At 43.8% G+C, this 71,906-nt stretch overlaps 2 protein-coding genes across 7 annotated transcripts in view; both read right to left on the reverse strand.

Moving 5' to 3' along the window:
* The window catches only part of FIGNL1 (fidgetin like 1), an 8,698-nt gene extending 8,554 nt beyond the window's left edge, over positions 1-144 (reverse strand). Inside the window, exon 1 of one of the 4 annotated variants that reach the window (XM_016190464.2) lies at positions 72-144. The gene's annotated coding sequence lies outside the window, so the exon portion shown is untranslated. Of the gene's footprint in view, positions 1-19 lie in introns of all 4 variants that reach the window. The other 3 variants (XM_060171540.1, XM_016190465.2, XM_007528162.3) reach the window with 3 other exon arrangements.
* Positions 145-5,937: 5,793 nt separating this feature from the next.
* Positions 5,938-59,795, reverse strand: DDC (dopa decarboxylase). 3 transcript variants are annotated; one of them, XM_007528163.3, is made up of 14 exons: positions 59,570-59,795; positions 57,437-57,550; positions 53,864-53,983; positions 49,247-49,381; positions 45,970-46,113; positions 33,999-34,065; positions 30,658-30,752; positions 21,404-21,471; positions 14,993-15,069; positions 13,095-13,114; positions 11,997-12,095; positions 8,346-8,447; positions 6,907-7,114; positions 5,938-6,318 (listed from the first exon to the last, which is right to left on the reverse strand). In XM_007528163.3, the coding sequence occupies exons 1-13, from the start codon at positions 59,768-59,770 to the stop codon at positions 6,923-6,925; spliced, it is 1,434 nt and encodes a 477-aa protein (XP_007528225.1). In that variant the 5' UTR covers positions 59,771-59,795; the 3' UTR covers positions 5,938-6,318; positions 6,907-6,922. The 3 variants fall into 3 exon arrangements, with proteins under 3 accessions (XP_007528225.1, XP_060027532.1, XP_016045952.1); XM_060171549.1 differs by lacking the exon at positions 53,864-53,983; XM_016190466.2 differs by lacking the exon at positions 8,346-8,447.
* Positions 59,796-71,906: the final 12,111 nt, after the last annotated feature.

Genomic DNA, 71,906 nt, shown 5'->3' on the forward strand with positions numbered 1-71,906 from the left:
GGCGGCTGCCCCAAGTTACCCCTTCACCATGGAGTCCCGAGGCGGGCGTCCTGGTCCTGCCCCGCCCGCACCGGGAAGTCTGCGCGTCCCCCGACCACTCGTCTTCCCAATTCCCTACAAAAGCGCAACCTCCGAAAAGCGCGGGGGTCGCTTTGCGCCTGCGCGCTATGACGTACTGGGTGTGCGTCCTTATGTGGGGCGGGGCGCTCGGCAGGAAAGGGCGGGACGTGCGGCGGGAAGGGGCGGGGCGCGTGGCGGGAAAGGGCGGGGCACGCGGCGGAGCATCTTGGCTGCGGGCGGAAGCAAGATGCTGCCGTCGGTGTGTGGGCAGAGAGTAGTAAGTAACCAACATAAAGCTGGGGCGGCCCGAGCCGGGTCACCGCGGCATCCTTGCGGTTCCGTGCAGGCTCCTTGAAGACGTTAATCTAAAGGAAGCGTGTTCCGAATGTAGGGACCGGGCGGTTAATGCACAGATGACCGTGCACGAAGATCTGGGTTCTAGCCCCAGCTCCCCACCTACAGGGGCAGACACTTTAAGAGCAGCGAAGCTTGTCTGCAGGTGTCTGTCTAGCTTCCCCTCCCCTCTCAGTTTCTCTCTGACTTACCAAATAAAGGGGCGGGGGAGTAGATCCTTCACTGCAAGTCCAGCGCGCTAGCCACTGTGCCAACTCCGGCAGCCCATAGCCACGTGCCTCGATTGTCATAAATTAGCGATCTAGTGAGTAGACAGGTTTTCCGAGATCTGTATGCTTGTCTAGAAAGGACTGGAGCCTGGGGGTGGGGGGGAGTTGTGGCAAGCTCTGGTGGTTGGAACAGTAATCTATATTCATAGCGTGATTTGTAATTAAAAACCTGGAAGCAACTCAGGTGTATAACAGCAGGTGAGTGGCAAAGAAAGCTGTGGTGTGTATACAGAATAGAATAGTACTCAGTTATTAAAAATGGTAAAAAGTTAAAAATTTCACCTCATCTTGGATGAAACTTGAAGGAATCATGTGACGTGATATAAGCCAGAAAGAGAAGGATGAATATGGGATGATACCATTCATGGGCAGAAGCTGAGAAATAGCTACACCAAACAGAGAGGGTTTGGTGTATTGCACCAAAGGAAAGGACTCTAGTCGTGGGGGGAAGGGGGGTTCAGGTCCTGGTGCACGTTGTTGGAGGACTTAGGTTGTTTGGTGGGGGCTTAGGGTGTTTGACAGAAGAGTGAGAAACTTTATACATGTAACAATAACTGTATTTACTTTTACTCTAAACCATTAATCCCCCAAATAAAAGAAATAAATACAAAAAGAGAAGCACCACCTTAGGAGACTGAGTCCTTGCCCAGTGAGATCCAGTGTCCAAGTAGAAAGTGCCAGCACAGAGCTGAATTCATGGACACCCTGCTGGAGGGTTTCCATCAGCACTCCTGTGGCAGTCGGGTCCAGAAGCCTCATTTTTATTGTTTAAATGCATGACTCCCTGCCCTTTGTGAATGTCAGCTTCCATTTCATCTTTAAAAAATAAATAAATGGGGCAGGAGTTAATAGCAAAGAGACTCTCATGCCTGAGGCTCCAAAGTCACAAGTTCAGTCTCCTGCACCATCATAAGCCAGAGCTCAGCAGTGTGCTGGTTAAAAAATAAATAAACAAAAGAATAAATTATTTATATTATTTTAATGTATTTATTTATAAAATGGAAACACTGACAAGACCGTGGGATAAGGTACAGTTCCTACCACCAGAGTTCTGTATCCCATCCCCTCCCCTGATAGCTTTCCTAGTCTTTATCCCTCTGGGAGTATGGACCCAGAGTCATTATGAAGTACAGAAAGTGGAAGGTCTGGCTTCTGTAATTGCTTCCCCGCTAAACATGGGCATTGACAGGTCGATCCATAATCCCAACCTCCCTCTCTCTTTCCCTGGTGGGGCTCTGGGGAAGCGGAGCTCCAGGACACATTAGTGGGGTCGTCTGCCCAGGGAAGTCCGATTGGTATCACGGTAGCATCTGGAACCTGATGGCTGAAAAAGAGTTAGCATATAAAGCCATACAAATTGTTGATTAATCATGAACCTAAAGGCTGGAATACTGCAGATGAATATTTAGGGTCTCCGTTTTAGAAATAGTAGGTCAACTTAGGTATATTCCACAGGGCCCATGACTTTATTAGTTTTTGCCTGAGCCTGACATCTGATATGCAGGTGGACCCAGGTTGTTGTCTGGGGAGGTGATGTCATGGCTGAAAAAAGGGCTAGAAAGCTGGATCAGGGAAGAGAGTAGCTCCCAAATATGAGAAAAGTGTATAAATATTGTTGACTGTAAGCCTCATAGATTTGATCTGGGCCCCATATTCAGTATAGGAGCCTATGTAACCTCTACATCTCTGTAGGTCTGAACTTTCATTCCAAGTTGCAGCAATTTCAGGACCCATCTTCAGGTGGTAGATAGAATATGTTATCCAACCCCCCTTTGGAGGATGGAACATTCTCTACCGTTGTTGATCCACATTGAGGGCAAAGTCCTATGGGGGCTTTATTATTTTGTTGATAGAGACAGAGATTGAAAGGCAGAGGGAAGAGAGGAAGAGATAACCTACAGCACTGTTCACTGCTCATGAAGCTTCCCTCCTGTAGGTAAGGACCAGGGACTTGAACCTAGGTCCTTGTGCATGGTGACCATACACTCTTATCAGGAGTGCCACTACCCTGTCCCCATAAATGTGTCTTTTAACTCAAGAAGGTAGTGTAAGGATTATAACTAACATGAGGTACAATGCTAAAAGCCAAAGAAGTAGCTGCACAGGCTACAACCAACAGAAGTTGTGCTGTTGTAGTATACTACTACTGATATTACTGGGATGCATTTAAACCCTCATACTGTATCCATCCACCAGGGTTTCACTGGGGTTTGGGGCTCATGGCGACCATTTTCCCCTTCGTTTGTATTTGATAGAAACAGAGAAATTGAAAGGGAAGGAGGGGACAGAGAGGGAGAAAAATATCTGCAGACCTGCTTCACTGCTTGTGAAGCTTCTGTTCTGCAACTGGGGAGCAGGAGTGTGAACCCAGGTCCATATACATAGTATAAAGTATGTGCTTAACCAGGTGCGCCAGTCTAGCCCCTTAACCAAAGTGGATTATTTAAAAATGCTATCCGAATACTTCAGCATAATATGGAAAATTTTAGTTAGAGCTATGCAGATTTCATCTTTAATTCTGATATCAGAGTGTATTGTGAGTGGATTTTTTTTTTCTTTTGAACTTGCAAGAAGAGTGGTTTTCATCTACAGTAAAGTAACTGTGAGTGGGTGGGGTAGATAGCATCATGGTTATGTAAAGAGACTCTCATGCTTGAGGTTCCAAAGTCCCAGGTTCAGTCCCATCCTTCTTCCCCTCCCCTCACAGCCATAAGCCAGTGCTGAGCAGTGCTCTGGTTAAAAACAAAAACAAAACAAAAAAAGAATTACAGAAAAGTGACTGTTTGATCTAAGAGACTAAAAGATGGCTACTAATTTCTGTATTCATGAATATTCTAAATATGCACTCAAATAGATGCCAAAATCCACTTTGGTGATCTCCTTTGTTATTTTCAGTAGAAAGAGAATAGAGCCTCAAGCACTGTGCTTCCAGTTTGCTGGGATATGTTTGAAAGCATTGGTTTTGTGGAAGGTGGTAGGAAAGAGGATGGAGTGAGATAGGGAAATGAGACAGGAGTCAGGTAAAATGGCCACATCTCAATGCAGTTCCTTCTTGGTGGGATTCCTGAAGTGTAACTAGGTTACTGCCTGATTTCTAGCTTTTCATCTTCCTGACTCAGCAAGAGGGAAGAATTCCTGGCCTCTGTCAAGTTAGCCACCTTGTAGTGGCTGTGAATGGTTAGCAGTGAATGAGTTGGGCAGTTCCAGTAACAGATTTGCTTTTGCATTGAATGGACTTTAAGGAGCTGGAGAGTTGGGACATCCCCCACCCCCAATGGTGTGGGCAGAGCAAGAGCTATCTGTTTTGCTTGTTTTCCTAAAGAGCCCAAACTACTAACCCCAGTCAGCTCATCTGGGTCTTTTTTGAGTGTGATACTTTGTTGTAAATTCAGTAATGTCCTTCCCTAAAGATAGGTGAGAGTTCTCATTGCTGGTATCTATGACTTTAGAAGTAGGATCTTTGCAGATAAGATGGAGCCACACTGGATAGACCCTGATCCAGTTAGACTAGTTTGATTGTGTTTTGCTACCAGGGTTATCACTGGAGCTTGGTGCCTGCACACTGACTCCACTGCTCCCTGTGGCCTTGCTTGTTTGTTTCTATTTTTTTTTCATATTTACTTTTTTTTAAAATTTATTTATAAAAAGGAAACATTGACAAAACCATAGAATAAGCTCCACACAATTCCCACCAGCAGAACTCCATATCCCATCCCCTCCCTTGACAGCTTTCCTATTCTTTAACCCTCTGGGAGTATGGACCCAAGGTCATTGTGGGATGCAGAAGGTGGAAGGTCTGGCTTCTGTAATTGCTTCCCTACTGAACATGGGCATTGACAGGTCGATCCATACTCCCAGCCTGTCTGTCTCTTTCCCTAGTGGGGAAGGGCTCTGGGGAAATAGCTCCAGGACACATTGGTGGGGTTGTCTGTCCAGGGAAGTTTGGTCGGCATCATGCTAGCATCTGGAACCTGGTGGTTGAAAAGAGAGTTAACATACAAAGTCAAACAAATTGTTGAACGATCATGAACATAAATGCTGTAATAGTGCAGATGAAGAGTTGGTGGGGGTCCTCCATTTTGTAGATAGCTAGTAGGCATATTTTAGTTATATTCCAAAGGGCCTGTTTGTTGTTGTTGTTTTTCCTGAGCCTGAAATCTGATATGCAGGTGGATCCAAGTTATTGTCTGGGGAGATGATGTGATGGTTGGAAAAGGAACAGAAAGCTGCATTAGGGAAGAGAGTAGCTCCCTAGTATGGGAAAGGGGTATAAATATTGTTGACTTGTAAACCCCATCAATTTGATTTGGTCTGGGGCCCATATTTTTTTAATTGTTAGTGATAGGACAGAGAGAAATTGAGAGGGTGAAGGGAAGATAAAGAAGGAGAAAGAGATATCTCTCATGTTCATGCTTCACTGCTTGTGAAGCTTCCTCCCTGCAGGTGGGGGTGGGCTTGAATTTGAGCCCAGATCTTTGTGCATGCTAATGTGTGCTCTTAAATGTGTGCACCACTACCTGGTCCTCTTCTTTTTCTGATAGAGACAGAGAGAGAAAGGGACATCTGCTCCACCGCTCAAGAATCTTCCTCCTGCAAGTGGGGACCAGAGCCTTGAATATGGGTGCATTCTAGTGAGTGCATTAGCACTCACCCAACCTGACGTCTGGAGTTTTAATAATGAAGAAGACGAGGAGGAGGAGGAGAGCACCAGAGGTTAGAAAGATGGGTGTGTACAAATAAAGATATGGTTAGACAGCCAACAAGCCAGCAGACTAATAAAAGCTACAACAGGTGACAAAGGAATTCCAACTAGTAACTTAAGGCAAGTGCTGTCTTCCCCAAATCTGCATTTCAGAATTCTGGTCTCGAGAGAGCTCTTTTTACCAGCAGCCTGGTGTGTAGTTTTATTTTTTTGTTTGTTTGTTTTTTGTTGTTTTTTCCCACTAGGAGTTGAAGTCATCTCTAAGTAACACTTGGATATGGCTTTGTTTCTGGAATAGTGCCTAACATATACTGAGTAGTTGTTCACATTTGTTGAATAGATGTGAATGCCATTTGAAACTATTCAAAGATGCCTTATGTTGGGCTATTTTGAAAGTTTTTTTTTCTTTTTTTTTTACAAGAGCATAATACCCCCACCCAATTTTGAAACTCTTAAGACCACAGTACAGTAGTCAGCTTGGTAGGGTGTAGAACAGCATGCATGCTTGAGAGATCATTGCTTAAAAAGGGGGGGGGGGGGAGGGATCATAGCTACTGCCACTTCAAATTGTTTATTAAGCACTGAGCCACATGGGAGAACAAAGAACAATTTAAGAGCACAGATGACCTCAGGAAACATTTCAATAAACTTTTTTCACACCACTGACTGCCTTTGGGGACACAGAAAAGCTGATTTTTTTTTTTTTTATCAACAAAAACCAACAATCAAATAATGAGTAAAAGCTATATCCACTAAGATTCACATTTCATAGAGCTCATAATGTTTCTTCATTGTTGAGTGGCTAAATTGCCATCACAGCTTCTGGATAACTTTGGAGAAAGACACAGGTGGCAGGGTTCCATGGAGTAAAGATGAGATCAGGTTCATGTCATTCCAGTTGTCAGATATATATTTCTTTTCAGCTTTTGATCTCTACGGGGGGAAATAAACAACATAAGCATATGATTCTATATGAAACAAAAAGAGATCAAAGAACTAGGAGTTTATATACTTCTTGTAGTGTTATGATTTATAAGACATCAATTTCTCATAAACAGTTGGTATTCATCCAGGGTTCCTGCCTCAGAGCCCCTGAAATCCTTGGGATTTCCTAGGTAAGGAGAGTAACAAGGAAGTCACTCTTACCCAGTAGATTAGCAAAGGAAAGAACTGGTTACCCCAGTAACTGTGCTAATACAGTTGGAGCTTCCAGCCCCTGGTCGGGGGTGGGGAGGTTCAATCCACCACCAGTAGCCAGTGAGCTATTCAGTACTGCCTGTGTAGCTCTGAAAAATTATTAGAAATCAAAAGTGACTGTGTTGTCATTGCACTTGCTACGTGTTCAAAAGACAAGAAATGGAACTACATTTTTTTAACATATGGTACAATAGAAATTATAAAGGGAGTTGTTTTGACCAGAGCAGCAACAATATTAACACTTGGTTTTCTTGTGTTTATTGAGGTCCAGCTTCCACTCTTTGGACATTTGCCCAGCATTGTCAAGTGGCAGCAGTGGCTTACCTGAAGGGGTTCATTTCTATGCTCTCAGAAGCTCTGTGGCCAGTCCCTGGATGTGCTCCCAGGCGAAGCGCACGTGGTCTGATTCCACGGTGCGAGAACAGATGGCAAAACGCAGCACAAACTGGTCCCTGAGGTGACAGGGGACCAAGTGGATCTTTCTGGCACTGTTTATTTTTTCCAGAAGAGCTTCGTTTAGTTTGTTGGAACCCTGAAGAGATTGAGAAAGAGGAGCTGTGCTCAGGCCTCTGAACACTCAGCGAATGAGGCGAGGCCTCTTCTCTGGCAGTTATTATGCATCAGTGAAACCAGTGGAAGATCCCACAGAGGCATCTGCCTTTTTCATTTTGCAGTGGAAGTACATCAGCCAGGTAGCTGTGTGGCCTGGGAGATGGCAAGCTCTCCCTGCAGGACAATTATCTTCATGTCCTCTTTTTAAATTTTCAAAATAATTTTTTAAAGATTATTTATGGGAAGGGGCAGAGGGAGAGAGAGAACCAGAGCATCGCTCTGACACATGAGATGCCAGAGATCCAACTCAGGACCTCGTGGTTGAGAGTCCAGTGCTTTATCTACCACACCTCCTGGCATGCCTGATGTGCTCTCAAAAGAGGATCCTTCCAAGGTCCAAGATTTTTAAGAAAAAAAAAAATCTAGATATGTTTTATACTAATTGATAACCTGAAGCAGCAGAATGGGGAGCTCCAGTGTTATCATTGAAGGGGTCTCTAAATGTTCATAAACAGAAAATGTCTCAACAACATAGTACGTGAAGCATGGTAGTCACCTTATTGAGTGTACATTTCTTTAAATATTTATTCCCTTTTGTTGCCCTTGTTGTTTTATTGTTGTTATTATTTATGTCGTAATTGTTGGATAGGACAGAGAAAAATGGAGAGGGGAGGGGAAGACAGAGGGAGAGAGAAAGATAGACACCTGCAGACCTACTTCACCGCTTGTGAAGTGACTCCCCTGCAGGTAGGGAGCTGGGGGCTCGAACCGGGATCTTCACGCAGGTCCTTGAGCTTGGGTGCCACCTGCACTTAGCCCACTGCGCTACCGCCCAACAGTGTACATTTTAAAGAAGGTAGTCAGATAAGCCAGAAAGAAGAATATGGGATGATCTCACTCCTAGGCAGAATTTCAGAAACAAGAACAGAAAGGGGAAACACTGGGTTTGGTGTGTTGTACCAACGTAGAGGATCCTAGGGAAGGAGAGCAGGGAGAATGGTCCGGGGGGGGGTGTGAACTCTGGAGTCCTGGTTCATGATGGTTGAAAGGACCTAAGTTGGGGGTCAGAGTTTTGCAGATACCTATCACAGAGAGATGGGAAATTGTACCCATATGTCAGCAACTACTGTTGACCATTACCCCCCCCCCATCACCACCAGTAAAATGATAAAAAACAAAGAAGAAGCAGACTGGAGTGGCCTTAAACATACCCTTAGCCGAAAGCAGACCAGCCCTAGTGTGACTTCTGCACAGATTTCAAAGCGAGGGTCTTGCTGCACCAGAGACTCAAACTCATGCGACAGCTGGACGTGCTTGAAGAAGAAGAGGGAGACCTGTCTGAGTTCTTCATCTCCACCCTAGTCAGAGTTTAGCCCCCAAGGACACCTGCTAATTCATCTCTCTGCCTTTTGCTATCTTCTTCACTCCAAGTACGTGTGCCCCTGCTTACCAGCTGTTCCCACACAGGTTGAGAAAAACTACTACCATGGGAAAAGAGGGCCATTTTGTCTAGAAAAACATTGACACCACCAAAACCAACTTAGAATCAATATTATGCCACTGAGGAGTGTGCTGATGCTTTGCACCTGCATGATTCCACCTTTTTTTTTCTCTCTCTCTCTCTCTCAGAGATAGAGGCAGAGAAGAGACAACCACAGCACTGTTTGAGTGCTGGTGAAGTCTCCCCTTGGCATGGTATTCCCCATGTGTTGGTCCAGGGTTCAAACTTGTGTTCTCATACCTGGTAAAGAATGAGCTCTGGGGTGGGGGTGGGGAATAGCATAATGACTTAAGCAAAGAGACATTCATGCCTGAGGCTACAGATTCCCAGGTTCAGTCCCCCCACCACCGTAAGCCTGAGCTGAGCAGTGGGGTAGGGGGAAAAAAAAAAGTAAGCTCTATTAGCTACCTCCCAGCCCCAAGACATTGCCAAGAGGTATTCACACATTTTATTTAGGAGAGAGCGCAGCTAACACCTGTGGAGCAGGCCTCAGTGCTGCCAGCTGCCCACTGCTCTTCCTCACAACCTGTGCGTGACAGCCCACACAGGTGAGGCCACAGTCACACCCCTTTCGCAGAGAAGGAAACAAGCTGTCATGCTATCGGGCTGCCCAGCACCCAGTCTCAGTTCTGCAGCTGCTGCTGTCAGGACGATGCATTAATCACCCAGAAATAACAATTACGTCCCACCCAAGAGCCATTTTCTGTTTGTTTATTTATTTATTTATTTATTTTTAATATTCCCTTTTGTTGCCCTTGTTGTTTTATTGTTGTAGTTATTGTTGTTATTGATGTCATCGTTGTTGGCTGGAACAGAGAGAAATGGAGAGAGGAGGGAAAGACGGGGAGAGAAAGACATACACCTGCAGACCTACTTCACCGCTTGTTAACCAATTCCCCTGCAGGTGGGGAGCCGGGGTCTCAAACCAGGACTCTTACGCCAGTGCCTGCTGCACTACTGCCTGACTCCCTATTTATTTATTTGTTTTTAATTTTTTTATTATCTTTATTCATTGGATAGAAACACCCAGAAATCAAGAGAGGAGGGGGAGATAGAGAGACACCTGCAGCCCTGCTTCACCACTTGCAAAGCTTTCCCCCTGCAGGTGGGGACCAGGGGCTTGAACCTGGGTCCTTGTGCACTATAAAGTGCACTCAACCAGGTGCGCCAATACGTGGTCCAAGCTGTCTTCCTCTCAAGGAATCAGCCACAGTTGTCTCAATGGGTCTAGGGTTCAAAAACCGACTCAAACAGATTGGGATCTGGGAACAAACTCTCCAAGGTCTAGACACACCCCTTGCACTTTCTAAAGCCAGGCTCTGGAGACTGACTGCCTTAGCTGGTCAGTCCCCAGCGTGTATCTGAGCAGAATTCCCCACCTTGCTGGGACATAAGCAAATTATTTAAATGAACACAGGAAACCCGTGGCCACTAGAGGGCGCCAAAGACTTGGTTGGCCCACAGCAGACTTCCTCCTCTGGAGGCAGGTCTGGGAACCTGCTCAGGGCACAGTACTGAATAGCTCAGTCATACCGAGTTAGCCCTAAACTGAAAGTGGAAATCATTACAAAGATATAAACCACTTTAATCTTTGTCTCCCTCTTTCTCTGCCTTGTCTCCCTCTTTCTCCTCCTTGTTCATTTCCTTTTTTCCTTGCCCAAAGATGTTGGATACCCCTTCATTACAGTCTCTCTTGGTGGTAAGGGGTGGTGAGGGGGGTTTCTTGCTCCTAAACTCTCACATACTCCTCAAGCAGATGTTCATCCTGCTTCATGTCCTTGAGTTGCTGACAAGAGGAGCCAGAGGCCAACATGTGGCAGCAAGTAGGCAGCTCTGAGCCCACACTTGCAAATGGATGTCTCCCCTGCTGTCTCAGTCAGAGATCAGATCAGTGACACTGGACCTTGTCTACAGCTGCACACATGGGCTACGCCCTCGCACCGAGACTGAACTAAAACACTGGCTGTGTCCCTCTCACTGGAGTTGAAAATTACAGGTGTTCTTTCTGTGGAGCCTGAAGTCTTCTGTCAAGATGGGGTCTCGGCTGGTGAAGGACAGAGGAGGGAAAGCAGTGGAACCTCTGAAGCTATATAAATAGACTCCAGGCAAGTCCCAGGCCACATTCAGGCCAGTTCCCTCAGCTCACTCTCTCTTTTTTGGAGGAGCCAGAATCTCAAATATTTGTAATGTCACCACTTGAGATTGCTTTTTCATTCATCTAGAGAGAGATGGAGAGGGACCATAGCTATAGAGCTTCCTTCAGTTCCATAGTACCTACTATATGGTGCCAGGGTTTGAGCCTAAGCAGAGACTATGCCAAGTAGTACACCCTATCCAGTGAGCTATTTTTTCTGCCCTGCACTATTTTTGTATCCATCCTACTTTTAATTGCTCAGACTATCCTTTATGCTATATTTGTTTAATATGACCCCTTAATTTAGGTTGGGGAGACAGCACAATGGGTATGCAATATTCTTATGCCTGAGGCTCTGAGGTCCCAGGTACCACCATGAGCCAGACCTGAGCAGTGTTCTGGTCTTTCTGTATCTCTCATTAAGATGGAATTATGGGAGTCGGGTGGTAGTGCAGCGGGTTAACCACATGTGACATAAAGCCCAAGGACTGGCATAAGGATCCCGGTTCGAGCCCCTGGCTCCCCACCTGCAGGGGAGTCGCTTCATAGGTGGTGAAGCAGGTCTGCAGGTGTCTACCTTTCTCTCCCTAACTCTGTCTTCCCCTCCTCTCTCCATTTTTCTGTATCCTGTCCAACAACGATGACATCAACAACAATAAAACAAGGGCAACAAAAGGGAAAATAAATAAATAAATAAATATTTTAAAAAAAGATTTTAAAAGATGGGATTATGGAGCAGGGGTAGACAGCATAATGGCTATGCAAGGAGATCCTCATGTCAGACTCCACAAAGTCCCAGGTTCAATCCCCTGCACCACCATCAGTCAACTGAGCAGTCCTCTAGTAAAAATAAATAAGTAAATAAAATAGAATTACACATCATGTTAAGTGAGACAAGCCAGAAAGAGAAAAACGAATATAAAATGATCTCACTTATAGGTAGAATATACGAAGAAAGAACAGTAAAGGAAACATGTAAGGTGAAACTTGGACTGGGTGCGGTGTAGTGCACCAAAGCAAAGGACTCTGGGAAGGAGAGAGAGGGACATTGGGGTCCTGGGGTGTCTCCTAGACTCTAATCAAGGGGAGATGTGTTTGAGTCTACATTATAAACTGTTATCCCCCAGAAAAATAAAATTCAGAAATATGTATATATTTTTAAAAGACCCCTTAATCCATTCTACAGTTTCCCACAGAGCCCCAAGTAAAGGAGGAAAGCACAGTCACCTTACGGATGTAGGCCTGCAGCCCCTTGACTCCATACAGCCTGAAAACAAACCACATCTTCAGGGAGCGGAATCTCCGGCCCAGGGGTAGCTGCCAGTGCTGGAAGCAAGCAGAATGGTACCCTCAGTGAGGTGAGGAGGGGGCTCCCACATGCCTCCTCTTAGTTTCCGGACCCACCTGCTTCTCCATCCCTGCCTGAAGGCACCTCCTTCAGCTGCCAGGATCCAGCTCTGGACAGCTCCTAGCCAGGTGTCCTTAACCTGAAGGAGCCGCCCCCACCCCAACCCCCATGGCCTCCCCTGGCTCAGGAATACGGTGCTCTCACCAGCTTACATGCAGCAGGGAGGAGACCCTGAGCTCCAAACAATGTCCCCCTCCTCATCTAAGCTGACCTCCAGTTCACTCTCATGCTAGTCCATTTCCCAAAAGACATCTGCGGGAAGCACCGTAAGTGCTGCCATCCTGGTGCTTTCTCTTGGGACAGCAGAACAGGCAGTGCAGTGACCCGAGAGGATGCCACAAACAGATGGACTTCAGCAGGTCAACTGTCTGGATGATGCCCACACTCAACCTGGAATTCCACCATCATAAGGATATAGATGCTGGTCAGCCTGGTCTAGCACACATCTTACAGTGTATAAGGACCCAGGTTCAAGTCCCAGGTCCCCACCTGCAGGGGAATAACTTCACAAGTGGTGAAGCAGGGCTGCAGGTGTCTCTTGTCTCTCTACCTCCTCCCCTCTCAATTTTTCTTAGTCTCTATCCAAAATAAATATGTAGAGTATTTAAAATAATAATGAAGATATGGGATAAGGAGGAGCTGCCCCACTGTAGGCTAGCGGAGGAACTGGGACATTGTCTCTGAGGCCAAGAAGATCCAGGGGAGACTTCAAGCTCTGTTTCTGCAGCTGGAGGGCTCAACACAGCCTTCCCTGCCAGGCCCAGCACTGTTCCTGAAGACCCAGGTGGGAGGTGTCCTACACAAGGTAGGAGCAGGGAGCTGAGTTTAAGCCTGTGACAACACCCAGCTGTATCTTGGGACCTGCTAGCCATCTCGTGATACCTGGGTGTGAAACTATAGGCCAATCTCCCACTTACCCTGTAGTCAGTTATCAGCCCTGGAAAAAACAGAGAAGAAACCATCAGGATGTGTGCTAGTGCCAGAGCCTTCTCAACTCCCTGCTTTGTATTCATCCTCTCTTAAGCCTCAGGTAAGGAGAATGAGGGCAAAGGTCAGGGTTACCATCCCTCCCCATAATATGTGCCAGGCACCCAAAACACCAATGGGAAGTACTGAGTGATTCCTTTTTGGTTCTTTCTACTTCCTTCCTTCCTTGGTTCTTTCTCCTTCCTTCCTTCTGTCCTTCCTTCCTTCCCTTCCTCCCTCCCTCATGGGAAAATGAGTTGGGCTGTAAAGTGTGGTTAGGTTTTTTTGAAGAGGAATCCAATTTCTGATGGCTCACATCTTAAGTCCAGTGTCCGGTCCAGAGAAGACATCTGCTAAGCATCCACTGAATCAACTTCATTATCCTGATGCAGTGGCTTTGCAGCAGTTTTCAAAGTGGCTGGCTTGCATTTGAGTTCCCTGCCCTGCCCAAACAGTGGCTTGCGGGCCCATGGGGTAAAGCACTCTGGGAAGAAAATCTTAGTTGGGAGATTCTACATGGTGATGCTGGGCAAGGAATCAGTTGAGATGATGAAGCTGGTTGTAGGTTAGGCGACAGGTAGTTCAGTCTTGCTATATGTGTGACCCAGGTTTGAAACTAGCTTCCCCAACCCCCCCCCCACACACACACATATTGAAGGAAGTTTTGGTGCATGTGGGTTCTTTCACTCTCTTTTCTCTCTCTGCCTCTCCAACTTCTCTGTATCTAAAAAAAAAAAAGTGAAGCTGAATTGCAGTCTGGTGTGTTTGGACATCTGACTCTCTAATGTAATCCAGGCAAGGCGTGCTGCAACTCCTAAGTGTCCCCGACTCCCTGGGCCAGAGGAGCTGGCATGGCCACTCCAGGCTGCTGTCAGTTTACAGGTGCTCCCTTTACAGGTGGCTCTTGACCCACTATGCTGACAGGCCTATGTTACAATCACAAGAAAATCCAGTGTCTTGTGAGATCAGCCAGAAAGAAAAGAATGAATATGGGGTGATCTCACTCATAGATGGAAATTGAAAAATAAGAACAGAAAGGGAAACACAAAGCAGAAGTGGGACTGGGTTTGGTGTTTTGCACCAAAGGAAAGGACTCTGGGGATGGGACTTTCAGGTCCTGGTGCATGATGGTGGAGGAGGACCTAGATTGGGGTGAGAGTGTTTTGCAGAAAACTGAGGAATTTTACACATGTGCCAACAATTGTGACTACTGTATGCCACCAATTTCCCCAATATGAAAAGAAAGGAAGGACGGAAAGTAAAAGAGAAAGCAAGTAAGCAATATGTCTGGAAAAGGCTACAGACCAAGCAGGCCACTTTCTCTGTCACCTGCATTGGGATAGAAAGTGCTCCTCTGGATGGCAACATAGCTCACCTGGGTAGTGCGTCCCCTTGCCATGTATGCGATCCAGGTTTGAGCCCAGCCCCCATCATTTGGAAGGAAGCCTTGGTGCTGTGGTCTTTTTCACTGTCTCTATCTCTCTCTGTCTGAAAAGGATGACCCAGAGTGGTGATGAGAAAAATGAAAGAAAGAAATAGAAGAGAGAAAGAGTGCTTCTCTGAGTACAGGTACCCAGTGGGAGGGGACAGAGTCCCTGCCTCCGTTTCTGTCACTGCCGCTTCTGCTCTGCTATTGGGCCTAGAGTGACATCCAGCCCTGGCCAGACTCCACATCAGTAAATGGAACCAAATGATCTCTATCCCAATGCCCACCACCAACATCTCCTAGTCCCTTAGCACGCAGAATTCCTTGGTTGCCCCTCGTGCTGAGCAGTTCTAAAGTGGGGCCCCAGCCCAGCCTCCCCCACAATCCCCTGCTCCAGAACCCTCTCTGGCTCTTGCCTCGTACCCGAGTCTTGGTGGCTGTGCTGCAGGTAGGTGGGGTCCATCTTAAAGGCTCCAGTAAGGTCAGTTCTCTTTTTCACCCTGGTCGAGAGCACAGAAGGTGAGACTCAGTAAGAAAGTGTGTGGCTTTTCTATTTTATTGGATAGGACAGAGAAAAATTGAGAGAGGAGAGGGGGAGGCAGAGAAGGAAAGAGAAAGACACCTGCAGACCTGTTTCACCAGGGCTTGAACCCAGATCCTTGCATAGGTTGTTGGGCTTAGTTCTATGTATGCTTAATGGAGTGCACCACTAGCCTGCCCCCCCCCCCAGTATTCATTTTGTGTGTGTCCTAAGACCCAAGAGTCACAAAACAGAGATCATCTAAAATTTATCTTCTAATGAAAACATTACAGTGCACTGTAATGTGTGCACTTAACTAGGTACACCACCACCCAGAACCATAAAATGTTCCAACATGAATATTGTATATGTTTTGTTATTACATTATTGCCTGAAATTATCACTTTCCATTGCTATTTCATAAATAAATCTGGGAAAGGAAAAGAAAAGAAAGTATGTGGCATAGACCCCCTTCCTTCTGTCTACTCAGCCCAGCCAGTTTGGGCTTCTTTGAATCAGCCCTAAATATTTGGCCTTCCAGCTCACCGGCTCAGAACTCCCGAATCCATGGCTTTGCTGTTGTTATGAGAAAACTTTTTCAGATGAAGGAGAAGGCAGGGACAAGGTCTAGAGGGGGCCAGGAAAACTGAGTCTTTTAAGAGTGAGGTGGTACTGGAAGCTGTCACTTATAATTAGCAGCCAAAGGGTTCACCAGTCACACCTCTCCAGTGAGACCTCCACAAAAGCCCTGAAGCAGAGAAGCTGAGGGTTAACCGTCTCAAAAGAGAAGCAAGGGGTAGTTGAAGAAAAAAATGGAGTTGGCGGCCATATTCCCTTCATCCTAACATAAACAGGGCTTCCTACTACTGTCATCAGAGTGGCCTTGGTCAGTGGCCTGAGGATCAGCTCCTTCTGTCCAAGAGTCTGCTAAGAACCCCAATAAGTTATAGTCTCTTTATACAGAAAGAAAAGAAACAAAACAAAACACTGTTAAACTTGTTGCTATTGGGAAGATTGATAACTATAAAATGGCAATGCCAGTGTGTTTAGGGCTCAGATTTTTGGGTACGAGTCCTGAGTGAATAATGCCAGCATTATGGAATGAGTAAAATAAGTGCAGCTTAGAATGTTCCTAGCTATGACCATGTCATGCGAGCTCAGACCTACAGGGATGCAGAGGTTACACAGGCTCCTGTGTTGAATATGAGTAGACATGGGTCAGATCGATGGGGTTTAAGTTAATGGTATTTATATAATTTTCCCATATTTGGGTACTCTCTGCCCTGATTCAGCTTTCTAGTCTTATTTCTAACTCTGACACCATCTCCCCAGACAACACTTTTAGCACACCTGCATGTTAGCTTGCTTGCTTCCTGCCTCATTGCTTCGGCATGTTCCACCTTTCTGCCTGGGATTCTGACAACACCAAAGGACAAGGTCTAGGGAGATTCCAGGGTATGAGACGCCTGGTGGCACACCCCAGGAGGACAGGGAGACTCAGTGTCCCCTCACATACCCCACACCCTGCCCCATGCAGCTCTTCCAAGTGGCTGCCCATTGTGTCCTGTCCAGCACAGACCCTCATGGCAGGTGACATGCTTTCCTGAGCCCTCTGGATTGTTCTAGTCATTGATGGTACTTGGAAGCATGGGGTAGGATGTGGGGGTGGGGGGAACCCCTTCATTTTGTAGTCAAGTTGGATAGGACTCATGGGGTTGAAGATGCTGAGCTGGTGTTGGGGAGAAGCCAAGCAGGTCAGCAACTGTTCTGTCTTTCCTGAACAGGCACAGAGCCCAGGCCAGGTTGGCATTGTCATATGTGCAGGGGGTAGAGGGCAAGGTGAGAGGGCCCTGCCTTGCAGTGCTCACAGTGCTTAGAAATCAGCCCCCTTTCCACCCACTGTAGGTCCACTCTACTCTGTTCCCTGAAATGGGCTCCTGAGAGGAGTTGGGCTTAATGCTAATTACATTATCTTTCTCTCTCTCTTTCTACCTCATTTAACTGCAAAGACACCAGCTCAAAGCAATTGTGCTACAAATAGCAGTGTCCTGGGGTAAACTAGAAAAGAAACTACTAGCCTCATAGAAGTTTGGGCTTGAAAGAAAGTCTAAAGTTAGAGAAGTCCTGAAGGATGAACTTCAGTGAGCATGAAATAAGGAGGCCTGGATGTGACTGAGCAATGGGGTGATGGGAGAAAGAATCGGACTTGTTTGTGAAAAGTGATCTAGGTGTTACATCTTTAAAAGGACAAACTATGTCAGTGAGTAATAATAAGCTTTGTTTTTTAATCCGCCTAGAAGCCTGCTGAGCTCTGGCATATGGTGGTGCTAGAGATTGAACAAGGGGGGCCTCAGAGCCTCAGGCATGAAAGTCTCTTTGCATAACCATTATACTGTCTCCCCTAACCATTAGTGCCCAGTAATAAGCTTTTTAGTGCATGCTTTATCTGGCCTGTGTTTCTTCCGTGAACCACCACCACCCCCCCATTTTGTTTTTGCCAGGACCAGGGCCTCACATATGTATGATCTCATCATTCCAGGCATTTTTCCACACAGAGACAGAGCTTTCTCTGGTGAGGCTTGGATTGGAGAGGTAACAATTCTCCTAAAATAACAGAATGAGTAGGGGAGATAGCAAAAGGCCACTCATGGCTGAAGATCCGAAGTTCTAGATTCAGTCCTCAACACCAGCATAAGCCAGAATTGAGACGTGCTCTGGTAAAACAAACAAATAAACAAAATTTCTAAAAAATTACTGAGTTAAAGCAGATATCTCCAATATCATGAGACAAAACAAAAACTGTAAATGTATGTGTGATGATATTTGAGCTTCTATTAAGAGGCAGGCAAAACCTGCCCTTGGAAGAAAATTGGAGACTTTCCTTGAAGAATGGCTGATACTAAAGAAACATGAAAATCAGTGGAGACTGATTCATGCTTCCATATAAAGATTCAGAATACCAAATGAACAATCAAAAGCTTATTTGCAGAATAATGGAATCATTCTGAAGCATATTTATTGTGCTTGTAATGACTACAAGGTTTAGAAACTTTGCTTACCTTGTCCATTTCAATATTGAGAGGATATAACCAAAGTATTTGTCTCAAATTGTGGGCTAACCACTGGTAAAATTTCATTAAACACTAGAGAGAGAATCCTTACATTTAGAAATTCCTCTCCACACCTCAAAAAAAGGGGGAAAAAAGAAAAAGAAAAAAATCAGTGAGAGCAATTTAAAAAAAAAGAAAACTCGGAGCCAGGTGGTGGCGCACCGGGTTAAGTGCACATAGTATGAAGTGCAAAGACTGGAGTAAGCATCCAGATTCAAGCCTCTCTGGTTCCCCACCTGCAGAGGGGTGGCTTCACAAGTGGCGAAGTAGGTTTGCAAGTGTCTATCTTTCCCTCCCCCTCTCTCTCCTCCCCCCCCCTCAGTTTCTCTCAGTCCTATCCAACAACAGCAACAACAGTGGAAAAAAGATGGCTGCCAGGAGCAGTGGATGGTAGTGCAGGTACCGAGCCCCAGTGATAATCCTGGAGGCAAGCCTGCACGTGTGTACACACGCGCACACGCACGCATGCACGCACGCGCACACACACACACACTAATGAAACTTCAAAATGTGTAATTGTGTCATCTCTGTGTGTGTGTCCTTGAAAAAAAGAAAAGAAAGCTCACTTGTATCTGGTTTGTTGTGTTAGCAAAATCTTTAACCATGTCTGTAAATAACTCACCACTTAGGGTTGTTCATTTATTTCCAACTTTTAGATGCATAGAGGACTGCCACTTCATTTCTGAACTCTGATTCTTCAGACTTGTCTTCCTACCTGCACCCCACTGTGGGGAGGGGCAGCTCACATTACTGCAACAACTCAGAGACTAGAAAAATGCATATTTTTGATTCTGTGGATATTCAGGATAGTATAAACCAGCCTCTGCATAGATCCTCAGCATTCTTTTTAAAAAGTGTTAGTTATGGGGGCCAGGTGGTGGTGCACCTGGTTGAGTGCACATGTGGCCATGTGCAGAGGCCCTGGTTTAAGCCCCTAGTCTCCACCTGCAGGGGAAAAGCTTCACGAGTGGTAAAGCAAGGCTGCAGGTGTCTCTCTCTCTCTCTGTCTTCCCCTCCCTTCTCAATATCTGGCTGTCTCTGTCAAATAAATGAAGATAATTTTTAAAATTATATGTATTTATTCATTACTTTATTGGCTAGGGACAGGAAGAAACTGAGAAGGAAGGGATACAGAAAGAGACCTACAGCACTGCTTCACTGCTTGTGAAGCTTCCCTCCTGCAGATGGGGATTGGGGCTTGAACCTGAGTGTTTGTATATGATAGCATGTGCACTCAACTAAATGCACCACCCATCCTTGGCCTTCATTTTGTATCTAATAATGAGAGAGTGACACATACTCTGGTATATGTAGTGCCAGAGAGCAAACTGAGGACCTCAGGCTTGAAAGTCCATTTCATAGCTGCTGCACTACATCCTTCATTTCCTTTTAAAACAAATGTAGTTGCATAAGGACCATAGAAAATGACTTTTACTGACCTTCAAGATCCTGAACTCTGCTATGCACATGTCTGCCTCAGGGCTTTTGCACTGGCCCTTTTCTCTTCCCCCAGCTGCCTACACTATGTTCTCTCCTCATGGGCCTTCTGTCAATTGCCACTTCACCAAAGAAGTTTCCTTGACCCATTTGTGCTGATAATAATGCCAGCACAATGATGCTCACCCCATCAAGGTATCTCCCTGGTACCTTTCTGTCTCCCAGGCACTCACTACATTTCTTCCCTATATCTCCTCATCCTATGGACCTCAATCTGCACTGGAAAGTAAGCTCACCACTATATATATATATATATATATTTTTTTTTTTTTTTCCTTAGCAAATGCTTTTAAGCATTTAGGCTTTGATTCATTCAACATCTGAGAAGAGTCACCTAGAGGTAGCTGAATCAGGAATAAGTACTGACATTTCCTTACATTTGTGTTCTGTTAGTGCTGGGTAAACAAAATGATAGATTTTGTCCATTGCCCTCCCGTTTATTATACCAATGTGTTGCAATAGTACAGAGAAAAGTGTGTAACCTGGGTAAGATTAAGCAAGAATACCACCCACAGCTAGGAAGCAGAAGCAAGCAAAGTGAGGGATGTGCTCCTCCAGCTCTGGCGGCCTCACCAGCCAGATCTTTCAGAAAAAGCATAATTCTAAAGAGAGGTAGCCCCAGGCTCCAGTTCCAAGCCACAACCTGGGAGCATCATGCAAAGGGGAAGGGTCATATGTAGTGGATCTGTGCTATGGTGTCTCTCCTCTCACCATCTGTCTAAAAAAAAACCAAGAAAATGTAGAAGTACAGTCCAACTAGCTATCTGATGATTTCAGACTTGATGTATAATTAATGTCTAACTCAGTACTTGGAGGACTCTGTACCGACTAAAGTTATCTGCAAACTCTTCAAACATGGGCAAAAGCATCAAGAAGACAAAGGCTCTGGATTAGCTGACTCCTGGCATGTTAAAGGAGAACCAGTCACTTAGACAATGAGATCTCAAATGTGTAAGATTCAAGTTCCCACTCTCCAAATCCTAGGGCTGTTTACCCATGTACCACTCTTCATTCTACTTTCTGTTAGTGTCAGCTCCTTTGAAGCCTTGAATTCATGATGGGTTGGAAAACTTGATAATAAATGGGCTCTGGCCCTTGAGGGGCCCTATCTCATTGTTTGTTTCTTCTATAGGGTTGTATGATTAGTGGGGTTACCTCCAGGGTCTCAGTCATACATAGAACTTATGTCTCTCTGGCCTGGAGTATGGATTGACCTGCCAATGTTCAGCAGGGAAGCAATTACAGAAGCCAAACCTTCCACCATCTGCACCCCATAATGACCCCGGGTCCATGCTCCCAGAGGGATAAAGAATAGGAAAGCTATCAGGATAAAGGATGGGATATGGAGTTCTGGTGGTGGGAATTGTGTGGAGTTGTACCCCTCTTATCCTATGGTTTTTGTCAGTGTTTCTTTTTTATAAATAGAATTTTAAAAATCAAAAAAAGGATTAAACCCTAAAAAGAAGAAGAACTTAATGTCTCTCTGAGTAATCTTTTGGGATTCTGCATCACCCTATGGACAATGTAACAAGAAAGAAAAGAAGGAAGAAGGAGAAAGTGGAGGGGAATAAGAAAAAGAAAGAGAAGAAGAAAGGGGGAGAAAGAATAATTCACTAGGAGTGGTGGAATTGTGCAGGTCTGAGGCCTCACAGAAAACCCTGCAGACAAACAAGCAGACTTGACTTTGGAGTGAGCTGGGGCACTTACCACATGGCGGAACAGTCAAAATTCACCAAAAGCCACTTGTGTGGATTGAAGTTGAAAGAATCTGCAAACTGGGAAAGGTTAAAAAAAAAACAAAACAGACCATGTGGTTACCATGAGTTACAAAACAATAGCCCATCCACTACTGAACAGCATATTCCCTCCAGTGAAACACTGGAGCCCAGGCTGAAAGACCCCATGTGGAGGCCAACTAAGGCATCTGGACCTAGAAACATGCTGAAGCCTCCCTATGACCTGTGTAATCCCATTTGTAAGAAATACTTCCCCAGGGCTGGGTGGTGGTGGAGTTGGTTCAGCACACACATTACAGTGAACAAGGTCCTGGGTTCAAGCACCCAGTCCCCAACTGCAAGGGGACAAGCTTCATAAGCAGTGAAACAGTGCTGCAGTGGCTTCTTCCTCCCTCCCTCCCTCCCCCCTCCCTCATCCTTCCCTCTTAGGTTTCTCTGCCTCTGTCCCATATGAATAATAAATAGATAAACAGATTTTTTAAATTTATTAGGGAATTAATGTTTTACATATGACAGTAAATATAATAGTTTGTACATGCATAACATTTCCCAGTTTTCCATATAGCACTATAACCCTCACTAGGTCCTCTGTCATCCTTTTTGGACCTGTATTCTCCCCACCCCCACCCCCTACAAACCCCAGTGTCTTTTATTTTGGTGCAATACACCAATTCTAGTTCAGGTTCTGCTTGTGTTTTCTGATCTTGTTTTTCAACTTCTGTCTGAGAGTGAGATCATCCCATATTCATCCTTCTGTTTCTGACTTATTTCACTTAACATGAATTTTTCAAGGTCCATCCAAGATCGGCTGAAAACGGTGAAGTCACCATTTTGTATAGCTGAATAGTATTCCATTGTGTATATATACCACAACTTGCTCAGCCACTCATCTGTTGTTGGACACCTGGGTTGCTTCCAGGTTTTGGCTATTACAAATTGTGCTGCTAAGAACATATGTGTACACAGATCTTTTTGGATGGGTATGTTGGGTTCCTTAGGATATATCCCCAGGAGAGGAATTGCAGGATCATAGGGTAGGTCCATTTCTAACCTTCTGAGAGTTCTCCAGACTGTTCTCCACAGAGGTTGGACCAATTTACATTCCCACCAGAAGTGCAGGAGGGTTCCTTTGACCCCACAACCTCTCCAGCATTTGCTGCTGTTATCTTTTCTGGTGTATGACATTCTCACAGGAGTGAAGTGGCATCTCATTGTTGTCTTGATTTGCATTTCTCTGACAATCAGAGACTTGAAACATTTTTAACTTGGAGCATTTTTTCATGTGTTTCTCGGCCTTTTGGATCTCATCTGTGGTGAATATTCTGTCCATGTTCTCTCCCCATTTTGGATGGGGTTATTTGTTTTCTTATTGTTGAGTTTGGCAAGCTCTTTATTTACTTTGGTTATTAGCCCCTTGTCTGATATATGGCATGTAAAGATCTTCTCCCATTCTGTGAGGGGTCTCTTGGTTTGGGTAGTGGTTTCTTTTGCTGTGCAGAAGCTTTTTAATTTGATGTAGTCCCATAGGTTTATGCTTGCCTTCGTCTTCTTTATAATTAGATTCGTTTTGTTGAAGATGTCTTTAAAATTTATGCAGAAAAGAGTTCTGCCAATATTTTCCTCTAAGTATCTGATATTTTCTGGTCTAACATTCAAGTCCTTGATCCACTTGGAATTTACTTTTGTGTTTGGTTAAATATAGTGGTTCAGTTTCATTCTTCTACATATTTCAACCCATTTATTCTAAGACCATTTGTTGAAGAGACTCTGTATTCCCCATTTAATAGTCTGGGCACCTTTGTCAAAGATTAGATGCGCATAGGTGTGGGGGCTTACTTCTGGGCTCTCAATTCTATTCCACTGGTCAGTGTGTCTATTCATGTTCCAGTACCAAGCAGTTTTGATGACAATGGCCCAGATAAGTAGATTTTTTTTTTTTGTTAAATCCCGCAGAAAATGTGAAACTAAGGCAACAAGAGGGGGAGGTTAACCCTAGAGTTAGAGAACCCACTTTGTTCTGGGTCCAACAGCTAACTTCCTGCTGGTGGAGCAGGATGGCCAGTTTTGCTTTGTGGGAAAGCAGATCTGGCCATCCTGAAATTGCAGCCTGAACTAAGCACAGCACCTGACATAGACCAGAGCCCTCAGTGCAAATATGTGGATCATTTGTGGTTATTTGGCCAGCAAGTGATGACCCCTGGGCTCAAACCCTGGCTTGTGGATTCTGGCAGGTCCAGTATAAGTGCATGTGCTGAGAAGGGAGAGACCATCAGAATCTACCATGGGCATTGTGGGTGGCTTGCTCTCAGGCAGGCTCCTTGCACAGTCAGGAAGATGAGGACTTGATGGGCCAGGCTGGCATGAACCCTGATGTACTCTCACCCATAGAGCTGGAGCAAGGCTTGGGGCTTCACTACGGCCACCATAAGGCTTAAGACATGCTGCTGGCTATTCCTGGAACTCAATGCCAGGCATGCAGATGTCTAGAACATGCTTGTGGGAAGAGTGAAATGAAGAAACCCATTATTTTACAGATGAAAAAAAAGAGGACTTTGAAGGAAAGCCCCAGACTCTAGCCTTAATTCTCCTTCTCCCTGAGGACCCTCAGCACATCCAAGCAATTTACCAACAAAAGATTAGACCACAACCCCTGTCGAAAGAAGACTGAAGAACTCTCAGAAGGCTAGAAATGGACCTACCCTGTGACCCTGCAATTCCTCTCCTGGGGATATAGCCTAATGAACCTAACACAACCATCCAAAGAGATGTGTGTACACCTGTGTTCATAGCAGCACAATTAGTAATAATCAAAACCTGAGATCAACCCAGGTGTCCAACAACAGTTAAGTGGCCGAGAAAGTCATGGTCTATATACACCGTGGAATACTAATCAGCTATTAAAAATGAGCAATGGCCAGGTGGTGGCGTACCTGGTTGAGCACACATGTTACAGTGTGAAAGGACGCATGTTCAAGCCCCTGGTCCCCACCTGCAGGGGGAAAGCTTCATGAGTGGTGAAGCAGGGCTGCAGGTGTCTCTCTGTCTCTCTCCCTCTGTATCTTCCCCACCCCTCTCAATTTCTGGCTGTTTCTATCCAATAAATAAATAAAGATAATATTTTAAAAATTAGCAATTCACCTTCTTCACTTCATCTTGGATAGAGTTTAAAGGAACCATGTTAAGTGAGACAAGCCAGAAAGAGAAGGATGAATATGAGATGATCTCACTCATAGACAGAAGTTGAGAAATAGGAACAGGAAGGGGAAACATAGCAGAAATTGGACTGGGTTTGATGTATCACACCAAAGTAAAGGACTCTCTGAGTGAGAGGAGGGGAGGCTTTCAGGTCGTGGCGCATGATGGAGGAGGACATAGGCAAGGGATGTTTTTCAGGAAACTGAGAAATTTTACACATGGACCAACAGTTGTATTTACTGTTGACTGCAAACCATTAATCCACCCAATAGAAAAAAAATTTTAAGTTGGACCAGGCTCACCACCAAAGATTTTCTATTATTTAGGGATTCATCATAATTTGGTGGAGGGTTAGCATATTCAAATCAAGGGAGGCAATTTAAAGAGCTCAGATAATTCAAATTAAGTAGGATCACAAAGAATAATCCAAGAACTCTAACCAGGACATGGGCTTCCGTTCCTTAGTAAGGGACACTGTCCTCTGATGGGTCACAGTCCTGTGACATTCCTATTTTGAGACTTTGTGAGTCCTGATCCTTTTTTTTTTTTTTTCAGTTTTTCCCTTTTTTCTTTTTCTTTTTTTCTTTCTATCTTTTTTTTTTTTTTTTCACCACAACACTGCTCAGCTCGAATTTATGGCAGTTTGAGGGATTTGGAACTTCAGGTATGGAAGTCTCTTTACATAACCATTATGCTATGTTCCCTGCCCCCCAAAGATGTGTCTATTTATCACAAAAGAATGAGGTAGGAAAGAGGGGACTTTAGCACTGCTCAGCTCTGACATAAGGTGGTGCCAGGGATTGAACATGCGACCTCTGGGAGTTTAAGCATTAAAGTTGTGCTCTAATAGGTAAAGCTATCTCCCCAACCTCTCTCCTGATTTGTTTTTATTGGGTATATTCACAGGTCTACTTCTCATAAAATGAAATGTTACTTAAGATGTGATATTGCGTATTCTCAAATCTGTATAGGTAGAAGTCAAGCTCCTAGAATATATGGAATACTTGCAATTTTAATTCATACACGCTGTGTCCAGAAATTATACTCATTTGGCACATGACATATTTGCTGCTGAGGGACTGGGGAGATAGCATAATGGTTCTGCAAAAAGACTTTTATGCCTAAAGCTCCAGAGGTCCCAGGTTCAATCCCCAGCACCATCATCAATCATTCAGAGCTCAACAGTGCTCTGATAGGAGGGGGAGGAGAACTATCTTTTCTTGTCATGCATTCATTCAATTTCAACTTCATAAAATACAAATTTCTATGCCTGCTAGCTTCCTCATAAACAACAGGTAAAGGAAAATTTCCTAACAAATCTACAGTGATTGAGGGATCTACCCATTATCCCTTTGATTATTTGTTTTTACCAATTTCTGTGTAAAAGATCAAGTTACTGAAACCTACTTTCTTTCTTCCTTTCTAAGAGCTCAGATAATTCAAATTAAGTAGAATTCTAAATACTGAAACTATTTTTCTTTCCTCTCTTCCTTCCTTATTCCAACACCTTACTATGAGTAGCAATTACCAAATACTGACTCTAGCTTCCCACATCAATTTTCAATGCCACTGTATTTTCAAGCAGAAAATGAGAGATTTGACCACAAAGAGGGGCTAGTAGGGTCATCTGAACTTTCACTGCCTTGACAAACTATCCCTGGTTTACTGTCTGACTGATGGGCAGTACCTGGCTTGCGTGATGGCTCAGGCTAAGCCACAAGTCTAATTTTTTTTTTTCCTCCAAGTTTATTGTTGGGGCTTGGTGCCTGCATTACAAACCCACTGTTCCAGGAGGCTGTTTTTTCCCTTTTTGTTGCCCTTGTTGTTTACTGTTGTTGTTGTTGTTGTTGTTGTTGTTGCTGTCACTGTTATTGGATAGGACAGTGAGAAATCAAGAGAGGAGGGGAAGACAGGGAGGGAAAAAGATAGACTCCTGCAGATCTGCTTCACTGCTTTCCAGGCAACCTCCCAGCAGGTGGGGAGCTGGGGGCTCGATCCGGGATCTTTATATCAGTCCTTGCACTTTGCGCCATATGCGTTTAACCCACTGCACTACCACTTGCCCCCCAATCCATTTTTTTAAAACCAGAGCTCTTATCAGCTGTGGCTTACAGTGGTGCAGGGGACTGAACCTGGGACCTCAGAGCCTCAGGCTTGAGAGTCTTTATGTATAACCATTATGCTATCTACCCCCACCCAGGCCAAATCCATAAGTGAGGCAGCACTGCACTGCATGCAGGGGTCAGTCTCCTAAGGGGGCCTTGGATGTGTCCCAAAAACTGTGAGTTCTCTTCTCTGTCCTCTTCTAGAATAAAGCATGGAGGAGGCAGGGCTGGTACAATGAATGGGGGTTAGCATACCAACTCCTCTCAACTGATAATAACCTCCCCACCCCACCCCACCTTGGGGTACAGATTCATTTCCTCCCAGCTTTCAACAAAGGTAATTTGAAGACAGAGACCGGAAATTACAAGGAGGAGTTTCATTTGTTGAGCAAAGGGAACAAAAGGTTGAAAAAAAAGAAGAGGTTTTGTTTGCTAGGTTTTTTATTAGCTCCCTCCTAGGGAGCTGATGTGTTTAAACTTCTTTCATTACCCTCCAAGAGATATTTTCCTTCCTGCTGCCAGAGAGAAAGGCTCTTATCTTAGGGGGGAGGGTCAGCACAGGATATTGCAGCCTCCTTATCTGACCAGCTGGGCAGCCGGCCTCCATCAGACCAGCAGAGAGTCTACAGTGACAGGGAAGATGGAGAGACATTATTGTTAGAGATGAAATCCTGTCTGCAGCCGATAGATATAATCTCTTGCAGCGTGTGCTCCCTGGGCTTGGCAGAGGCCTCCCACCTAGGAAGGGGCTTGCCTCTAGGTGCCTCTTTGTGGGGGTGGGGAGGTGGCAGGAGGGAATGAATCCCACAGCCTCTGGCCCCACCACACCTGTAGGGGCACTGAAGTCCCTTTCTCCTTACCTTGAGTCTTTACCAGGACAGGCACTGCTAGCTCTGTAGCAAGAAGTGTGTCAGTGGTATATCCATCCATCATTCATTTTTCAGCATCAAACACTCCTTCAACTAGCTGTCAGAACTGTGGAGGACTGAGGGGTAGCACCCCGTTTTGAGGACCTCTCCTTATTAAACTCCCTATCCAGAATTATTAGTTTATTTTTTTATCATTTAATTGAGGGGTTAATGGTTTACAGGTCAGGTGTGAACATATGGGTACAATCTCTCATCTCCCTATGACAGGTGTCTACAGAACACTCTGTCCCTGAACTAGGTTCCTTTCCACCATCATGCACCAGGCCCCCAAAGCACTCCCCTCCACAACCCCCTCCCTGCCCACCTTACCCAGAGTCCTTAGCTTTAGTGCAATACACCAAAACCAGTATTATTTGTAGAAATCTCAGAAACCTCCATTTACCTTATGTGGAAAACTGAGAAATGTTATGTATGTGCAAACTATTGTATTCACTGTCAAATGTAAAACATTAATCCCCCAATAAAGGGGGGGGAAAGTAAAAAAAAAACATTTTAAGTAAAATGAAAAAAGAAAGAAAGAAAACTCTGTTTACCCCCTACCCCCAAGAATGATCTAAGCCCTGGCATATATTCAGAGCTCCATAAGCAATTATTGAGTATATGTATAAGGGAACAGCTTCTATGGAACTAGAAACCAGAATGCTACTTTGTTTTCAAAAGGGGACGATTCTGTTCTAAGAAGGAATATTTGTATTCTGTCCCCCTCCCTCAGCACACACACACATACACACTTCTGCTCTTGCAGCACTCTTAGAACTCAAATTAGTGATTAGACAATCCATCAGTGAACATGGCATGGGGACAGAAAGAGATTATTTGAGGGACACTTTCCCCGTGGCCATCTTGAGAAATCATCACAACCTCTAATGTGTGCTCAGTCTGCAAACTCCTCAAATGTGATTACCACCTCTGATCCTTACAGCAGCCCCTCCAAGGACAGATCATTATTAAATTCATTCTGAAAGGACACTAAGCCTCTCTGGGGCACACAGCCAGTCCTTGAAACCAATGACTGGACTGGTGGACTAGCTCACTTGGACAGTACACTGCTTTGCCATGTGCACAACCCAGGTTCAAGCCCAGCCGCCACTGCATTGAAGGAAGTTTTTATGCTGTAATCTCTCTCTCTCTCTCTCTCTCTCTCTCTCTGCCACTCTGTCTCTTTGCCTCCTGTCTCTGTGAGGTAAAGTGAAAAAGAGAGAGAGATTCAAGGAAAAAAGGAAGAAAGAAGGAAGGAAGAAAGGAAGGAAGGAAGGAAAGATAGAAAGAAAAGAAAAGAAAAGAAAAGAAAAGAAAAGAAAAGAAAAGAAAAGAAAAGAAAAGAAAGAGACAACACCCAAAGACCCAGGACTTGGTGTTAGCTCACCCAATAGAAAGCACACATTGTTGCTATGCTCTCAGTCCTGGGTTTAGGCCTCCAGTACCACATGGGAGAACCATGCTGGGGAAAGGGGAGTTTCACAAGGAGTACTGGGCTATTCTCTCTCTCTCTCTCTCTCTCTCTCTCTCTCTCTCTCTCCCCTCTCTCCCCTTCCCTTCCCTCCCTTTCCCCCTCTCTCTCCCTCTTCCTCTACTTCCCTTTCTCTCTCCCCCTCTCCCTCTCTTTCTCTTCTTCCTCCCATCACCACCACCACCACCACCACCAATATTCAGAAGAAGCAAAGAGTCCCTGGGAGCCATGGTGTAACATAAGCACAAAAAGCCCCAGTGGCAAGAAAAAGCAGACAAAACCATAGGCCAATCAGTCCTCAATCCACCTGCTGGTGAGGCCTCACAGGACAGCCTGTCCCTGAGCAAATAGCCCAGTGTCACAGCTACTCAGACTCTGGGTTTCCTTCCCTGCACTCAAAGCCTCTGTCCCACTGCTGCAGTCACATTGGGGCCTTCCTGACAAGGGGAATCTGGCCCGAGGAGCTGCTGCCAGCCATGTGCGCCAGTAGGAACCTGAGTCTGGCTGAGCCCATCAGAGGGTGCCTGTATGGGCTTTGTGTTAAGTTTGCTCTTGGTGCAGATGCCAGAGGGGGCAGGGAACTGGAGGTAATGCCCATGGTTATTTCTCAAAAGAAGCAGGTGTTGACACTGACACTGAACCCTCCCATTTATTTTATTTTTGTTTTGTTTTGTTTTTACATACTTTGGAAGTAGCCCAGACCTTTTTCATGCACAGGCAGCTGCCTGTTCAATAATGATCACAGCAAATATCCTGTCAGCTTGGAGGGTGAGAGCATGACTATCATCAGACTGAGCCAGACTGTAGGGAAATGTGGGTCAGAATTTTAAATTACCTTATGCTTTGAGATACATCACAATTTTATCTTTGTTCTAGTCTGCTTCCATCAATTCATAAGCTGTAATCCACTTTATCATGTCAGCTATGCCCAGGATTTGAGCAGACTGAAAAATAGTCCTGAGAGTCCAGAAGATGGGCTGAAGAGACAACATAAAACACTGAAAAGTGCCGCCATGCCTGAGGCTCTGAGGTCCCAAGTTCAACCCCCAGCACCACCATAAGCCAGAGCTGAGCAGTGCCTGCTCTTTCTCTGTATCTTTCCCTTTGTACCTGTCTCATTTAAAATAATAATGATGATGATACTATTACTAATAATATATATAATTTTAAAAGGAATCCAGAAATCAAATTACATGACCAGAAGTTTCTCAGCCCCTCCCAAGGGTATACTTTCCAGTGATTATTGGGTATGTTCTGAAAATGATTTGCTGAGGGGACCAGGTGGTGGTGCATCCGGTTAAGCACACATGTTAGACTGTGCAAAGACTTGGGTTCAAGCCCCCACCTGCAGGAGGGAAGCTTCATGGAGTGGTGAGGCAGGTCTGCAGGTGTCTCCTTTTTATCTCTCTCTCCCTCCTTAATTACTCTCTGTCCTATCCAATAAAATAGAAAGAAGAAGAAAATGATTTGCTGAGAATTCAATGCCACCACCCTGCGTGAAGTCACAGATAATGAGTAAATCATTGTTGCAAAGAGCCACACCCACCTCCACTCCATTGAGAAGGGGCCGGAATTCAGGGCAGATGAAGGCGCTGCCCGCATAAGCAGCATCAATGTGCAGCCACAGGCTCTCCTGGTGACCTGCAGGGAGGAGAGTTTGTTGAGTGCTCACAGGATGGGGCATCCTTCTCATAGTCCCACTCCTGCTCCAGTCAGTCCATCACTAGAATGTCCTGGGAAGGCTGCTGGCCCCCAGCAGGCTCCTCTGCTCTGCAGGCCAGGAAGCTGAAGCCACATGCTCCCCCACAGGGTACTCAGTATGTCCCACATGTTCAGATGCTCAGGGAATGAGTGGAAAATGGAAACATTTTTTTTTTCTTTTTGCAGCAAGGCTTGACTAGAGCTTCATGCCTATTTCAATTCCACCATTCCCAGCAGTAGATTCTTTTATTTATCTTTCTAGATAGTGAGAGACACAGAGAGAGAGAGAGAGAGAGAGAGAGAGAGAGGAAAGAAGACACTACAGCACTGCTCCACAGCTCATGAAACTGCCCCAATTCATAGTGCTTCCATGCAGAGACACACATTACCAAAGGATCTAGGTTCAAACCCCCACTCCCAACCTGCAGGAGAGAAGCTTCACAAGCACTGAAGCAAGTACTACAACTGTCTTTCCTTCTTTCCTCCCTGCATCTACCTATTTCCTCTTGGTTTCTCTCTCTATCCAAAAAAATAACTAAATTAAATATAATATTTTAAAAATAAAGGATGAATTTAATTCAACAACAAAACTTAGCAACTCCATCAAAAAAGCGGGGGGCAGAAAACTGGTGCCAGGAGAGGAAAAGTGGATGAAAGCATATTTGCTTGTAACTGAAGGCCCTGCTGGTGGCTGGCAAGGCTGGGTGTCGTCGGTAATCAATATACTTGTCAAAATGAAGTTCAAGGGTAAATATCACCAGCAGTGGATGGGATTTGGCCCTCGCTCATATCTGATACCAAGCACATCACAGACCGAGTTCTGCCTGCAGCCCCCAGACCTGGGGACAGAGGGAGCTGCAGGACAGGACACTCGATGAACCATGAGCCCCAGATGCCACCAGCTGGCTGTCACCTTCCTGGCCCAGCCAGGACCGCCAGCCCCTGGCACTTGGGATGGCAGGGCGTGCTGGCTCTGGCCTGAAGTAGAGCCTGGCCTCTAAATCCAGTATCCTGGGGATGACATCAGCCCATTGCGTCTGGGACAGCCAGTTCCCAGCCTGACATCTGAGTCAGAGGTCTGCCAAGCTGCTGACCCTGCTGACCAGGGTTTACAGCTAAGGAGGCCATGGCCCTGGGCTGTTTCTCTCAGACCCCAGGTCTGGCACAGTTGCTTCCTGCAGCTGTTTTCATTTTCACAGACATCTGCACACGTCACAGATGCCGCTGTGAAAACCTGTTTGAGCAAGAAAGTTTCCTCTTGCAATCACTCAGCACTAGTCTTCACAGGCCTGCCACCTCCCACTTATAACACAGTGATGTGTTGTTCTGGTCGTAGCCAGGGCTGCACTGCTCCAGGCTGACTTCTCCAGACAAAAAAGAGAGAGAAAAATGAAGCACTGAGACTTCCTCCAGTGCAGTGAGGGCTGGGCTCAAACCTGGGCCTGTGAGTGGCAAACAGAGTAAGTGCACTATTGTAGGAAGCCATTTTGCCAGTCCAGTCATAGCTATTTTGCTTCACATATTCTGGGCAGTCACTCATCTTGTAAGGAATTCCAGGGGAGAAATATGAGTTCAAAGCTACCAGTGGGGTTCTCCTCTCTACACGCAGGGAAAGGAAGCTCAGAGTTGAAGGCACACTGATGGAGGGATGGCTCACTCTGTGGCCCCAGACTGCCCAGCACAATATCATCTGCAGGGACAACACTGTTTCCATAATGAGCAGTACCCACGGCCCACCACTTCTGTGGCAGTGGCTCCACTGAGCTGAGGGAAACATGCACTCAAGGGTACAGAAAGAGGGGATCCCCTGAGTGATGACCTTGACTAAGGGAAGGTCTCATCCACAGACTACCACCTTCCACCTACTGAGCCCTCAGGGCCCCAGAAGAAGGTGGGGCTTGAGAAACAGAGTCATTCCACAAGCCACAGGGGGTTGGGGGGAGAGTGACACTTGGGCCATAGTGTGACTTAAAACACACAAAGTGCCAAGTTCAATTCCTGTAATGGCATGTGACTGACGCACACATGTTATTATGCAAAAGGACCTGGATTCAAGCCCACAGTCCCCACCTGCAGGGGGAGGTTTCATGATTGGTGAAGCAGTGCTGCAGGTATCTCCCCATCTTTCTGTCTCGGTCTCTTTCTCCTTTTTCTCTCTCCCCCCTTTCAGATTCTCTCTGTTTCTATCCAAAATAAATAAGTAAATAAGATATATGAAAAAGAAAATAAAAAATATATACATACTTCAAAAAAAAGGCGTCACTTTTTCATGCTTCACCTTTTGAAGTCTCCTGTCACTTTTTTTTGTTTGTTTGGTGGTCTCATTTTCAGGGTCTGTCAGTTTGTTAACTTGCCTTAAGTAGGTTGTTTTACTATCTCCAGTCATTTCCAGAAGGTTAAACGACAACAACGACAACAAAATTGAAACACTAGAAACTCACTTCTAGGGGAGGTGTTTCTTTTGTCCTCATTGCATGTACCCTGAGTGGGAGACTTCCACTTAGAGGTCAAGGAACGTGTTCCCTAGTGGCACCCCTGGTTGAACGTACACTCATGCATGCGCAAGAACTTGAGTTCAAGCAGGGGGGAAGCTTCACAAGTGGTGAAGTAATGCTTCAGATGTTTCTCTCCCCTTCCCTTGTAGATTTTTCTCTACCTCTATCCAATAAAATAAAAATTAATAAAATTTTTTAAAAGGAAGAAAAGAAGAAAGAAATTCTAGATGAAAAACAAGAATGTGTTCCCCTCAATGGACCAATGTAGCCCAGCAATGTTCTATCAGTGTCATATATCTGGAGATAGCATTTATTTATTTATTTGTTTATTTATTATTTCTTTATCTATTTATTTAACAAAGTGTGTGTCAGCTTCATGTTAGCTATCAAACGCAAGTGCGAACTACTACATGCCTAAAATGAACTTCCTAGCTTTCTTCCACCCTATGATCCCTGATCTCATCTACTCTGTTCCTACTTTTTGGTTCCTGTTCATTAACCATTTTGTCTCAGTTTTTGCCCTGCCACCTTCTAGTCACCAAGTTTTAGATGCTATCAAGATTCCATCCTAACTTCTCTGGGCAGAGGACCTCACCAATGTGTCCTGGAACCTCGACTTATCAGAGCACTACCTGAAAGTTTTCTTTTGGAAAATATTCCTAGTCTGTGGAAAACTGAATGGGATACTTACAGATAGGTCCCACTTCTAAAAGATTGTCAAATGAGCAGCAGGAAGTGGTCCCCAGCGTAGCTACCACCTGGAGAGTGAAAAAAAAAAAGACTCTTATTTTAAGCCTTCACCTCTCAGTCATATAATAACCTCTGTATAGACAGTCACCACCTTCCATCCAGCCCAGAACCTTGAACCTGGAGCCCAGTGAGTGTGTGCTGAATGGAGACGGGAATCCATGATTGCACTGAGTCTGTGAGGACACCAGATCTATGGACAGAACAGTGAGGAGCAGAGTTGCCCCATCCTCAAGGACAGGAAGTGAGTGCTGCATCTATGTTGTCAATAGTAAACATTGTATAGTGCTAAAAGGCCACAGGATGATTCAACCACCATAACACTGCGTGTAATTTATTTTCTCAATAAAATTTATTTTCTTAAGAGTCTCTTAAGAATGGCATAGCGTGGCTTGGGAATTCATTCCATTTTGTCTTGTTGTCCTCGTGAATTCCTAATTGAGTTAAATGGAATAACTTCTGTTTAAAAAAATGACACCTGTATTAAATTCTCCTTTGTTAAAATTATTTACCATCTATTTATTTGCACACAGAGAGTGTGTAGAGTAAGGGCCACTAAATGTCAACCCAGACTATGTTGTTTAATGTTTTTTCTTTAATTTTTTTTATCTTTCATTTATTTATTATTTGATAGAGACAGATATTGAGAGGGGAGGGGAGAGACAGAGAGGGAAAGAGAAGGGTTGAGCAGTGGTGCACCAAGTTAGGCACACATAGTAGGAACCACAAGGACCTGTGCAAAGATTCTGGTCTGAGCTGCCAGTCCCCACCTTCGAGGTGACAGTGGGGAGGTTTCACAAGTGGCAAAGCAAGTCTGCAGGTGTCTTATCTTTTCCTCTCCCTATCTGTCTCCTCCTCCTCTCTCAATCTCTTCCTACCCAATAAAATGAAGAAAGAAAGAGAAAGAGTAGAGAGACACCTAATGCCCTGCTTCACCGCTCTTGAAGCTTTCTCCCTGCAGGTGGAAATCAGGGTCTTGAACCCAGATCCTTGAACATTGTAATGTGTGTGCTTTACCTGGTGCGCCACTGCCTGGCCACTCTTTTTAAATGTTTTTTAAGAAATATTTCATATTTTATTTTAGTGAAATACAGAGAGGGGGTGGGGCATTGCTCAGCTCTGACTGATGGTAGTTTTGGGGGCTGAACCTGGGAGCTCAGAGCCTCAGGCAGGAACACCTTTTGCAGAACCATTATGCTGTCTTCCCAGATCCAAGCTGTCTTTTTTAAAATGAGATTTTTAGTAACATGAACCTCTATTCTTTGATTTTTTTTCTTTTTAGTTTTTTTCCCCCCAATATGATTATTGCTTCTGTTCTAAGCATAGAGCATTTACTTATGGTCCTAGGAGTGGCTCAGTGGAGAGTAACAGGTGCTGTGTTCTCTGCTTATTCTGCGCTGGCCGGGTGGGGCTTTGCATGCTCTTGTACTCAACTGTCACAGCAACCTTATGCAGTGGATAGTTTTACTCACAAGCCCCACTCACAGATGACTTACGTGAGACTCCCAGGGATGGATCCAAGGACACACAGAGGCAAAAGTAGATCAGATATGAGTCCAGGTATGTGTAACCCTTGTTGTCTTGCCAGTTATGGGACGAGCCCAATACCCAGGCCAGGCTAGATGCCCTTCCAACAGCCTGAACCATTTGCAGCTCACTCTAGTGGGTATCGAGGTGGGGTTGGGGGTGGGGTGGTGTTAGGCGGCAGAGCACGGTGTTCTAGATGGCAGCAAATCAGCCTGTCCTAATTCTCAGAAGCCACTTGAAAGCCCAGCACCTGTGTTGCTCCTGGCTCTGATTACTCAGCCTAGTGGTGCTAACCTGACTGCAGCAGCCCTGCAGAGGTCTAATCATATTTGTGCTTTGGAGGGAGGGGGGAGTTGGAGCTGGAGAAGGCACCCCCTCTCAGAAGCCACCCATCTTGGAGAGCTCCTGGGGGTCCTGATGTCAGAGGTACAGCCTCCCCTACCCCCCCACCTACTCCTTTTCTTTGCTTATTAGCAGACAGACACTTTACTCTGAGTTTACCCCTTTTTCTTTCTCCTTCTTCCCCTTCTTCTCCTTCTTCTTCTTCTTCTTCTTCTTCTTCTTCTTCTTCTTCTTCTTCTTCTTCTTCTTCTTCTTCTTCTTCTTCTTTTCTCTCTCTCTCTCTCTCTCTCTCATTATTCATTTATAAAAAGGAAACACTGACAAAAACCATAGGATAAGAGGGGGTACAACTCCACACAATTCCCACCACCAGAACTCCGTATTCCCTACCTTCCCCTGATAGCTTTCCTATTCTGGTTGCATTTAAATATTTTAACCAGTTTGAGTTGTTTCCTTTGGCCCCACCCCCCTCATCCCCCACCATACAGATACTATTAACATTCTGAGCCTACAAGTTAAGAATTTACATGCATATTAATTGAATTCAACAGGAAGAAAATGTCCTTAAGGCCAGCTACCTTTTTGTCTTTTGCATAAGTAAATGACAATAGTATTGCATAACATTTGCATAGTAGCCATTGCAGTAATGGATTTTAAAGTATGTGACAAGTATTTGTCTTTTACAGGGTAACTTTGAGAGAAGGTGCAGAATAAAGAAAATGAGTTTAAGGGCTGGGGAGACAGCATAACGGTTTTGCCTGCATGCCTGAGGCACCAAAGGTCCCAGCTTCAATCCCTAGCACCACCATCAGCCAGAACTAAGCAGTGCTCTGGGAAAAAAAAAAACCAATGTGAGACTTTTATTATAATGGGTAGATGACTGGGGACATACTTCACCTCTACCCTCTGTGCTCCCTCACAGCCCCACAGTGTTTCCCTCAAACACCAGAGAGTCCTTGAATCTGACCTGGTCATTCTTTAGCTTCTGAAGGGCTGAAGACACAGACCACGGAGGAGCAGCTATGCCTTGTCACCATGTATATGACCCAGGTTACAGCCTTGGCACCTCATGGGAGAGAACATGACAGAGGAGAGAACTATGACCTCATGCTAGCTCTCCTTCTCTCCCTCTGTCTGTCTTTCTTTGTCTCCTGATCTGAATGACATATGTAGTAGAGTGAAATCACAGAACTCATGATTTTACGGGGGAAAAAAAGTGAAATATAAACCTAACTTTGGGGAGGGAATTCCTCAGGCCTTGCTGTAAGGGGCAAAGGGAGTACATTTAAACTGTCATCAAGAGACCCCTGATTCTTTTTTTTTTAATTTTTAAAAATATTTATTTATTCCCTTTTGTTCCCCTTGTTTTATTGTTGTAATTATTATTGTTGTTGTTATTGATGTTGTTGTTGGATAGGACAGAGAGAAGTGGAGAGAGGAGGGGAAGACAGAGAGGGGGAGAGAAAGATAAACACCTGCAGACCTGCTTCACTGCTTGTGAAGCGACTTCCCTGCAGGTGGGGAACCGGGATCCTTAATGCCGGTCCTTTCGCTTTGCGCCAGGTCGCTTAACCTGCTGCACTACCACCCAACTCCCAGCATTTTTTTAAGTAGTTCATCTTATTTCATCTAGTCACAGCTTTATGAGGTAGTTGTCCCCGTTTATGAGAAGTATAAGCAGAGAGGGTAAAAGGACATAGTGAAGGTCATGCTTGTATTTTTTTTTTCTCTTGTCAGCTACAACAAAAACAGAGACAGATGGTTAGGGGGAGAGACAGAAAGACACTGCAGCACCCTGCATCCCGCATCCCGCGGCTTACATGGCAAAGCAGGCCCCCTCCCAGGTGAACTGTCTTGTCAGTCCTAATGTTACCATGTTTCACTAAAAATGGTAAAATGATGGCACCAGGGGGCCTTGATAAGTTACATGTAGGTAACATAATTAGAGCAACTACTAAAATAGACTAAGAGAGATGCTCAAAAACTCTATAATAAATTCAACTACAATTCTAAGAATGTTCAAATAGCCAGCAGGAAAGAAGACAAAAGAAAATGGAGAAAATCCCAGCAAGAATAAGGTTTTTTAATGGCAGACTTAAATCCTATCATTGATATAATCTCATTAAATTTAAATTGCTTAGGGGGTAGGGTAGGTGGTGGTGGTGCACTTGGTTAAGTGTAAGCATACGTTGCATCAGGATCCCAGTTTGAGACCCCACTTCCACTCCAGGGGGAAGCAAATGCTGCAGATGTCTCTTTGTCTCCCTCCTTCTCTATCTTCCATTCCTCTCAATTTTATGACTTATCAAATAAAGATCAAAGGAAAAGGAAAAAATCGAGGCAGGGAGCAGTACATTCATCACACAGGCACCTATCTCCAGGGATAACCCTGGTGGGATAAACAAACAATGAAATGGTTTAAATACATCAATGTACTTCACATACAATGATTTAGATACTTTCAAAGTAAAAAAAAAATGTATCACTCAAACACAAATTTAAAAATGCAGATATTACAATGATATCAGACAAAGTACACTTTAGAAAATACATTATTCAAAACACAAAAGGTGATACACACACGTGCATGTGCACACACATGTACACCATGATTATCACACAGAATACCCACAGGGAATTAATAAAAAACAAACAATCAAAACAGACAAATCCCATCACTAGTGAGATCAACAAAGCTGCAGGATATAAGATCAACATACACAATTTATTATATTGTGTAAGGTATTTTATAATAGTCTTTTTACAAATTGATTATTGCAATGGTAGTCAATGAAGATGGCCTACTAACCCATAATACAAAATATGTATGCACCAAATAAAATAGCTATAAAATCTGTTAACTTATAATTTACAGAACTGAAAGAAGAAGCAAATTTACAATTGCAGTAAAATATTTAGCATTTCTTTCTACTAATCAACATGGGAGTTTTGACCTGCTCTGTTTCTAACCTGGGCCTGTTCACACCTCCTTAGGTAACCTGGTGGTTCCCTCCCCCCCCCACCCCCCCACCCCCCCACCCCCCCCCCCCCCCCCGGCTCCTGGGAGGTCATCATATTGATGTTGAACTCAGTGCAGGCACCCAATGGGCATAGCACACTATAGCTGACAACTCCTGGGCTCAAGAGATCCTCCAGCCTCAGCGTCCCAAGTAGCTAGGGCTACAGGCAAGCACCACCTCACCCAGCATCTCTTTCAATGACTGACACAATATCTAGGCAAAAAAAAAAAAAAAAAAAAAAAAAAAACAGCAAGGACACAGAAGAACTCAATGGCACCACAAGCCAAAATTGGCAGCATGGAACACTACACCTTAGAAAAGGGTAGATATTCTTTTTTAATGTCTCAAGCATTTTTATCAATGCATGCCATGTCCTGAGTTATAAAATCCTCAACAAATTTTAAATAATTGAAAGCATATGGAATATATTCTATGACCATCATGAAACCAGTTCCAGGACTACAACTAGAAAATCTCCCCACTCTTGGAAACACTTCTAAATAGCTATGAGTCAAGGAGAAAAATCTCAGTTGAAAAGGCTCAAGATAAATCAAATGCATGAAAGTGAGAATTAAGTATATCACAATATGTGAGATACAGCTAAGAAAATACTGACATGAAAATATGCAGCAGCAAATACTTATGTAGCATCAAATTCAAACCAATAATCTAAGTCTCTGAAATTTGAAAAAAGAACAAAATTAACCAAATCAATCAGGCATAAAGAAATAATAGAAGAACAGACATGTTAAAAAGACAACAAAGAATTGATGAAACTGAAAGCTGGTGCTTTAAAAACATTAAACCTCAATCAAGATTAAAAAATAAAGAGAAAAAATAGCAAGTATAAGAGATGAACGTAACCCTATAGCTGAGAATGATAGTTTGGATTATTACAGAAAACTCTTATTTAAATTGTTGACAAGTTGAATGAAATGGACCACTCAGAAATCCCAGACTACCACAAGATACACAATATGAAATAGATAATTTGAACAGATGCATAAAGAAAGAAAAGCTATCAGGGGAGGGGATGGGATACAGATATCTGATGGTGGGAATTGTGTGGAGTTGTACCCCTCTTATCCTATGGTTTTGTTAATGTCTCCTTTTTAAAATAAATTTTAAAAAATCCCCTAGAACTATATTTCCTGACCCAAATGGTTTCACTTAAGAGTAAGACAAGATGTTTAATTAACATCAATTTTATAAAGTTAACATTTTTCATATGAAGATAATATTGATGTAATATCAAAACTGGAACAGTAAATGATAGTAAAAAGCATAAAATACAAGTCAGTATTACTCATAAATACAGAAGAAAAATCCCTGAAGTATTAGCAAAATGAATCTAGTCATGTATAAAAGGAATTATGTATTATGTACAAGAAATATTTGTTCATAGGATGCAAGGCTAGACTAGTATCTGAAATTCAATCAGTGTATCCCCCGACTCCTAGCTATAGACTGAACTCTCTATTTGCATTAGACAATGAAGAAAAGTCATATGACAAAATTCAATGCCCAATCATGATAAAAAAAAAAAAAGTCTAAGAATCCTAATATCAGGAACTCTCTCAAAAAATAAAAACCTAGAGAAAATACCATACTTGATGATTAAAAAGCAATTATACTTTCTTAGGATTGGAAACAAAGTAAGATTACTCCTTCTCACCACAGCCTAGGTAACATAGGAATTGAATTGGAAGTTCAGTCAGGGTAAAAAAGGGAAAAAATGAGCAAACAGAGAGGAAGAAATGAAACTATGTATCATGATTATCACAGAATACCCACAGGGAATTCATTAAAAAACAAATAAACAAACAAAAACAATTCTCAGCACTAGTGAGATCAGCAAAGTTGCAGGACGAAGATCAACATATAAAATTTACCATGAGTGAGGTTGAATGCACTCTACTAGGTGAACTATCTCCTGGCCCTGTATTTTTTTAAACATGGTGTGAGGGACTAGGGTTTCATACAAATGTGATACCACTGAGCCACCTCACCATTCCCAATTTAATGAAGGGTTATTTAGTTATTTATTATGAGAGAGCAAGAAGAGAAGATGAAAGAGTAATGAGAGAGAACCACTGAACCACTTTCATCAGGCTCTCTCTCTCTTTTCTGATTTTCCACTGGAATTTTATTTTAAATTGGCATTAAATCCTTCTTTTTACTATTCTAACACATACTTTTAATAGGCCCTGTATTTCTTGTAAGCATTTGCTCTTTAGTTTTATTTATGGGTTTTGTAATTTTTACAAAATAAAATTATACTTTCTGTGCTGTTCTTTCCATTGCTTTTATTTGGAAAATCAACAAAAAAATGTGTTTAGAAATATTGCCCTTTTGCACATGTTCACATGTATCCATAAATTAGGGCAAAATATATACCTGAAAGCAAAAGTGCACAATAGTCTGCAGTGAGTCAGCATATGCAGCAAGCAAGTAGAAAGACCTAAAAAGACACTGTAAAGTTCCTAATGAAATAGTGTCTACTTAGACTTAGATACCCTCCTCACCTACTTCCTATTATACTTCCCTTACTCACTCCAAAGCTAACCTTATCAAAGTAAGGACTGCAAAGGCTGAATAAGGGCAAGAGACTGGCATACTTTAACAATGACTTTTCAGTCACTATCAGGCCACCCCATCAGCTGGGGCCCTATTCGGAGAGTGTTGAGATTCCCAAACAGACATGATGGGCCTAAATCTTGAATAGATCCCTTTCTCCATTGTCACTGTTTATTTCCATCAGGAATAACACAATGGACCCCTTTGTGGGCCCCCATAGGACCTTGCCCTCAATGTGAATCAACAATGGTAGAGACTGTTCTGTCTTCCAAAGGGAGGCTGGATAACATACTCTACCTACTACCTGAAGAAGATGGGTCTGAAATTGGTGCAACCTGGAACATTCTTACTTGTGACTACAGAATGTGAGCTCAGACCTACAGGGATACAGAGGTTACATAGGCTCCTAAGCTGAATATGGGCCCCAGATCAGATCAAATCAATGGGATTTATAGTCAACAATATTTATACAATTTTCCCATATTTGGGAGCTACTCTCTTCTCTGATCCAACTTTCTGGTCCTTTTTCCATTCATGACATCATCTACCCAGACAATAACTTAGATCTACCTGCATATCAGATGTCAGGCTCAGGAAAAAAAAAAAAACTAATATAGTCATGGGCTTTTTGGAATATAACTAAAATAGGACTACTATCTACAAAACAGAGAGCCCCCAAATCTTTATCTGAACTATTCCAGCCTTTAGGTTCATTATTACTCAACAATTTGTTTGGCTCTATGTTAATTATTTTTTCAACTACCAGGTCCCAGATGCTAAGATGATGCCAACTGGACTTCCCTGGGCAGACGAACCCACCAATGTGTTCTGGAGCCCTGCTTCCCGAGAATCTCTGACCCAGGGAAAGAGAGACAGGCTGGGAGTATGGATTGACCTGCCAACACCCATGTTCAGCAGGGAAGCAATTACAGAAGCCAGACCTTCCACCTTCTGCACCCCATAATGACCCTGGGTGTTGGGAACATGTGTAAGCCTGATAGAGCTTAGGGAGAACCACCCCCATCTTTGGATGGAGGTCTGAGAAGATAACCTCTTGGTAAATCTCTCTCAACCGAGGTGAGCATAAGGGGGGAAACTCAGACTTGGTTCTTTCCTTCTTGACTCTCAGGCCCACAGGCACCCCAGTACTTCCCTCCATTAACTGCAGGCCACATGGCCACAGATTCACTCATTCAAAGTCACCTTCTGATCACAGAAGAACACACCTTATCACACACTTCATCACACACCTCAAACCCCAGACAAGAGAAATTCCAAACTATATGGCCTTTTGATATCCATCTTCTTTCTGTCTCACCCTACGGGTTTAACCCCTATGCTTCTCTCAGATACCTTTGGATAATTAAGTTGCTTGTATTATGGAGAATAACTGTCTTGTATCTCATCAATTCCTGTCATACCAACCCCCTACCTTAGGGGCATGCTGACTGTTAAGAAACCTGTAATTTCTGTCATATTTCAACAATAATTAACTTCATTGCTTTTCTGTTTAACTCATGTCCACTTTGCTAATAAACGGACTCTAGGATTCTGGGACTCAAGGACTCAGATTCTAGATTCACGCTAAGAGTCCCCTGGTGTCTTTTACTTCGTGTCACCCCTGTCGTGAGCGAGAAAGAACCAGCCCGTTACCTTTCCCCTGCCGGAGAAGGAGAGAGACACCCCGAAACCTGGGTCCATACTCCCAGAGGGATAAAGAATAGGAAAGCTATCAGAGGAGGGGATGGGATATGGAGTTCTGGTGGTGGGAATTGTATGGAGTAGTATCTCTCTTATTCTATGGTTTTTGTCAGTGTTTTCTTTTTATAAATAAAAATTAAAAAATTAAAAAATAAAGGTATTCATTTACATATTAAAAAAGAAATATTGCCCTTTCCCTGGAAAGGATATTCTAGTGAGTCTAAGTATTGATAATTTTGATGATAAAACATCATATTTATTATAAATAGGACACAGGTCTGGAGAGATAAAGCCAGACATTTGAAATCCACACCAGTGCTTTCTAGAACCCCACTTAAATATTGTAATTAAAATGTCTATTTAAATGAGAGAGAAAGAGATACAGAAAGACCAGAGCACTGTACAGCTCTGGTTGATGATGGTGCTGGGGACTGAACCTAGGACCTTAGAGCAGGCATGAAAGTCTTGCAGAAACGTTATGCTGTCTCCCCACCCCAATATGGACATTTAAAAAAGCGACCTTTCTTTCTACCTAGAATAACCATCCTTGCCAGTTTATTTATTTGACAAATATATCTTAAATTCTTCCAAGTGTGAAGAGAGTACACCGGAAACTGATATGACAGCAGTGAGCTCTCACTTTTCACAGTCTTATGGGGAAAGGGAGTCTGTAGCAGACATACAAATAAATATACAACAAGGCAACACACACGACAAAGATTAATAGCAGGAACAGGTAGCAAGGAAGACCTCTGGGATAACAGTTCACTTTGGCCCCTGGGGACTTGGCCGCCTTCACCCTCCAAGTGCTACTTGTGAAGTGCAGCCTCCTACATTACAGTTATTTTATTTATTTTTAAAATTATTTAATTTATTCTTTAGAGACAGAGAGAAATCAATAGGGAAGGGGGAGATAGAGATGCAGAGACACTTGCAACACAGTTTCACCACTTGTGAAGCTTTCCCCCTACAGGTGGGCATCAAGGGCTTGAGCTTGTACATGGTAACATGTCTGCTCTGCTGAGAGCACCACTGGTCCCTTTACATTACAGTTACTTGTTCATGCTCTTCACCCCCCTGGTAACTCCTTGAATCAGGACCATGAATGTATAAAATCATGCCCTCCTGTCTTCCTAGTTACTTCCAGATGTTCCATATGTGATGGTCAAATTGATAAATGCAGGGAGTAGGGCGGTAGCACAGCGGGTTAAGCGCACATGGCACAATGTGCAAGGACCGGTGTAAGGATCCTAGTTCGAGCCCCAGGTTCCCCACTTGCAGGGGCGTCCCTTCACAGGCAGTGAAGCAGGTCTGCAGGTGTCTATCTTTCTCTGCCCCTCTCTGTCTTCCCCTCCTCTCTGTTTCTCTCTGTCCTATCTAACAACAATGACATCAATAACAACAACAATAATAACTACACAAACATAAAAGACAAGGGTAACAAAAGGGAAAATAAATAAATTTTTTTTAAAAAAATAGGTATGTGAAGCAGTATTGTAAAAAAAAAATTGACCAATGCAACTTTTCAGAGAACATCACTTGTTTCAGAGTTAAACTTTTCAATAAAAAATAGATAAATAAAAACATGGAGGATGTTACAGAGCCAATGAGGTGGCTCAGCAGTAGAGCACAGGCCTTGCATGCATGAGGCCATTGGTCAGTTCCCAGGACCCCATTAAAAAGCAAGGAGACAAAGCCAAATAGAATGTTATACATGATGGGAGGGTGCTCTGGTTATTCTCTCACACACACACATTAAAAAAGCAAGTAGAGGGAACCAGACCGTGACAACTAGTTGAACACATACATTATAGTGTGTAAGGACCCAGGTTCAAGTCCTGACCCTACATGCAGGGGAAAGCTTCACAAGCAGTGAAAGTGCTGCAGCTCTCTCTCTCTCTCTCTCTCTCTCTCTCATTTTTTGCTTTATCTTGATCCAAAGTAAATAAATAGAGTCCATTATTAATCTGTATTATTAGCCAGAGACGCCTGAAGGCTGTTAAGCCCACTTACTCAGACAAAGAGGTCAGGTACTGCAGGGTCTGTCTGAGCATTGTTCTCAATTCACACAGGGTTCTAGAAAGTGACGGGGTGGATTTTGAAAGCTTGACTTTATCCTTCCAGATCTGGGTAGACTTATCTGGAACAAGCCTGAGGGCATCAGTATTTTTTTTAAAGTTCCATGATGACTCCAGTGTGTATCCAGATGAACATGTGACCAGAGCCATGATCAGAGCATCCCAGTAACCATCACGCAGGACGTTTTAGCCCCGGGTACCATGTGTTGCCATGATCACATGAACAATGACTGTCCCAAGCTCTTTTTGCATCACCAACTACCACTTGTTGCCCCCTGGACAATGTCTCTCTGTGCATAAGAAACTAGGCACTCTTTGGCTAAAATGACTCCTCTTAGAAGCCCCTGGGACCCAAATGTAATCAGGAGGGCTTCCATGTTGAATTTTAAATCATTCATGTACCTTTGAATGGTGCCATTCTTAAAAGGAATCAGAAATAAGAGTTCATGGTTTGGCTGGGCTCTCTGGCTGCTTCTTTGGGGTATTCACACATACTGAGAAATAGATGGTGCATCCCTCAGCCTTGCTGAGGGGATGGCAGAATAACATGTCCCCGTGCCCTGGCCTGTGAGCCTTGGAAGCCCTGGCAGTGATTCTGGCACCAGCCCCCACCCAGCCAAGGGGTCAGAGGTGCCCCACTGCTGTGCCCTACTTGCCCTATGAAACTCACGAAGAATGGAATCAGGCCCTCAGCCTTGTCCCTCTCCAGGGCCTCCTGCAGGGCGGATGCTCGCATGACAAACTTGCCATCAGAAGGGATGGCTTTCAGTTTCACTCCTCCAATCAGCCCAGCTCTTTCCACTGAGGAATGTGCCTGAAAAAAAGGGGCAGAGTTAGGTCAGAGGTGGCTCCTTGGGGTCTTGCAGAAGGCTCCCAGGATTACAAGCTTGGTAAACAGGTGCTCAGGAAATTCTCACAGGGACAACTGAAGTGCCCATCAGTAGATGAATGGATAAAGAAAACAGAGTGCATACAAATGATGGTATACTACTCAGCTATAAAAAAGGAAAACCTTTACATATGCAGTAAAATGAAAGGAATTTTGAGAAGACTATAAGAAGTGGGGAGAAGGGACTCGGGCTGTAGCGCAGCGGGTTAAGCGCAGGTGGCGCAAAGCACAAGGACCGGCATAAGGATCCCGGTTCGAACCCCAGCTCCCCACCTGCAGGGGAGTCGCTTCACAGGCGGTGAAGCAGGTCTGCAGGTGTCTATCTTTCTCTCCTCCTCTCTGTCTTCCCCTCCTCTCTCCATTTCTCTCTGTCCTATCCAACAACGACAACAACAATAATAACTACAACAATAAAACAACAAGGGCAACAAAAGGGAATAAATAAATAAAATAAATATTTAAAAAAAACTTAAAAAAAAAAAAGAAGTGGGGAGAAATCCAAAAGAGAAATACAAATACAAATACAAATATTAGGTGTTATCACCAATGTGTGTAACATAAGGAAATAAGACATATGGACAGAAAAATGAATAAAATAAAATAAACTGAGTTTATCATAAAAAGAGGGTGGGGTAGAAGTAGGGGGTAGAGGGAGTTTAAAAAAATGAAAAAAAGAAAGAAAAGAAGATGAAAGTGTGGTGAGGTATTTGGGGGAGGTGGAGGCAGTGGATGGAAGAAGGTTGGGAACAGTGGCAACAGAAGTTGTCACTAAAGCCACTGGCATTGCTGATTGTCCATGGGAGCAAGTCACGTGCACATGGACCACCTGTTTTCTGAGGGGGGTGCTGTCCATGTCCACTTGATGTAACTTTAAGCTGGATGGATGTTGGCTGGCCATGGCTCCCAGCTGCCCCCTTCTCTGGAGACCGGCCCTCTGCTCACAGAGCTGCCATTTCCCCACTTCCACAGGACCAATCTCAGACCTACAAAGGTTGGCTCCTTCCTGGCCTCAAGAAAGACCCATTCCCATGGCAGGAAAGCATTACTCTGCATACATTCCCAGATATTACATCTTTGCTGACTCCCATGCTTATCTAAGTGCTACAGGGTTCCCCAAATGTGCCCCGCTCGTTAAGCAGAGAACATTTACTGCATTGTACCCAGTCTTGCTCCTAAGTACATAGCAGAGGAGTCACAGGAAAACCACACTCTACAGCCCATGCTCAACATTGTGTGGTAAAGTCATCTTGCTCTAGTCAAACTCAGAAGGTACTAGCCATGCACCACCTTTAGGAAAATTGAGAAAATGTCACAAGCCATGTTCTGCATGACTCTATTCCCTCTCAGAACCCACTTTGAGAAAGATTATGCCCTAAGAATCATAGCAATGTATTAACAGCTATTTATTGAGAATCATGGGTTTATAATTATTTTTCTTATGTTCTTCTGGGAAGTAAAGTAGATGCATAGATCAGTGAATAGCTTTCTTTATGTGCAGGTAGATAGCTTAATGTACCATTAAAATCAACAGACTAATACAACCAATGTGATCTGACACTAAAATATCGATATTGTGTTCATTGCATACCACATACATACTACTAAAGAGCTGTCATAATAGATATGCCTGGCTTAAGAAATTTAATAAGGGTCAGGTGGTGCCACACCTGTAAGAGTACACATGCTATAATGTGCGAAGAACCAGGTTCAAGCCCCCGGTATGTGTGTGTGTGTGTGTGTGTGTGTATGATGAACCCATGCTGCAGGTATTTCTCTTTCTCCTTGTGTCTCTCTTCCTACCCAAACTCTCCCCTACTGATTTCTCTCTGACTCTAAGCTATAAATAAATGAATAAATAAGCAAATAAATAAATAAAACACAATAAAGCATTTAGGAAAGGGCCAGCAAGATAGCTCACTTGAACAGTGCTTTTATATTGCCATAAGCATGATGCAGACTCAAACCTGCCCACTATACAAAAGGGGGCCTTGGTGCTATAAGGTCTTTTTCTCTGTCTTTCTATCCCGGTTCAAACCAGGATCCTTCCACCTGTCCTTGTGCTTTGTACCACCTGTGCTTAACCCACCGCGCTACTGCCTACCACTCCATAGGTTCATTTCCAACCCCCCTTCCAACTCAACACAGAGAAACAACTGAAAGCCTTGTTATCTGAGAGGATTCTTCCTTAAAAAGATCAGCTATCTGAGTCTCTTTGGTTCTGTCTTTCTATGTAAAGGCAAAGAAAACAAAAGAAGAGAAGAGAGGAGAGGAGAGGAGAGGAGAGGAGAGGAGAGGAGAGGAGAGGAGAGGAGAGGAGAGGAGAGGAGAGGAGAGGAGAGGAGAAGAGAGGAGAGGAGAGGAATCTTTCTGGAGTAGTAAAACCCCAGTTGCAACAACAACAAAGGAATTCTGTAAAGATAAATATGACAGCAAAGCTGAGTCAATGACTCCTTGTGGAATCCAAAATCATGAAGTTTGGTATAGTTTATACTTCTTTTTTTATATAGAGTGATTTAAAAAAAATTTTTTTATTGCTTATTTGTTATTGGATAGAGACAGAGAGAAACTGAGAGAGAAGGAAGAGATAGAAAGGAAGAGAGACAGAGTGACACCTGCAGACCTGCTTTACCGCCTGTGAAGTGACTCCCCTGCAGGTTGGGAGCTGGGGGCTTGAACTGGGATCCTAACCAGTCCTTGTGCTTTGCGCCACGTGTGCTTAACCTGCTGTGCTAACCTGACTCCCTATAGTTTATACTTCTGTGTGCCCTCCTTGACGATAATGTTTCTCACATAACTCAATTCTTTTCCATTTCACACAGTTCTGGATTCAATTGTCTTCTCTCTTTGCTCAAATGAAGTAGTTAAAGGACTCAGACTAGAAGCTTCTATTTGCAGTTTTCTTTTTCTTTCTCTTTTTTCATTGTCACCAGGGTTATCACTAGGGTCCAGAGGCAGCACAACTAATCCATGCAGCTTGGCTTGGGTTCAGAAATAGAATGATGTTCAGATCTTGGAGCCTGGCATTGCTGTGGGCCAGACTCACTGGAAGCTCCCTCACCTGGTCAGATGCATAGGCCACCAGCTTCTCCATGATCATAGCCTGTGTCAGCCCTGGGGAAGTAGCCTGCAAGTGGCGTACCGCTTTGGTCCGAGCTGCTAGCAGGGCCACCAGAGTGGCCTCACTGGCACTGCCCTATATCAAAGAAAAGGTGGAAGCAGACTTCATATTACAGCAGAGGAATCAGTGCTTAAGCCATGTGGATGTGTGCCCCTCCCGCTCTCCCTTCTTCCCTTCTCTCCCTCCCTCCTTTCCTTTCTTCCCTTTGTTTTCTTTTTTAAAATAAATCTTTTTAATAATCTTTTTTTATTATTTTACTTATTATTTATTGGACAGAGACAGAGAGAAATCGAAAGGGAAGTGGGAGATAGATTGTTGTATGCTTTACATTGGTTTGGTCTAGCTCTCCCCCTGCCAGGAAAATTGGTTTAGTCCTGCTAGTTTCACAGCCCGCTTATCCCCACCCCAAAGAACCCAAAGACAGAGTTTGAGACTTTTTGGCGCTGCTATGTGAGAAGGATGCAGGAGAGTTCTGTTTGGTATTAGTTTGGGTTAGTTTATGAATCGTTGTTCGTGAATAAAGAAATACAGCTTCCCGGCCCAGCTGCCTGTTTCTGGTCGTCTCTGTTACCCGCCCGTGAAGCCAGCCCGGTTAAAACAACAATAGATAGATAGATAGATAGATAGATAGATAGATAGATAGATAGATAGATAGATAGATAGATAGATAGATAGAAACCTGCAGCCCTGCTTTACCACTTGTGAAGCTTCCCCCTTCAGGCGGGGACCAGGGGCTTGAACCAGGGTCCTTGCACACTACTAGGTGTGCCACTGCCAGTCCCTTTCCCTTTCTTTTCCCAGATTTATTTATTTCTAATAATAGAGAAAGAAGAGAGAGAATCAGAACATCTGGCATATGTGATGCTCAGTTCTACAGCACAAAATTATAAATCAGGCATTGGCCAGGCCAACAGATTAGCAACAGTTTTTAGCTCAGCCAGTACTAACCCCTAGGCTTAAGACAAAAAGAGCAAAAAAGTGCAAAAAAGAGCAGTCAGCTTCAACTCATTCTAAATATCAAAAGAAAAGGCTTTGACACTTAGCAACTGAATAGGAGGCAATTGAATAGGACCTAAATCTGCCCCTGACTCCAGGGTGGCTACCACACAACCCTTCCCCCTGCTTTCCCACAGAACCCAATTTTCATTGAAAAGTGATAAAGTCAAGGTTTTCCTGCCCAGCAGCCTGAAGCTGGCTTTCTCTTTGCTGGCAGGCCTCTCTCTGTCTTAGTTTTGAGGCAGATGGCTTCTTTTTACTGTCCTCCCTTCGTTTTTCTTGGTGGACTATTTCTTAACTTGTTTATTCCAACAAACTCCCTGTCAAACCTTTGCTGCCTGCTACTTTACTCTTTCCTAGTACATCTCTGTTTAGAAAAAGGACAGATATACCTTCACCAATGATTGAATTCAGGACCTTGTTGATGCAGGTCTCTCCTACTAGCCCCTGCTCCACCCCCTGAGTTGCTGTCATGTTTTCTGTACTAGATGAAAGTGCAAAGCCCACTCTCCTCTGTACAGGAGACCATTATTGACTTCCTGCTCAGTTTTTATTTATTTATTTTGTTTTGATGGAAACAGAGAGAAATTGAAAGGGAAGGGGGAGATTGAGAGGAAGAGAGAAAGAAAAGAAAGACACCTGCAGACCAGCTCCACTGCTCATGAAGTACCCCCCCCCAGCAAGTGGAGACCAGATCCTGTGTGTGTATGTGTGTGTGGGGGTGCTTTAAAGTGGTGAAACAGGTCTGCAGGTGTCTTTCTCTCTCACTCTCTATCATCCCATCCTCTCAATTTCTCTGTTCTATCCAAAAACTTGAAAAATGGCCACCAGAGCAGTGGATTCGTAATGCAAGCACCAAGCCCCAGCGATAACCCTAACGCCAAAAAAAAAAAAAAAAAAAAAAAAAACCCTTGAGTGAACACAAGTTCTCAAGAATAGGCCTTACCCCAACTGACTTGGTGTCCTCAAGTCACAAGACATATAAAGTGGACATTCCAGTAGCAAACATGTACCAATAGAGAAGAGAGGCTATGTGAGGACATTAGGAGAAAGAGAGGTGTTCTCTCACTACCTGCATTTGATTGATAACTTTCAGCCTCCACAACTGTGAGAACATACATGTTTGCTTTGTAAATGCCCACCATTCTGTGGTGTTTTGTTATAGCAGCCATAACAAACTAGTGTAACTAACTGGAACAAATGTTTTTGCGCAGTAGTGAAAATGATGCAAAGCTCACCCTTTTGATGTTGGGAGTGAGAGAAAGAATGTAGATGGAGTGGCCAACATGTTGCCCATCTAATTTGAAAATGAATGCATGGTGTTCCTGTGTGGTGACCAAGGACTCGGAAAAGTGTGTACTCCAATCTTCCTGCTCCCAAAGATGATTTTTAATGCCCAATAAGAGAGATGATTGGGCATCAGAACCCCACACCTTGAGGCAGTACAGATATCCTGGCTGAGGGGAGAATGAAGACAAGTGGATTTCCTGGCTCGCTGGGGGAAGATCTGTGCCAAGGATGGTTGGGAGTGTGGGCTGTGCAGCTGAGCACAGTAATGACACCTTTGCTTTAGTGCACAGACCAGGGTTGTTATGGAGAGCCTGCTGCAGGCAGAAGGAAATGCAGACTGATGTCATGAGCAGAAATGGCCTCATCTTAAGGTTCTAAAGTCTAACCCCAAGCATAGTGAGAGATTGGCTTTTCTTTTATGAGAGCTTCCAAACCCAATTAAGAGACCATTTTCATGGACCGGTTTGTCCTACTAAAAGGGCAATTTGCTGCCTGAGTCAGCCATCGCTCTGCTGATGCCTCGCAGCTGTGATTAGGGCTCTGAGGGCCTCAGCACCTGCCACCGCTCAGTTTTTAACTGTCACCAGACTTTGCTTTTGCTGGAGTCTCACAAATTACATTTGTCTTGTCAGTGAGCACATGAGGCTTCCTGCCGTGGATACAGACACACTGTGTGCTTCCCACCAGCAAGGGGAATGGGTTCCAGGGGCAGCTGAGAGATGTCATTATTCCATGTGGTGGGTAGATAGCGTAATGGTTATGCAAAAAGACTTTTCTGCCTGAGGCTCCAAACTCCCAGTTTTAGTCCCACCTAGTACCACCATCAACCAGAGCTGAGCAGTGCTTTGGTTAAAAAAGAACAACTGTATTATTTCCAGCCAGATGCTTGAGCTTCCACAGTGTTCGGAATACAGGGCTGTCTTTGTATTTGTTTGTTGTTTTTTGTTGTTGTTAGACAACCTTGTAGTTTAGGCTTATGGAGGTCCTGGGGGATTAAACCCTGCTGGGGATGGAGCCTCAGGCAAAAGCATCTTTTGCCGATCCATTGTTCTTTTTTTTTTTAAGGCACCATATATTATTTATTTATTTGATAGAGATAGTCAGAAATTGAGAGGGAGGAGATAGAGAATGAGAGAGGCAGAGAGACACCTGCAGCACTGCTTCACCACTTGCAAAGCTCTCCCCTGCAGGTGGGGACCAGGGACTTGAACCTGGGTCCTCGTGCATTGTAACATATGTATTCAACCAGGCTCCCGTTATGTTGTCTCTTCAACCCCTGTCATTATGGAAGAGATGGTTGAGCGATGTTACAAGTGAGTTCGGCAAACACTGGTCGTTGTAACCTGAGAAATGGTGAGGGACCCCACACACACACCAGAATACCCTTCAAGGGCCTAGGGTTTTCTGGCCTCTAATTGGCTGGTGCTCTCAGGCATTCTAAGAGCCTTTCTGGGTCTCACTTTCTCTGAAAAAGATCTGTATTAGAGACTTGGAAAGTGCTGGTGGGGGGTACTGGACTCTAAAGCATGGGGTTCTGAGTTGGAGATTTATCATTGCATGTGCCAGAATAAGGCTCTGGTTCTCTGTCTCTCATATAAATCAATTAGTTAAACTTTTAAGAAGATCTCTGATGATGCAGTCAAACCACAGACATATTTTGACGTTGGAAAATGAAATAAAACCAAGAGCTAAGTTAACACACAGTCTATTCCAGAGTAAACCTGCTATCTCATAAAAACAGATGAATCTTAAAACAAACAAACAAACAAAAAAAAAAAAAACAAGACACCAGGGGATGGGGAGACAGCATAATGGTTCTGCAAAAGACTTTCATATATGAGGCTCTAAAGTCTCAGGCTCAATCCCCAGCTCACCATAAACCAGCGCTAAGCAGTGTCCTGCTATCTCAATCTCCCTCTCCTTAAAAATAAATAAACTATTTTTTTAAAAAATTGACACCAAACTCATAGTGTTGCTGTGAGAATAAAAGGAATTGATGTTTGGTGGCTAAAATGGAGTGGTAGCACCAATGCCAAGTGTTTTCCTTACATACCTGCTGGCTGGTAGCTACAGTCTCAGCTCCCTTGAGTGGACCCAGGAGGAAGTGAGTGGGAGGTCCACCTCCAGCCAAAGCCAGGACCAGCATCTCCTGTCTTATTTCCTAAGAGTAATATGAAGCCATGGCAAGGAGCCTGGGTCACTCTGTCCACCTGCTGCCACTGGGGAAGCCACACACCCCAGAAAACTGGACACTCCTGCCTTCTGCCTTACCTGGATCACCCCGCCTCCCCCTCCAGCTTTCCCTGCCAGAAAGGCTTCCGGCAGCTGCAGCATCTTCCCAAGCCAGTCCATCATCACCGTCTCCAACTCTGTGCAGGCCGGGCTTGCTGCCTGTTAAAGGAAGGAGGACAGGCATTAAGCTCTGGCCAGCTGCCCCGGCTTCCTGCCTGCTGGTGATGTAGGGGGAACCTGGAAAATGCAATATTTCAGTCACTCAGAATGAACCCGTTTAGCAAGGGGTCGAAGACATTTTCAAAAAGAGACCAGAAATTGGCTTGCTGATTACCACATGCAAGGGTCTAGGTTTGAGCAACTTGCATAGGGGAGGGTGGGGGTGTGGGGGTGGTACTTCATGAGCGGTGGAGCAGTGCTGCAGTTTCTCATCTTCTCTCTCTCTCTCTATATATATATATATCTATCTCTGCATCCCCTATACAAAAAACAAAAACAAAAACCACTAGGAAAGGTGGACTGATGCAGGCACTGAGTTTCAGTGATAAGCTTAGTGGCAAAAAAAAAAAAAAAAAAAAAGATTCAAAAGCTTCATCCCTGGACAGGGAATAAGTGATCTGCTCCCACATAGCACATGTCCAGAGAGAATGGCAACACAGATGCTGGAGCCAAAGAACAGAAAATAGCAGCAAAACCCCAGTCCTGGATGTTCCAAGGCAAGACAAAAACCAATCAGTTGGACATGGGGCCAACTTGGCTCATGGGAGATCCCCCTTCTCTCCTGTATCACTCTTGGGATGGCCATGAAACATGCAGGGAACATGCTTCATGTGTGTGGTCATCATGATGTTTTCACCACAGACATGAGTCCATGGAGAGAGACATCAGGGCTAGGGAGCCCTCTCCTTTCACCATGATTCTCCAGATGTGGGTGCCAGAGTGAGGCACTGGGCTTCTCAAAGTTTTGGAAACAGGGCTGTGCTTAAGGGTCCACTCAGCCCTATATTTGAGTCACTCGATCTTAGATGCCTGGAACAAGTGTCAAACATGTGTTTCTGGACCCAGAATTCAGGAGCTCAGTGGGACACAGCAGAGAATGGCTGCTGTCTGGGGCACAGGCCCTGAGAGCAGAGTGAGCCAAGAAGTCACTCTGTTTAGGCAAACTGCTACTATTGTGTGGTGTACGTAGCACAGTCCACCTGCCTCCTGCTGCTGTAACTGTGTGCTCGCCATTCAGGCCCCGCTTCTCCCAGAAAGATCTAGAAAGGCTCGCTGGTAGAGGAATCTAGTGGGGTATCAGAAAAGCCATGACTCGCTCTTTCATAGCAAAACATAGGGAAAAAAATCACGAATGTTCAGACAACACAATAAAAGACTCAAAAGAAAGAAAGTAAAGTGGATGGAATTCCAGGAGGTGGGCTCTGGGCGGCCTGTGGGCTTTGGGAGGTCCTAGGAAGTCTCCCTTCTAAGTACCCACTCAGGAGGGGAGTGGCTGACAGTGGGTCTCCCTGAAGAAGTGTTGAGTCTCCATCTCCATGTGGACCCTCTGTGGTATGCATTCAGAAGTCTGAGCTGCGTCACCATGTGTACCAGGCTGTGCTACACAGTTAATAAGGACAAACAGGACTTTCTCCTTGATGGGGTCCTCCAAGACCCACCCCATCCAGGCTGAGTCCACTCCAGACAGTGCTGCCCTGGCAACTAGGAGCCCATGGCCTCAGCAGACCCTGCACAGCAATAGTGAGGCCCTCCTCTAAGGCCCAAGTGACACTAGACTCTCCCCAGAAAGAACAGATACAGTAAGACAGAGGCCAAGCCACCCTGGAGGGAAGAACTGGGTGAGCTGGGCTGCAACATCTAATGAAGAAAAGCATCCTGAGCAGGAGGTGGGCTGGGCAGGGACACAGTATCTGTGGGCCAGCCTCTGCCAGCAGGAAGTGAGGCCTCAGGGAGCCTGGCTCAGACTAAAGAGCAAGCAGGTGCTAGGGGCAGCAGGCAGCAGTGATGGCCCCTCTGCTCAGCCTGTCCCTTTAGAAACAACATCTCCCCTAAGTGTCCTGACTTTGAGGACACCCATCTCCAAGGCAAAGGCCTGTGGATGGTCTGCACCCAACAGACTCAGGGCACACCCTGCCTTTTGCAGATGCCTCCGTGGGGTAGGCAGATCTGGGGGCCTGACATGTGGGGGGGAGAAGGTAGTGCTCCAGGGAGGCAGGACTCACTCCTGTCTCTGTAGCTCAGAGCAGAGGACATAGAGGAGAGTCAACTCTGCCCATCCTTCTGAACAAGGATTTTTCTAGACATTTTGGGCTGGGGGTGGTGGTGGTGGAGGCCCTATTTCTAGCTCTTACATCTTCTCAGTGGCTGGAGTCTCTCCCAGGATAGAGGTCCTGGACAAGAACAGTAGGAATGGACATAGGCAAGTGTTTTTTTTTTTTTTTTTTTCAAACTGCAGACTAAGTGGCAGGGCAGTGGCACAGCCAGTTGAATGCACATGTTACCAAGAACAAGGACCCATGTTCAAGTCTCCAGGACCCAAAGTAGGAACAAAGTTTCATGAGTGGTGGAACAGTGCTGCAGGTGTCTCTCCCTCTCTATATTCCCTCCCTTCTCAATTTCTATCTGTCCTATGAGATAAAAAGAAAGAATAGAAAAAAATAGTCACTGGGAGTAGTGGATTTGCCATATAGGAACAGAGCTACAAAACAAACTGTTTATTATTATATAGATTATATATTATATAGTTTATTATTATATAGATTATATAGAAAGCCAGGGGCCAGGCAGTGGTGCACCAGATTAAGTGCACATAGTACAAAGCACAAGGACTCATGTAAGGACCCTGGTTTGAACCCCCAGCTCCTCTGTAGGGGGGTTACTTCACAAACAGTGAAGCAAGTCTGCAAACGCCTGTCTTTCTCTCCCCTTCTCTATCTTCACCTATCTCAATTTCTTTATGCCCTATCCAATAAAATAAAATGAAATGGGAAAAAATGGCTAACAGGAGCAATGGAAACACACAGTGTTAGCACTGAGCCCCAGTAATAACCCTGGGGGGGGGAGGAAAGAAAAAAGAAAGTCTCTGGTCTGCTTAGAGGGAATGTAGATTCCCAGGTTTGGGTACAAACTCCAGAACCTCAATGTGAGTTTCTTTCTTCCTTCTTTTCTTTCTCTTTTCTCTTTCTTTTTTTTTCTTTTCTCTCCTTTCTTTCTTTCTTTCTCTCTCTCTCTCTCTCTCTTTCTTTCTCTTTCTTTGTTTCTTTGTTTCCTTCTTTCTTTGTCTCTTTCTTTTGTTATCTCCAGGGATTCCTAACTTTAGGATAACTTCTTTGGATAGAAATCAAGAAGCAGTGAGGAAGACAGAAAGGGAGAGGGAGAGAGAGAGAGGAGGGGGAGGGAGAGGCAGAGGGAAAGAGAGGGGAGGAGGAGGGAGAGGGAGAGGAAGGAAAGATACCACAGCACTGAAGCTTTCTCCAGTTCCATATGGGCTGGCCTCAAATGTGGGATATGATAAAGCAGGCACACTATCCCAATGAGTTATCCTACCACCCCCCCACTCCAACCCATCACACCTCTACTCTCCCACCCCCACCCCACCCCACTTCCACTCACCCAGGAGAAGCCAATGCAGCCGATGGCCCCACACAGCATGTCTGCCAGCATAGCCGGGTATGAGCTGGCTGTGGGGAAGTAGGCGAAGAAGTAGGGGCTGTGCCAGTGCGTCACCTATATGGGGGGTGGTGGTGGTGAGCAGATAGGGTGGGGCTTAGTCAACACTTTCTCCACAGACCACCCTCCATGGACTACCTTCTATGGAACACCTTCCACAGACTACCTTCCATAGACCACTCTCCATGAACTGCCCTCCATGGACCAGCCTGAATAGACCAGCCCCATGAACCGCCCTCCATGGACCACCCTCCAAGAGCCACCCTCCATGGACCATCATCCATAAGCCACCCTCCATGGAGTACCTTCCATGAACCACCCTCCATAGGCCAGCCTCCATAGACTAGCCCTCATGAAACATCCTCCATGAGCCACCCTCCATGGAAGACCCTCCATGAACCATCCTCTGTAGAACAGCCTCCATGAACTACCTGGCCTTGTATTTTGAGGCTTTTCCATCTAGTCCTTTTTTTTTTCTTAGCTTTGGGGGAAGGATAATTAATGGCTTACAATACAGTTTTTGACACATGGGTAGTTTTTAAAAATTTTATTACTATAGTTTTATTAGTGATTTAATCATGATTTATAAGATAAGAGGGGTATAATTCCATATGATTCCTACCACCAGAGTTCTGTGCCCGTTCCCAATGGTAACCACCATAGTTTTCCCAAGGTCACAGACATGGGTTGACTGTATATATATTCAAATTTACATGTTTTTTAAATGTTTTTTAATATTTATTTATCATTCCCTTTTGTTGCCCTGGTTGTTTTATTGTTGTAGTTATTACTGTTGTTGTTATTGATGTCGTCGTTGTTGGATAGAACAAAGATGGAGAGAGGAGGGGAAGACAGAGAGGAGGAAAGAAAGATAGACACCTGCAGAGCTACTTCACTGCTTGTGAATTGACTCCCCTGGAAGTGGGGAGCCAGGGGCTCGAAACAGGATTATTCCTCTGGTCCTTGCATTTTGTGCCACCTGCATTTAACCCTCTGCACTAGGGCCAGACTCCCTTCTCTCTCAACCTTTTAACAAAGTAAAGAAGGTTCCTTTGCAGATCAGGAAGTTAATCCTCACCAGGAACTACATCTACAGACACTTTGACCTTGGACTTCTAGCTCCTAAGGATGAGAGGCAAGTGTTTGCTATCTCTGCTGCCTGGTCTGCTATGTCTTGTGAGGCACCAGAGCAGAGCAGGATGTTCCCTAAGTTTGACATTTAACTTCACCCCACCCACCCCCACACACACCCTATGGGAGCTCTGTGCTGATCGGATTAGTGTGTTTGCACCACTTCTCAGAGAACTGAATCCTCATTTCCCTCACTGTATAAATGTCAAGAGAAGCCCTTCCAGGAGAGTGAAAAGCAGGACGGGGCTTCTCAGAGTGGCACCTGGTCTTGTGGAATCTACCACCAAGGTGAGACCACAGAACTCTGGAGGTCTCAGGGGATTGTCCTGACAGTGAGAGTATCTCTGACTCAATCCATGCACATGGCTATAGGTCTATACCTCACTGCAGGGAAATGTCACTACAGAGACAGAAATAATTTTCCTGGGCAGGAGGGAGAGTGCCTGCTCTCCTGAGTGGCTGGGGACCAGAGAACTGGCTCAGGGTCCCAACCTTCCCTGTCTCAGTGATTTAGGGCCCCAGGAAGCTGGCTGTTCCTCTCTGGCTTCCCTCAGAGCTGGGTGTCTGTCCGGGAAGAATCCACAGCAAACTAAGCAGATATCTCTCCTTTACTGAACTGGGAAACAGAGGGAGAGTCCTTTATCTGGGACCCTGAAACATACTCTTGCAATATCACCTGCCCATCTACTCTCTGACTAACTAGGGACTTGGGGCAGGGGTGGATAAGGGTTTTCATGGAAAAGAAACAGCTCTACTCTCTGAACACAAATGTCCAGACAAAACCCAGCTCCACCACTTGCTAGCTGAGTGACCTTTGGCAGAACACTGAGCCTCTCTGAGCCTCTGTTGTTTGTGCTGTGAAACAGAAACGAGGCCAGCTTCCTCCCCCCATCATAGCTGTAGGGGCCTGATGCCCCTGCAGTGCTGCTTTGTACACAGGCTCACCCCTGGCATGATTATCCTCTCCACATCCTTGATGATCGCCTCAAATGTTTCAGGCTCCTGGGGTGCAGTGTTAGGGATCAGGGGACGCAGGTAGCCAGGCTCCACATCAGGGTACACCTGGCGTCCCTCGATGCCTTCTATGTAATCTGCCACGTAGTCCACCATCTCCTTGCCTCGCTGTCGGAATTCCTTGGCATCCATGGTGGCTGGACTCCGTCAGAGGTGAGGACTGTAGAGACAGACAAGACAGACAGACAGACAGGAAAAGGGAAGTTGTCAACAGGTAAACATGGCAAGTTCCAAAGTGGAGCAGGACAATGTCAACCAGGCGATTCTATAACTATCTATCTATATGTATCTACTGGTAAGTATTGGTAGGTAGATAAATATCCATTTTTTCCCCTCTGTGGTCCTGCCCTTTCTTCCTTTATAAGTCACACCTACACCTATTACTACTTCTCAGTGTCCTTGCTTTTTTTTTCCTTTCTCTTTCAGGGTCCTGATAAAATTGGGGTTCAGAGACTTCTGGTCAATTCCCCCTAGTATTTATCCCCTTCTTGGAGTATGGACAAAATGTAGAAGGTGGGGGTTCTGGCTTCTGTAATTGCTTCTCTGCTGGATATGGATGTTGACAAGTCAATTCCCAAACCTGTTTCTACTTTCTCTGGTGGGAAAATTGCTCTGTTTTAATGACAAGTGTGGCTCTAAGTCCTCCTTACCCCTTCCTAGCCAATGGATAGATATGAGCAGTTCATGCTACCACAATGAATCAAGACAGGAGCCCAAAAGAAACTCCAAATCAGTCAGAAGTAACCATAGATAAGAAAAGTATGTAAGCAGTAATAAACCTAATAATCACAGAAATGAAGACAACTATGGAGGAAATGAAGACAACTAAGGGCTATCAGAATTAGGGAAACAACAGAGGATAATCTCAAGGAAAACACAAGCTACCTCGAGTTAATTAGAGAACTGAAAGCTGAAATAGCTGAACTAAAAGGTCAATTAGCAGAACAAACTAATACTGTAACTGAACTGAAGAAAGAAGCTGAGGGAAGGGAAAGCAGACTAACAGAAGCAGAAAACAGAATTAAACAGACAGAGGATGAGCTAGAGAAAACTAAGAAAGAGGTAAAAGAGCTCAAAAAGAGATTGAGAGACACTGAAAACAACAACAGAGACATATGGGATGATCTCCAAAGAAGTAACATTCATGTCATTGGCCTGCCAGAGGAAGAAAGAGAGGAAGGAAGGGAAAGTAAATATTCTAGAGAAATAATAAAAGAAAACTTCCCAGACCTGAACAACAGAAAGGTCATTAAGATTCAAGAGGCCCAGATAGTCTCAAACAGAATCAACCCAGATCTGAAGACACCAAGACACATCATAGTTACAATGAAAAGAAGTAAGAATAAAGAAAGGATCCTAAGGGCTGCAAGAGAAAAACAAAAAGTCACATACAGGGGAAAAGCCATAAGATTATCAGCAGACTTCTCCACTCAAACTCTAAAAGCCAGAAGAGAATGACAAGATATTTATTGATCCCTGAATGAAAAAGGGTTTCAACCAAGGATAATATACCCTTCTAAACTTTCATTCAAAGTAGATGGAGGGATCAAACCCTTCTCAGATAGACAACAGTTAAGGGAGGTAACCATCACCAAGCCTGCCCTGAAAGAGGTTCTAAAAGACCTCTTATAAACAAGAACATCACCATAATACTTGCCATTTATCAAAGCAAATAAAGAATTGTTGAATAATGGCACTATAATACATTCAATCCATAATATCAATAAACGTCAGTGGCTTAAATTCACCCACTAAAAGACATAGAGTGGGAGGATGAAAACACAACCTAACCATAAGCTGCTTGCAAGAATCCCAACTGACCCAACAAGACAAACACAGGCTTAAAGTGAAAGGTTGGAAAACTATCCTACAGGCTAGTGGACCACAAAAAAGGGCAACAACAGCCATTCTCACCTCTGACACCATAGACTTTAAATTAAATAAAGTAATAAAAGATAGGCAAGACCATTACATAATGACTAGGGGCTCAATCAACCAAGAAGACTTAAAAATTATTAACATCTATGCACCCAATGAGGGACCATCTAAATACAGCAAACACCTACTGAAAGTCCTACAAAAATACATCAATAATAATACAATAATAGTCAGGGTCTTCAACACCCCACTCTCACACTTAGACAGATCAACAAAGCAGAGAATCAACAAAGAAACAAGAGAATTAAATGAAGAGATGGACAGTCTAGACCTCCTGGACATTTTCAGAGCTCTTCATCCCAAAAAACTGGAATACACATTCTTTTCAAATCCACACAGCACATAGTCAAGGATAGACCAAATATTAGGCCACAAAGAGAGTATCAACAAATTCAAGAGAATTGAAATCATCCCAAGTACCTTCTCAGACCACAGTGGAGTAAAGCTAACCTTTATCAACAAATAAAAAATTACTAGAAGTCACAGAATTTGTAAACTAAACAACATACTGCTTAAGAACCACTGGATCAGAGAGACAAGCAAGAAATTAAAATGTTCCTGGAAACAAATGAAAATGAAGACAAAAGCTATCAAAATATTTGGGACACAGCTAAAGCAGTACTGAGAGGGAAACTCATAGCTATACAATCACATATTAGAGAACAAGAAAAAGCTCAAATAAATGACCTTACTGCACGCCTTAAGGACTTAGAGGAAGAGGAACAAAGGAACTTTAAAGCAACCAGAAGGACAGAAATCACTAAAATTAGAGCAGAAATAAACAACATCGAAAATAAGAGAACCATACAAAAGATCAATGAAGCCAAATATTGGTTCTTTGAAAAATTAAACAAGATTGACAAACCTCTAGCCAGACTCACTAAAAAAAAAGAGAGAAGACTCAAATTAATAAAATTCTAAATGATAGAGGAGATATCAGAACTGACACCACAGAAATCCAGAAAATCATGCAAAACTTCTATGAAGAACCATACACCACCAAGCTAGAGAATCTGGAAGAAATGGAAGAATTCCTAGAAACATATGCCATTCCAAAGCTGAACCAAGAAGAACTACAAAACCTAAATTCACCAATCACAGACAAAGAAATTGAAACAGTTATTAAGAATCTCCCCAAAAACAAAAGTCCTGGACCAGATGGCTTCACAAACGAATTCTACAAAACCTTCAGGGAACAGTTAATACCTATACTTCTAAAGCTTTTCCACAAGATCAAATAAACAGGAACACTCCCATCCACCTTCTATGAAGCCAACATCACCCTGATAACAACCTTTCTTTTCATACTTATTCTCTAATTCCATTCCAGGAGGTTCACTTCCTTACAGATTTCCAAAACCTAGATATAGACCAGGTCTCATAAAATAGAGCATATATTCACATGTATCCATAAATTAGGGAAAAATATATATGAAAGCAAAAATATACAATAGTCTGTAGTGAGTCAGTATAAAGTTCATAATGAAATAGTGTCTACTTAGACTTAGATACCCTCCTCACCTACTTCCTATTACAGTCCTCTCACTCACTGCAAAGCTAACCTCATCAAAGCAAGGACTGCAAAAGCTGAATAAGGGCAAGAGACTGGTATACTTTAATGATGACTCTTTAGTTACTATCAGGCCACCCAATCAGCTGGGGTTCTAATCATGTAGTCCTGAGATTCCCCAAAAGACATGATGGTCCTAGACCTCAAATAAATCCCTCTCTCCATTATTACCGGTCATTTCTATCAGGAACAACAAAATAGACCCCTTTGTGGGCCCCCATAAGGCCTTGCCCTCAACTTGGATCAACAATGGTAGAGAATGTTCCATTCTCCGTAGGGAAGCTGGACAATATACTACTCTATGCTCCACCCGAGGAAGATGGGTCCTGATTATGGGGCAGCTTGGAACTTTCCTACTTCTGACCACAGAATGTGAGCTCAGATCTACAGGGATGCAGAGGTCACATAGGCTCCTAAGCTGAATATGGAACCCAGATCACATCAAATCAATGGAGTTTACAATCAACAATATTTATACCCCTTTCCCATATTTGGGAGCTACTCTCTTCCCCCGATCTAGCTTTCTGGTTCTTCTTCCAGCCATGACATCATCTCCCCCAACAATAACTGGGATCCACCTGCATATCAGATTTCAGGCTCAGGAAAAAAAAAAAACTAGTATAGCCACAGGCCCTTTGGAATATAACTAAAATATGCCCACTAGCTATTTACAAAATGGAGACCCCCCTCAACTCTTCATCGGCACTATCCCAGACTTTAGGTCTATGATTATTCAACAATTTGTTTGGCTTTGTATATTAACTCTCTTTTCAGCCACCAGGTTCCAGATGCTAGCAGGATGCGACCAGATGTCCCTGGACAGACAACCCCATTAATGTGCCTTGGAGCTCTGCTTCCCCAGAGTCCTTCCCCAATAGGGAAAGAGAGAGACAGACTGAGAGTATAGATTGACCTGTCAATACCCATGTTTAGCGGGGAAGCAATTATAGAAGCCAGACTTTCCACCTTCTGCATCCCACAACGACCTTGGGTCCATACTCCCAGAGGGTTAAAGAATAGGAAAGCTATCAGGGAAGGGGATGGGGTATGGAGTTCTGGTGGTGGGAATTGTGTGAAGGTGTACCCCTCTTATCCTATGGTTTAATTAATGTTTCCTTTTTATAAATAAAAAATGATAAAAAAAGAAAGAAATGAACAGTTTTATCCAAGCAATGAATGTTGAACTATTAAGCATGCTAAGTTCTCAGAAAGATAAGAAGGCACAGCCACAGATGTATATCAAGACCTTAGCCCAGGGCATGGGGTAACATGACGCCCCTTTTACACCAGGCTCTACTTCCTTCTTCTTGATTGGATCCACAGATAAATGTTGAGTAACCTACAGGAAATCATTTATCTCCAGGAGATACAGAGTTGGGCTCCTACCCAATGCCTCTGGTGATTTTTTTTTTTATCAGCCAATCAATACAGAACCTTTTCTATGTTTTTCTTTTCTTTTTTAATTAAAATAATGTGGCCAGGAGGTATCACAATAGATAAGGCATTGGGTTCTCAGGCATGAGGTCTGAGTTCCATCCCTTATACAAATGTGCCTGAGTGATACTTTGGTTTTCACTCTTTCATATATGAATGTTTTTTGTCAATGTAAAACACTGAAGTAATATTCCATCATATAACCTTCAGGTATACATCACTGAGAATCAACATTAAATTCATCACTAAAGGCCCAATTTTATTATTATTTTATTCATATATATATGTATACATATATATTGCTACCAGAGATATGTGTTTTTTAAAGACACTTTAAGACAAATAGAACCATTACTTCTGAGTGTGCAACCAATTGCACTGTGACTCATACCTGAGCACAGCTGATCTGACACATTCATCTCCTCCCTAAGGCACACCCCAGCCTTTAATACATAGAGCCCTCCAGAAAGCATCCAACACTATACCAGGGACCCATTTCAACCAAGATGTATAGTCAAGAAGAACACAGACATTGAGAAGAAAGTTGCACACAATGGACCACTTGTTGAAACAACACAGAGTGTTGTCTTAACGGATCTTGGGAAAGAGCCAATTGGGTACTGTCAACCTTTCACTGTGTGTGTGTGTGTGTGTGTGTGTGTGTGTGTGTGTGTGTGTGTGTGTGTGCATGCTTGTGTGTGTTTCCACAAAACACCACCAGTGCTGACTTGGGACTGCAAGTAAAAGTTAGTGAGGAGGTGAATTTGTCATGTGTGGAGTTAATGAAAATTGACCCTATTTTCAAAACTCCAAAGTTGGACAATCACAAAGAAAAATATTTACCTGGAACCCCAAAGCTTCTTCCATGCAAGGAAGGTGCTCTACAGCTGAGCCACCTTCTCAGACACTGCTTCAAGAATTTTTAAAGGGACAGTCTGCATCTTATAGTTCCTATAGGGAGAATTCTTTTTTGTTTTGTTTTTTTAATTGCTTTATTTTTATTTTTATTTTTATTTTTTTTTAAGATTTTATTTATTTATGAGAAAGATAGAGGGAGAGAGAGAAAGAACCAGACATCACTCTGGTACATGTGCTGCCAGGGATTGAACTCAGGACCTCATGCTCGAGAGTCTAGTGCCTTAGCCACTGCGCCACCTCCTGGACCACACTAATTGCTTTATTTTTAAATATTTTATTTATTATTAGGTAAAAACAGAGAGAAATTGAGAGGGATGGGAAAGATAAGGAGGAAGAGAGACAGAGAGATACCTACATCAATTCTTCAACACTTGCAAATCTTCCCCTTTGCAGGTGGGGACTGCAGGTTTGAACTGGGGTTCTTGTGCATTGTAAGATGTGTGCTCAACCAGGTGGTTCACTTCTCGGCCCAACATTTTAAAATTTCTATTCTTTATTGTCACCAGGGTTTTTTTCTGGGGCTCCGGGCCAGCAAAATAAATCCACCATTCCTAGCAGCCATTTGTTTACCGTAGTCTTTCCTACTATGAGGTTAGATATTTTCTTATTTAATGCTAAGAACTGTGCTATATTATTACCCTTTTGTCTATAACATGAAGACGTGTCTTCTTTTTGTTGTTGTTGTTTGTCCATATTTTGCCTCTACTTTCATCCCAACCTAAAGGAATTTTGATTTTCATGTATTCTTGTTATTTATGATTTTATTCTATTATTATTTTTACCTTGTCAGTAAGTGTGATTATCTTTAGTTCTTCATTTGCTGAGAAACCAAAGCACCTCTCTGTCATTTTATGTGAAGCCAGGGATTGAACCAGAGTCTTCACACAAACAGCATGTGCTCTCTACCACTAAAATAGTTTAATTGAAAAAAAATTAAACCCAAGAAAGTATGTGAGTGACCTCTATTTTCTGTACTGAGGAAAGTTTCACACAGTGTCCAAGCTGAATATGCCATGAGAAGATACACAAAATTAAGAAAAATGCTCTGGGACTGGGAGGTGGCTCATCTGGTAGACCTTATATGTTACCACATCATAGGACCTGGGTTTGCTTACCCAGCCACCATTGGAGCATCTAGAGTGGGGAGCTTCCCAAGAGGCTCCTCTCTTTGTCCCTGTTTCCCTCTATACCTCTGTCTCTCACCCTAAGGAAAAATGGCTGCCAAGAATGGTGGAGTGGTGGAATCATGCAGGCACTAAATCTTAGTGCTAACCCTGGTGGCAAGGAAAAAAAAACCCTCAGGTTTTCAGTATATTTTTCATAGCTTTCTAAGGAGAATGAACTAATATGGATGGGCAAAACAGAACACCTTAGGAAAAAAAGGACATATAGCTGAGTCTGGGTGATTACCATGTGCAAGGACCCAGATTCAAGCCCCCAGTCCCTCACCAGCAGGGAGGAAGCTTCACGAGCAGTGATGTAGATCTCTCTCTCTTTCTCTTTCCACCTCTCCCTCTCCCCTCTCAATTCTGTTCTATCTAATAAAATTAAAGAAAAAAGATAAAACACACAACAACAACAATAATAACAATAACTTGTTCTGCAAAGAAGTATTTCCTGTGAGACTATTAAGATGAGGCCTGGTTATTAGTTTCAAGTCATTCTGTCATTGATTTGCCAAGATCTCCCCCCACAATGACCTTTCCCAAAGGCTCTTAGTATAAAGCCTCCAAGAATCTTGTGGAGAATTTCTGTTCATTTTGTAGCTGTTTGATATTTCATGTAAGCCCCCCACCCCGGCCCAACCTGGGTAAATATTGGCTGACAGATGTAGACAGTGATAAATCCTGTGAGGATGCCAAGTCCTGAAAACAGCTTCTATTGACGTGATCTGATGTGGCTTCAGTCGTTAGCTGCCTTCCCCAGCACTTCACATGGAACCTCTACTGAGCACATCCAGACCTCTGAGTGTCCAGATAGGAGAAACACATCTGCTGCTACTTGTAGCCCCAGTTTCTGTTTTTTAATATTCCATTATTTATTTTGGATAAAGACAAAAAGAAATTGAATGGGGGAGGGGGAGATCGAAAGAGAAATATACTTTCAGCATTGGTGGGGACCAGGGGCTTGAAGCTGGGTCCTTGCACACTAATGTGTGCACTCACAGGTACACTACCACCCAGCCCCTGTGAGTACAATTTCTTATCTCCCCATGATAGGTGTCTGCACACCACTCCTTTCACCAGCCAAGTCTCTCCTCACCTTTGTGTCCTGAGGACCTAATGACCCTCGTCTCTAGGTATTCATCCTTTTTCTTCTGGTTGATCTCTCTTAACATGATTCCTTCAAGCTCTAAGATGAAGTGAAGAAAGTGGATTCATCATTCTTATTATGAATGTGTATATTGACCACAACTTTCTCAGCCACTCATCTCTTGTTGGACACCTAGGTTGCTTCCAGGTTTTGGCTATTACAAATTGTGCTATTTTTTTTTTTTTTTTTTGCCTTGAGGGTTATTGCTGGAGCTCAGTTCCAGTACTACAAATACACTGCTCCTTGGGGACATTTTTCCCAGTTTTTATTGAATAAGATAGAAAGAAATTGAGAGGGAAGGAGAAGATAAAAGAGGAGAGAAAGTTGACCACCAGAAGACCTACTTCACTGCCTGTGAAGGGACCCCAGTGGCTGGAACTGGGATCCTTGTGTGGGTCTTTGTGTTTCATACTATATGCGATTAACCTGATGTGCCAAAACCCTGGCCCCTTGAACAAGATTTTTTTAAGGAGAGAAAAGCATTCTGTACTTTTTCTTAACTTGTTCTTCTTCTTCCTCTTCTTCTCCTTCCTCTTTTTTTTTTTTTTTTTTTTTTTTTTTTGCAATTCTTGAAGAAGCAAACCATAATTTATGATGCAAAAACCAATTTTCCCTGAAAGGCTGTGAGGCCTTGAAGATATGTCAATCATGGCACAAGACTAATTTGGCTGATTACTCTGAATTGATTGAACATTTCTCCTATGGGCACAAAGAACAGAAATTAAAAAAAAAATAAAGAAAAAGGAAAAAAGGAGACATCTCCCCATGAAAAACCTAGTAATTTCTTTTTTCCCATTTTTAATGTATTTATTTATAAAATGAAAACACTGACAAGACCATAGGATAAGAGGGGTATAATTCCTATCACCAGAGCTCAATATCCCATCCCCTCCCCTGATATCTTTCCTATTCTTTAACCCCCTGGGAGTATGGACCCAGGGTCATTATAGGGTGCAGAAAGTGGAAGGTCTGGCTTCTGTAATTGCTTCCCTGCTGAACATGGGCATTGACAGATCGACCCATACTCCCAGCCTGTCTCTCTCTTTCCCTAGTGCAGCAGGGCTTTGAGGAAGTGGAACTCCAAAACCTAGTAATTTCTATCTCTAGAAATAAGAGTTTTGGGCACCCGGGTGATGGTGCACTGATTGAGCACACATGTTACAGTGCACAATAACTCAGGTTCAAGCCCCCAGTCCCCACCTGCGGGGTACCCCGTGTGTTGGGGGGTAAGCTTTGCGTGTGTTGAAGCAGGTCTGCAGGTGTCTCTCTGTTTCTTACCCTCTCTATCTTACCCTTCCTTTTCAATTTCTGGCTGTCTCTATTCAATATATAAACAAAGATAATATAAAAAAAATAAATCAGAGTTTTCTACAGTAAGGATAGTTGTCTGTTTGCTTGTTTTAATAAACCTGATAAGTTGTTTTCAATTTAAGATTTATTCTGATTTATTTCACAAAATAAGGAGAAGGAAGACAGAACACTACTCTAGAGCATGTCATGCTGGGGATCAAACCAAGGTCTCCTGCTTGCATGTCCTGCATTTTGCCACTGAACCACTTGTTTGTTCTTTTGTAGTAGGCTTGTTAACACATGCTACTCAGGACCTTTCCTTAATTTAATTCATATTTTGTGACATTGAAGCATGAGAATAATCAAAACAAGGCTCAGAGACAACATCACAGAGACAGCCAGGCCAACTCATCACTGGGACATAACCTTAGGCTATCTCTCAGCCTCCCTGAGAACAGTCATGGGTGAGAGCACCTTGCACACATAATAGCTTAACACAGAGATGTTGCTCAGCTAGAGTCTTGTTAATGAAGGGGACTGATGAGGGGGCAGGGAGAAGGGAGTTCTCTGCACTACTTTCTCTGTCAATCTAAAACACCTGGAGGAATAAGCTATTGGGTTCGGTTTTACAAGTAAGTGTACCCTGAAAGCAAAAAGTACCTTGCTTTGTGGTTCTGGAAAGCTCTTACTAGCAGATCCTTCTCTACCTCAGGAGGAAACATGATTTCACCTGCATTTCTTCTGCACATTCCAGCCCAGCTCTTTAGGAAACAGGCAGCCTGCTGTTTTTTAGCTACTTCCTCTTTTCAAAGCAGGAGACTTAGGTAAAGCTAAGAGTTCCCCAGGTTTCTGATTGTCACTGAATTGAATGGAGGGGTTTCTTGAGCTCATATTTGCTCTCAGAAAAGAAGCACTCTTTGCAGAGAAAACGGACTCCAAGTCACTTCTGCTTATTCACCCCTCCATATCTCCCATGTGTGTCTCTCGCATGGAAGATTTCCTATCAGAAAGACCCCCTCCCTTGCCCCAGTCTCTTAGCTATAAAACATACAAAGAGCAACTTCATGGATAGGAAGCTTGATGCCACTGCGAGATCAATAAGAGGTGTCCTTGGAAAGTAGAACCTTTGTGCCAGAAGCGAAAGTGGACTCTGGACTTGTCTCATGGTTTATCATGTGACGAAGCACAGGGCACAGGGGGATGCTTGCTAACCTCTTCTGAGCCCCAGAACACACTCCCGCCACCACTTCCCCAAAGACTGGAGACACAGAACAGCAGACGCTGTCCTAAAGCTTGGGCTCACATCCGGGGTGTAAAACTGTTGCCTTGTCAGTTCCCTATCCCTCCAGTCCAGAAAGCCAGGACCACAGGGGACATGCAAAGTGTCACAAAGCACAGCTCTGCCCTCATCTTCCCCCTGGTGTCCACACGGGTGAACCTCTCCTACCCATTCAGGAGCCAGGGGTCCTGAAAGCTAGAGAAACATAGCTCCTGGGTCAGTCGGGGAGAAACAGGAGCAGAGGCCCAAGATAGGCGAGCACAACCCATTGTGACCCTTTATTATCCTGGTGACTCCTGCCACTGTGGGCTCCAATGTCCATCTCAGGTGTGAAGCTGGTTAATAGTAAAGAGGAGGCAGGACTCTCTGTTTCCTAAAGGCACTTGGTTCTTTCTGCTGGAATGGTTAGTTAAACCAGACAGCTTGTACCATGCACAAGTATACCTTGACCACTTTCTTCCACTCACATAATAACTTTTAAGTAAAGTTGGGTAGCATTTTTTTAAATCTGAGAAGTATTTTAAAAATATTTTTATTATTTATTTATTTTGGATAGAGACAGAGAGAAATTGAGAGAGGGAAAGAGAGCAAGACACCTGCCGCATTGCTTCACCAATATGAAGTTTCCCCCTAGAGGTGGGGACCAGGTAGGGGCTTGAATTCAGGTCCTTGAGCACTGTAGTATGTATGCTCAACCAGGTGTACCACCACAAGGCTCTAATTTTTGTTTGTTTTCCTTCAAGAAAATTGAACAATTTGACCAAAAATTGTGTGAAATCACAAAAACAAAAAGAAACATGAGTAGCCAAAGCACTTCTGAGAAAAATAAGGGGGAATTGGAGGAATCACACTGCCCAACTTCAGTGTGATCAAAATTAAAGAACAATAATTAGAACTATGGTACTGGAATAAAAATGGACACTTGGATCAATGGAATAGACTCAAGTGCCCAGAAATGAGACACATAATATTTTACATAGGGACCAAAACCATTCAATAGGGAAATGGAAGTCTCTCCAACAAATGGTGCTGGGAAAACTGGACAGCAACATGTAGGATAGCGAACTAGACCACCACCTAAAACTATACACCAAAATCAGACTAAAATAGGTCAAAGACCTGGATATTAAACCAGAAAATATAAAACACATAGAAGAAACCTTTAGGATCTTAACATTAAAGATGTATTTGGAGACTCAATCACATGGTTATTCTCAATGAAAATAAGAGTAAATACACAAGGCAAGATCAAACTAAAAAGCTACTGCACATCAAATATAAACTACACAAGAATAACCAGGCAAACCAGTAATTGGGAGAAGATATTTTCAGATCACACATCTGACAAGTGACTATTATCAAACATCTATAAACAAACATCTTTGTACAGATCAACAAAGAAAAAAATTAACAACCCAATTAAAATGTGTACCAAAGTACTGAATAGTCAGTTTTCTATAGCAGAGATACAAATGGCCCACAGACACATGAAGAAATGCTCCACTTCACTTATCATTAGAGAGATG

Source organism: Erinaceus europaeus, chromosome 14, assembly GCF_950295315.1.
Source record: "Erinaceus europaeus chromosome 14, mEriEur2.1, whole genome shotgun sequence".
In the NCBI taxonomy this organism is placed as follows: Eukaryota; Metazoa; Chordata; class Mammalia; order Eulipotyphla; family Erinaceidae; genus Erinaceus; species Erinaceus europaeus.

Bases quoted from the DNA above. Each gene is read 5' to 3' on its own strand.
- DDC (XM_007528163.3), bottom strand. From the start codon at position 59,770: ATGGATGCCAAGGAATTCCGACAGCGAGGCAAGGAGATGGTGGACTAC. The intron at 46,114-49,246 runs GTGAGGGAGCTT...CCTTTTTTTCAG, and splicing joins TGGCCTATGCATCTGACCAG to GCACATTCCTCAGTGGAAAG. The intron at 30,753-33,998 runs GTAAGTATCCCA...TCCTCCCTGCAG, and splicing joins TTTAGAAGTGGGACCTATCT to GTCACCAGGAGAGCCTGTGG.